We start from the raw sequence: 72,089 nt of genomic DNA, 5'->3' as shown, positions 1-72,089 counted from the left end.
TATCTCTAAACATCAGGCTGAGATGTGTAGTATATAACACCACATAATATAGATTTATATCATGATACTTAGCATGAATATAGGGCATTCTACTATTTGTCTCAACATTTACCTTAATTGCACAATTGCAATGAGATAAACTTGAAACAAAGTGGTCTGGAATAGTTGAAGTTAACCTAGTTTTGTTTGGAAGTACTGACTAAATAGTATATCATATATACGTGCTATGGAGGACTACTTCCTATGATACACTTAGTTCTAACATGGCTACTCTGAATACATATTTATTAGGATATAACTCCTATACTTCTAAGTGTTTCTATCATAAGACTATGGTCATGATGTGCTTGGCACACTTCCCATGGTTTTGGAACACGATTCTTGCACTATTGTTGAACAACTGGCTTCTTATTGTTCTCCTACTAAATATTTATGATGTTGTACTTCATCACATAATGATTCTCAAATGAATCATAAATGATTAACAACTCTATCATGTAAATAGACATATTTTATTCCTATCTCTCTTTCTTACTTCACATGATTGACTCATCATGGTCTATACTACCTCATTTCACTTGTTTGTATCACTTACTATCAATTGTTTCACAAGTTTAGATAAATTTTACTTACCTTATTACTTGTCTTGGTATACACCTTCTAGTAGGATATCTTCCTAATATATTTATCTTTATCACAAGATATCGTTCATATTGCAGGTCTGAATAACTCTTACTTAACCATAACATGTGTTGGTACACATCTTCCAATAGGATATCTTCCTTATGGTTGTATCCTCTCTTTGGACTACCATGTATTGTATACCAACTGGGTCTACTCATCTATTGTTTTAAGGACTTGATATGGTGCTACATACTAAGGATTAGCTAACTAATTTTACTTAGGAAATAGAGGTAAGAAAGGTTTGACTCAAGTGTGTCAGGATTATTCTCAAGTGAATATCCATCTCAAGTCATAAGAAGAATTTGGTTTAGCTAAGACAACTTCCTATAGACACTACCAAAACCTATAGGTCTCCTTTAAAGGGTTTTAATCCTAAGGTCAAAGCATTTGCTCTGATACCAACTGTGGTGACCCAGCATACCACTGCATGGTGTAGTATGCAAGTCTGATATAACACCAATGAAACACCGTTCCACTAGTATTATATCGCTCAGAGTGGTACAACAGAAACATATGCGGGTCCAAGGCATGTCTAAAGAATTACAACTCCGACTCTATTACAGAAGATCAGCACAACCTCCTACTTTACAATGAGGTAAATCTGCAATTAAACTCCAGAAGAACGACTCGTAGTCTAGTCCTATCACGAACTCTATTTGTAGAGTATTTAGCTAGCTACAGAGGCTATGAATAGTTTCTAACTAAATAGGAGCTAAGTTTAGGAAGCTAGTTCCCTTCTATTGCTAATCTAGGTTTTCTGCTTGTTGGATGTAGTGTTTGACTTCTCTGACAGGGTCCCGTCCCTTGAAGTAGTTATTGACTCCTTGGCCTTCAAGTTGCACTGTAGATCCTCCTTCGATGCCTCCATTTCTAAGCAGGGGATTTAAGAGTGGGATGAGTACGAGCGTACTCAACAAGTTCATTATAGGAAAGAGGTGTTTAATGCACTAGCTATGGCATTAGACCAGAAAGTCTAATACCAATGCAGGTTTTCATAATCATTTCTTCAAAAGGTTGCTTTTATTCGGAAGAACTATGTCCGTCGGCCTTCACCGGTTTACTAGAACTTCATGGAGTTCCTTTCCGACAGCGTTCAGCGATTCCATATCCGGAACAGGGAGTGACTCGGTCACGATTCGTTACACTCTGCAGAGGTGTGTTGCTTTACCCATAAGAGATCTTAACCTTGGTGCCAACCGAGTCTATAGTTCTCGTCCACACTTCCTTTGGTGTGAGGCCCGGTATAAGGTCATAGCCAATCATATTCCTCCGCTACCTCATACACCCACCCTTTGTTGCATGCCCCGACCCTGGGTCCTCGTCGGTCCCATTATTCCCACTTACGGGTGGACCCCGACCACGACAACAGTTTGGGATCGAACCAAACTCCTTCGCCGGTAGATGCAACCCCTCATAGACCGCAATACCGTGGGGACTTTAGGCTTCCCCAGCCACCAAATGCTCCTTGGGCTACAAGTGTCTACGGACAATGCCGTGGGGACTTTAGGCTTCCCCAGCCACCAAATGCACCCTTGGATTACAAGTGTCTACGGTAAAGCGCGTCCGTTGATGTACGAGAGGTGGAAATACAATTGACTAGTCCGTCCCACTCCAGATCTTATGGTTAACACGGGTATTACGGCACAAGAATCACTGGACGACATTTGTTGTTTAATCCTAGATGGATATAAACCCGTGCAATGGAACCTCCACCATATCAACACATACCATGGTTCCATTCCCCACCACATAGTCATATTCATAGTTATGAAGATAGTATTTTTGATTTTTTTATGCAAGAGTGATAAGTATAGTACTTTGCAAGTAATTTGGTAAAAATACTCAAATGACATGAGCAAGCGATGAACTTGCCTTTCTTGACTGCAAGATTATGCAGGCAAGGCCTTCGATACGCAATAACTCCAAATTCTGAAATAGCATCATCGTCCGTAAGGACGATGTTTAAAAGATTGGCAAGGATGCAATAATGCATAAGTATGAGATGCAATCGCTCTAAGCGTGACCTAACCCCGATGATTTAGGATCAGTGAGTTGTAATGATTGGTTTAGGGTGTGTTGCACTTTTAGAGAGATTCACAAACAAGGTTCTTATTCAGGTTTGTGTTGTTTTAGAATCATAAGCAAGTGGTAAAATGAATAGTAGCAATCATACACACCAAGGAATAGTAGTTGTATAATAAGTAAAGAACAATTATCAATTTTAAGTCTTATAGTGCATGGTTGATGATTACTTATTATATAATTCAAAAGAATAACTTTTGAAGAACATGTTCTATAATAAAGAACAAGTATGATATCTAGGTGTGTGGGGTTCTATGATTTTCTATGGTTCTAATTGGTTTCTGGAGTAAGTAGTAGATGGATCACAACAATGTTGGATTCATCAATACCTAGGGCTGGTAAGGCTGAGTTTTTTAGCCTAGGTATCCTAAGCAAGTATTTATACATGGTTGCTATCAAGGTTGATTTATCTGGCTGGTGATTGCTAGCTAGGGTTTGTAGGTTCTTATAAACAGGGTTGATGATGATTCTTTATTTACTTCAAAAGAATAACTTTTGAGGAACATACTTCTTAAGTAATAAGAAGTACCTCAATTAGAGTTGAGGTTGACTAGGTTTTGCTATTGGATCCACTAATTAAAGAATGGTTGGTTCGTAAATGGGATGGTTACTAAGTGTCTCACACTAGTAGGGTTTAGTGAAGTATGGTATGTAATGCTCAATTAATGGGCATGGTTGCTATTATGGTTCATCACAGGGGTGTGATGCTAAATATGGATAATTATGGTTATTGCCTCTAAGGATAGGAACTATGGTTGGTTCTTATTTGATCATCTAGGTTTGATTAAGATGAATACATGGGATACTAATTTAGTAATGATGGTTACTACATTTTATGTGATCAAGGTAAACATTTAGAAGCTACTATGGTTCTATGAATGAAATCAAAATATCATGATCACATGTTCTAACTTAGGTTTAGGTTTGGAAGCAATTTAGGGTTCACATGTAATAATGGAGCTAGGTGTCCCAATTGAATTAGGGTTTTAGGTTTCACATGAAATGATGGGTTGTAATACCATTCACTATGGAATTAGGGTTTGCTATTTACCATATAGTCTTATGGTTAATAACTTCAATTTAAAGTTGGAGTTATTAGTAACTTGTAAATAAAATAATATTGAATTTAGCATTTTATTCTTTTTAAACAATTAATAATTATAGTAATTATTAATCAGGGTTTAATTCTCTTTAATAATGATTTACCAAATTAACAAAATAAAGAAAATTAGTTTTAATGTTTTCTTTATTTATTTACTGGTTATTATTTAATTTGGAAAGTTTTTCCTAATTATGGAATTTTAATTGAATTTAGAATTAATAAATAAGGCTTAAATAACAAGTATTAAATAATTGAATTTTTATTAAAAATAAAAATTTCATTTTATATTTTTATTGGATAGAGTTTTCTTTTCTAAGAATTTTAGTATTTTATTTTAATTTTTCTGAGTTAATATGAATTTTGTAAATTCATTTGAAGTTGCATCAATTTTCTGGAATTAAATTTTAAATGAAATGACTAGATGTACCCGGGTTATAACTACCTCGAGCCACTGACTAGTGGGCCTGTGGCCACGTCAGCTGCCACGTGTCTTTTGACCAGAGTCAAAATCGACGACGTGGCCAGGAGCATGGTGACCGACGGGCAGACGTCGTCGGCGTCGCCGATTCCGGCCATGCTCGGCTGGGCGACTGGTTCCCTTCGAACCAGCGCACCGCGAGGAGCCTAAAGGTGGCGGCGCCGCTCCGGTAAGGTCACCGGAGCTTGCTCGCTGGCGAGGCCGAGCGGCGGTGCGGACAGGGACACGGTGCGGCGGTACTACGGCGAGCAATTGAGCAAGCTAGGCATGCTGTGCGGTAGAGAGGCTCACCAGGAGCACGACGAGCTTGACGACGAGGTCTCTGGTGGTCTAGATCGCCGGAATTCATGGCGTCGGCCGCCAGGGGGTTGAGCTTGGTGACGGCGCTACGGGCTGCTCCAGTTCAATTCCTTCTGTAGGAGGAGCAAGTCAACCACAGCGGTGCGAATGGCGGTTACGGCTTGGTCTGGGGAGGTTCCTACCGGCAGCGAGGAAGATGGCCGGGCGAGCTAGGGTTTGCTTAATTGGGGCAAATGAGGAAGAAACCGAGGCTAGAACTCGTCTTGGGGATTTTATATGGTGCTGGACTGCGCCCCGTCACGACGCCGATGAAGGAGGGGTCGACAGCGAGAGAGGAGAAGAGGAGCACGGCGTGCTGCTAGTGTCCATGCGCGAGGAGAAGATGAGGATGAGCCCCTCCTCCGATATTTGATCGAAGGGGTACGTGGGCTGCTCCTGGGTGGTGGCTTGGGCCGCGCGTTGGGCTGCTGCTAGGCCGTTTGCTGGGCTGCGACGGCCAGGTAAGCTGGTAAGGTTTTTTCTTCTCCTTTTCTTCTTCTGTTTTAATTTTCTGTTTTATAATTTACCAAATTGAACTCATATTTGAATTCAATTGTTTCTGGCAGGTGTCTCAATCGTGTTATTTCAATGAGCATGTAGTACAGTGACTATTTCACCACTTTCTTATTTGTAGAAAGTATTTTATATTTGATTAAATTTAATACATGTAGAATTTCTCTAAAATAGCTAATGGACATGAGTTTATTTTCTTATTTAAATTTCCTTTTCCTTATAGATCAGAACTTTTGGAATGATTGGAGTTAATTTTGTTAACTCGGAGTATCTCATAGATTGTTATTAGTGCTTGGTTTCTTTTTGACAAATTAATCACTTGCATGTTAGTTCATGTGTGCAACATTTTATTAAGGTTTTGTAGGTTGGATGATAATCCCATATTCATTAGCATTTGTGTTATGGTCTATTAACACTTTGAATTTATTTAGAGTAGATATTACTCTCCTTAAGGTTGGGTCTTAATTATATGGATCAGTGGTTGGTATGAGTAGTTATTCACCACACATGGGTTTTAATTGTGAGTACAAACACTAGATGTTTCTAAGGTTTAATTAGGGAAGCATAAATCTTAGCAATTGAGCAATTCTAGGGTCCTAATTATGTTTACCTAATGGCAATTGGTTTGAATCTCAATTATGGCCTGGGTTTGTATTAGGATCATCCTAGTGATAATTCAACTAGGGTTGAGATATAATTCTAGGTTATAGAGATGAAATGACACCATATTGCATGTGCTAGGGTTAATCTCCCCTAACCATGATAAGATGGTTACTTGCTTAATATTTTATGTGCTTCTCTAATTACTAAGGATTTTAGAATTGGTTTTATCTTCCACCAATTAGCTTCTATTATTAACCTCAATTTATCATTGAAGTAACTATATTGATTATAGTTCTTTTTATAGTTAACTTTGGTCATATGAATGGATGATTTCTCTCAATTTAAGCATGGAGTTTTACTCTAAGGTTTTGCTTATGTTTCTTAAATGAAGAATAAGTGGAATGTAGATGTGGTAGCATTCTACTTATGGTCACCAAGTGGTTCACAAGTTAAGGTTAGGATATAAGACTATGGTTGATTACTAGTTACCTCCCTATGACTTCATGTGGTGAATAACATCTACTAATCCTATTAGGATTTAACTTATCCTCATATACCTCAAGAGCATGATCATGGATTAGGCATGATCAACTTGTTTTTAATACCTTTACCTCAAGTTCCTAGGGTTTATGATCATCATTCAATTTATAATGATCAAGGTTTGGCTTCCTAAGGTATCTCTCATTAAATGGGTTTCTCACTTCCATGACCAAGCATTGTCTTGATCAATTAAGGTATAGCACTTCTATTTTACTTTCTTGGATGGGACTACTTTGGTTGCCTCAATAATTTATATCCCATGAGAATGCCTGTGATATTATGTTGGGGTTTTACTTAAACAATGTTGATATAATCATTTGGTTATATGGATAGTTCTCTCCCTCACAATCAAGTGTTGGCTTAACTTTCTTGAGTGTAACACCTTAGCTTGGGCTCTCTTATAAAGGAATGGTTATTCTAGGGTTTATGGTGTACTCACAATATCTCAATAGATATTATGTCTAAAACTCCACTTGGCTATCTTGATTGAGTTAATCTCCTCCTTACTTTATCAATTCATGGATATGGTATTATTCCATGTGATATTAGGTTATCTCACCACTCCAAGATGAAATGGTTTACAACCTAATACTTTAGTTCTAAGATTGTCCTTTATTCTTAAATAGGTAAAGCTTGGATTAGTATGAATGGTCTCTCTCATTTGAGATGGACTTGAATAATATCCTGGGTTTCTTATTTAAAGATGATGATTTAAATGCATGGAGGTATATCCAAGGTTTAGCTCAAGGTTTGTTCTTGCTTCTCTAATAATTATTATAGAACTCTCACCTCTCCAGGTTTGAGGTATAAAGATATGGAATAGGGAAGGATATACATATCTAGAGTTGATCTCCTTGTTATGTTTCCAAGAATGGAGTAAAATGAATACCATGAGGTTCATGGTAGGATCAAGGATTGGTTTAAGACGTGGAAAAGATAAGTCTAGCATGGTTTCTTCATTTTATTGTTACTTGATTTACCATTGAATATATGTTCATGTGTTATGGCAAATAATACCATGTTATGATCTTTTATAAGATCATGTAATTGATCCTTGATTAATGTGTTATTGTGTTGGTTTTAGTTCCATTTGATCTATCTCCTTAGATCAAATCATTACTACCCAAAACAAGGTTTTAGCAAAGTCACATTGAGGTTTATAGCGCTTGACTTGATGAGCTACTTCAATTCCACCAAGGTCAAGTGAAACTTAAGTTACTGTGACTGTTTTACTTTAAAGCGCGAAAATTCCCCGGATTTTCTATGCATGAATGCAATGCACACATCTGTTTCCTCTATTTTTGTAACCCCATTTCCTGGGATATTACAAGAGACACCACTAGTGAACTGTGGACCCCGGTCCATTCTTTACATCTGAAATACAATCTACTGCAATTGTTCTTTACTGTTCTTCGCAAACAAACATCATCTTCCACACTATACATCTAATCCTTTGTTTACGACAAGCCGGTGAGATTGACAACCTCACTGTTACGTTGGGGCAAAGTACTTTGATTGTGTTGTGCAGGTTCCACGTTGGCGCCGGAATCACTGGTGTTGCGCCGCACTACACTTCGCCGCCATCAACCTTCAACGTGCTTCTTGGCTCCTACTGGTTTGATAAACCTTGGTTTCTTACTGAGGGAAACTTGCTTCTATACGCATCATACCTTCCACTTGGGGTTCCCAACGGACGTGTGCTTTACGCGTATCATACACCTGGTTGTTTCTTATGCACTCTCGCAGTGAGGTGCTTTCTATTTATCAGCGTTTTGCAGCCATGGTTCGTACTCAGTATTTCACGCCTATTCGTGTGTTTCGTGCTGACTCTGCAGGAGAGTATATCTCCCAGCACTCGCGTGGTGTTCTTGCCGAGCAGGGGCACCCTTGTCCAGCTTCTCGTGTCCCGGCGCCCATGCTCAAAATGGTGTCGCCGAGCGTAAGCATCGTCATATTCTTGAGACTACCCGTGCTATGATGATTGCTTCCTCTCTTCCGCCGCATTTACGGGCTGAGGCTGTCGCTACGTCGACTTACCTCATTAACATTCAGCCTTCTGCTGCCCTTCAAGGTGGCATTCCTCTCGAGCGTCTTTCTGGTTGCTCTCCAGATTACTCGACACTTTGTTTATTTGGTTGCGTTTGCTATATTCTTCTCCCTCCTCGCGATCGCACCAAGCTGACCGCTCAGTCTGTTGAGTGTGTTTTTCTCGGATACGATGATGAGCATAAGGGCTATCGCTGTTGGGACCCCGTTGGTCGTCGGATGCGCATCTCTCGTGATGTCACGTTTGATGAGACGCGTCCCTTCTATCCTCGTCCCACCTCGGGTACTTACCCGGTGGATGATATCTCTTTTTTTCTTTTTCCGGATGCACCCCCTGCTATCCCGTCTCCTCCCCCTCCTAGTCCTGATGCGCCCCGTTCGGCGTCATCCTCTCCTCCATCTAGTCCACCTAGTACTCCTCGTTCTCCGGCTTCAGATCCTTCTGATGCTGTCCCTTCTTCCTCTTCTTCTGATGAGTTGTCCTCCGCTGATGACCTTCTCCCTTCACGGCCTATCCGTCAGCGTCGTGCTCCAGCTCGTTACTCTCCTAGTCAGTATGGTCTCTCTGTTGTTTCCGAGCCGACTTCTTATCGGGATGCCGAGCGTCATCCTGAATGGCAGCTTGCCATGGCCGAGGAGATCGCTGCGCTTGAGCGCACTGGCACTTGGGATCTTGTTTCTCCCCCTTCTGGTGTTCGTCCTATCACGTGTAAGTGGGTCTATAAAATTAAGACTCGCTCTGATGGATCTCTTGAGCGCTATAAAGCGCGTCTTGTGGCTCGTGGCTTTAGCAGGAGCACGGTCGTGACTATGATGAGACTTTTGCCCCTGTGGCTCATATGACTACTGTGCGTACCCTTCTTGTTGTTGCTTCTGTTTGCCGCTGGTCTGTCTCCCAGCTTGATGTTCAGAATGCTTTTCTTAATGGCGAGTTGAGTGAGGAGGTTTACATGCGCATCCTCCTGGGTATTCTGTTCCCGATGGGATGGTTTGTCGTCTTCGACGTTCTCTCTATGGTCTCAAACAGGCCCTCCTCGCTCGGTTTGAGCGCTTCGCCTCTCGTGGTGACCGCTGCTGGTTTCTCTCCTAGTCTTCATGATCTAGCACTTTTCGTTCACACTTCTCCTCGTGGACGTACTCTTCTTCTTCTCTATGTTGATGATATGATCATTACCGGTGATGATCCCGAGTATATTGCCTTCGTCAAGGCTCGTCTTCGTGATCAGTTTCTTATGACTGATCTTGGTCCTCTTCGCTATTTTCTTGGCATTGAGGTTTCCTCCACTTCTGATGGCTTTTCTATCTCTAAGGAAAAGTACATTCATGATCTTCTTGCTTGTGATGCTCTTGGGGATGAGCGCACAGTCGATACTCCTATGGAGCTTAATGTTAAGCTTCGTCCTACTGATGGTGATCCTCTTCCTGGTCCCACCCGTTATCGCCATCTTGTTGGGAGTCTTGTTTATCTTGCTGTCACTCGTTGACAAGGTATTAACTTATCAATGCCTACGTATTGTAGACTAGGGTTTCGTTGGAAGTAGAGTGCAAGTAGATCTCAAAGGTTTCAGCCGAAAAGTACTCGACGATTATGAAAACTAAGGTTATGTTGACAATGGATTCGATCCTCTCTTTGTCCCTCGACTCCCCCTTATATAGGAGGCGGAGCCGAGGGATTCGTAATACACAAGTTACAGAGTCCGGGAGGGTTTCTAACCCATCCCGTAAAATTACAAGTCTCTATATTTCCTAATACAATTCTAACTTTCTTTAATACTAACTGGGCTTCCGAACTTCATATTCTTTGACTTGTGGGCCTTCAGTAAACCCCGGGTACCATCTTCGGCAGGCCCATTGGGGATGCCTATGTCACTCGTCCTGATATTTCTTATCATGTTCATATTCCGAGTCAATTTGTCTCAGCTCCTACCACTGTTCACTATAGTCATCTCCTCCGTGTTCTCCGTTATCTTCGTGGCACGATCACTCGTCGCCTTTTCTTTCCCCGTTCCAGCTCTCTCCAGCTCCAGTGCTATTCGGATGCTACGTGGGCGAGTGATCCTACGGATCGTCGTTCGCTTTCTGCTTATTGTGTGTTTCTTGGTGGTTCTCTTGTTGCTTGGAAGACGAACAAACAGGTCGCAGTTTCCCGTTCGAGTGTTGAGGCTGAGTTGCGGGCTATGGCTTTGTTGATTGCTGAGGTGACTTGGTTACGGTGGTTGCTTGCAGATTTTGGGGTCTCTGTTACGACACCCACTCCACTTTTGTCTGACGGTACAGGTGCTATCAGTATTGCACGTGATCCGGTCAAGCATGAGCTGACCAAGCATATCGGTGCTGATGCTTTTTACACACGTGCACAGGTACATGATGATGTTGTTGCGGTTCATTATGTGCCTTCAGATTTGCAGTTGGCGGATTTCTTTATGGCACAGACTCGAGCGTAGCATGATTTCTTACTCTCCAAACTCAGTGTTGTGGATCCACCATGAGTTTAAGGGGGGTGTTAGATGTATATATCTGTCTATTGTAGTTTCTCCATATGTTAGGGGGCTTTCTGCATATGTGCACCTGTACATGTACTATATATTGTGGCCTTTGCCCCCTGGTAATACAACAAGTATATTGTCCTAACACATACATCCATTTAGCATATCCACAACAGCAACCACCATGCAAAGCTACTGGCAACGGTGATGATTTTTCTTGCGACTTAGCTTCAATAAATCTGGAGCAATGGAGGCAGGGGATCACAATTAAGCCAATTTAAAGTCCAAGATTCAGCTATTTCTAGTGTGTCTCGTTGTCCATGCACTTTTTTAACACTTGGTATCTGTGAATGCAGAGACTGATGTTTTAGCTCTTGGGTACATATGCTCCCTTTATTTTGAAATACATTTTTGATATATATTTTGAAATATTGAAAAGTTTCAAAAAAAAAATCCACGTGTATCTTCATAAGCTGCGTGGGTAGAAGGTTTTTCCATTAAAATCAACTTGTCGTTTGGGCTATGAAATAGACAAAAATTGGTGCTAAAAATAAGCATCTTTTTTGAGAGATGTTTTGTCTTTTCACATAGACCACAAAAATATTTGTTTTTCCCGAAACTATACGAACGCACATAGATTGCCGAAATGTACATGCAATTTTTTTTACTAATTACTTTTGACAATCAGAAATATGTTCTTTCGGTGGAGGAAGCATATACATCCGATAGTCGAATTGAATTTACGTGAATGACATTGCCAATGGAGGGTGTTACATGTATCACGTTTTACTAGTTGCATATTTTCAAATTCGAGTATGAATATAAAACCTTCTGATAATGTATGGAAGTCCGTAAGTTTTGCAAACATGGATTTTCTAACTCAATAAAAGTTTATGGAACTCCCATGATATTTTATTTTCTTGGGGCTCACGCCTAAGTTGGTCTATTTTAGTGGTTCAGTGCAAATCACATGGTGTAGGTAGAAAATCATCCAGGTACTCTCATGACTCATGGTGTATAGAGGATAATACTATAAGATAGATTGTCATTCCTGCTTCCACGAAGTCTATCTAAAAAGTTGTTGACGAAAATAAGCTGGAGATAGCCACACGTTTTTACCTTATACTCTTGTTAGCCTTCTTCTCCAAGAAACGATGAATGTCAATTGTTCCAATCTTAATTTATGAGCGAAAAAAATGTGGAAGCTAAAAAATTCGCAAGCAAACGACCATTATAGCCAAACTTTATCGTACTACATTATTCGCCTTGTTCGGATGGAAATAAAGTAAGTGATCATGTTCGTCAGGTCGTGTCTACTACCACAGGGGACTCTGTACTCGATAGATTGGGGAGCAAGTCTTAACTGTCGTCTCGAAGTCTAATCGTAGGCGATTGTGGAAAACCATTCCCCACAAACGTTGGGACGGGCCTCAAGGGTGATGAGTTGTTGCCTCCATACCCCATCAGCGAAGGCGAAGCACCATATATATCGCTCCTCCCACTGCAACCAGAACACAGCTGAACTACATCATAGCCTAAGGAGAAATGGCGGGTGTTCAGTTGGGCGGCGAAGGTGAACTGAAGCTGCTGGGCACATGGGCGAGCCCATGGGTGTCCAGAGTGAAACTTGCCCTCCACCTGAAGGGCTTGAGCTACGAGTACATCGAGCAGGACCTCGACAACAAGACCAGCCTTCTCCTCGCGTCCAACCCGGCGCACAAGAAGGTGCCCGTGCTCATCCACAACTGCAAGGCAATCTGCGAGTCGCGCGTCATCCTGGAGTACATCGACGAGGCCTACAGCGCCACAGGCCCTTCCCTCCTGCCTGCCGACCCCTATGAACGCGCGATCAGTCGGTTCTGGGCTGCCTACATTGACGACAAGGTGACCTTACGCTTACGACCTATCCTTAATATGTGTTTGCTGTTTTTCAGTAAACTTGGATGCAGCCATGGATGATCACGATATATATGTGTGTGTTGAGATGATGAATCATGCTATATTGCTATATGTGTGTCCGTGTGCAGCTGGTTGTCCCGTGGGTTCAGGCGTTCAAGAACAACACAGAGGAGGAGAGGATCGAAGGGATGAAGCAGACGCTGGCGGCAGCAGAGACGCTGGAGGGTGCCCTCAAGGAGTGCTCAAAGGGGAAGCCCTTCTTCGGCGGCGATAGCATGGGGTACGTTGACGTCGCGCTGGGCGGTCTCATCTCGTGGCTGCAGGGAACGGAGGAGCTCTGTGGTGCCAAGCTCTTTGACGATGCCAACACCCCGCTTCTGCTCTCCTGGGTCGAGCGGTTTGTCGCGCTGGACGCCGCCAAGGTGGCTCTTCCCGATGTCGGCGAGCTGGTTGAGTTCGCCAAGATGAGGCTTGCCCAGCTAGGTGCTGCAGCGGCGGCTGCTGCAACTGTGCCTCCCAAGAACTGATCTAAGCCGGCCCGACAACGTGAACAGCCGTTGGTTCGGAGAATATGTGCTTTCCGACACTCTTTTGCACGCTTCCTAAAGCAAACTGATGGCTGTGATTAAGGGAGCAAATCCCACCGAAGTTTTAACAGTTTAAATCCACGCCTTACTGGACGAAGACAACAGCTTGCAACTACCCACGTCCCAAGACCCACTACTCGTTCTTATGGCTGCCAAATTAAGTCAAGGCCGCTGCCGATGGCCGGACCTGCAGGCTGCAGGAGATGGACTCAGTAGTTACGGTCAAGTGGCTGATCAGCACTCATAAATTGATCTTTCATGCAAACGGGAATACGTTGTTACTGAGCGCGGGAGAAGCCGTGCCGACGTTGGTTCGAGGCGGCCGTGCCGCGGTGGTCGCGCTGGCCGGCTTCTCTCATGGCGACGCGGACATCACGGCCGCAAGGGGTCGAACGGCACTTACATGCGAGGATGGATCGTGGGTGCTGGGTAGTTGCACATGCAACAGTTCATGTCTCGCAAGTAACGACAATAGATGCGCATTGACCAGATTACCTATTCCTTAATGAAAACAGGTGGTTTAGTTCTTCTAATCACAGCCTTTAATCTTTGCTTTGAAAGTCGTGCAAAACAAACTTCCAAAAAGCACCGGAGCACAAGCCCTACTTACATAATATCGTACTTTCCTTGAGATCTTTTACGGTGATTGGCACGGAACTTTGGTTCCGTCTAATCAAATCGTGGTTCCGTCTAATCTAATTTTTTATGACCGTTGATTAAATCAGTAATAATTTTCTTGTAACTTCTATAATACTACGATAATTGTGAACGGACGTTTTAGACTCCAACTCATTAAATCAGTATCAAACCAAACGCTGATAGAAACGAAAAGCGTGCCAAATCAGAGTTCTTCCCACGAGCGACCGCCGCCGCCCCGCAGCCATCGCCGCCCCACAGCCATCGCCGCCCCGCAGCCTCCGCCGCCCCCGCCGCCCCGCAGCCTCCGCCGCCACCCCTCGCCCCGACGCGTGGACTGACGGCCCCGGCCTCTCCGTCGCATCCGCGAGCCGCCGCCCCTCCCTGCGTCGCGGGACTCACATCGCCGGCCTCTCCGTCGACACCCCCTCTCCTACGCCGCGAGCCGCCACCCCCTGCTCCCGTCGCGGGGCCCCGTCTTGTCCGCCGCAGCCGAGAGCCGCCGCCACCGCCCCTTCCTCCGTCGCGGGGATCGCGTAGCGGGAATCGGCCGGAATGTCGTTGGAATCGCCGGGAGCATCCAACTATCAATCGCTTGACGTCGGTAAGCTCCGATTCATAAAAAAATAATACTACATTAGTACCAGCACATTGCTTGTTCTTCACTGTGGAACCACAGTATTAAGTACAACACTAAGATTTGCACACAAAGTATCATCATATTTATTTTTCTTTTCATTGCATGGAGATTCAGTTAGAAAGTAAACAATATGAAATTGCGCACAGATGATGAGCAATATGGATCTCATGGTTTAAGAATCTGATACAGCCTTAGGACTTCAGTAATGCAACCAGTGCAGTATTCGTCCTGGAGGATATAGCTGGAGGGGATCTTCGGAAGGTCCTGACGGTGGCGTTTCAGGCTGCTTGCTGGTCAAGGATTCTTGAAATTCCATGGCCTGTCCTTTGTCAGTTCCTATCGGAGGTGATTTATTGTCCTCTCTGTTAGTGTCCTCATCGTCTGACGCTCCAAGAGAAACTGAGGCTAGCTTCTGAGCTGCTGCTTCAGTGTCGCTTTTTTCATTTCTGTCATCAACATCAGTTTCATTTGTCATGTCCTGAGTACCACATGACCAGCAAACTAGCGAAGGGCGTTTCTTCACATCACAATGGATATCTTCTGAAGGCTTAATCTCAGCCTGGCAAATCGTATGGCATTATGTAACAACAACATACATCTGTCTCAAGAAATAGTGCTTTCAAAATGTGGTTGCTTCTTCTTACTGGAGTCTGAGACCGTTGTTGCTTCTTCTTGCTACACAACGGTTGTCTATTTTGTTGTATATTGCTTAGCTCGTGATGTCTAATGATACTCTGTGAGTTCATGTCAAGGCTCAAATAAAACATTTTAGTACCCATGAAGTTTACTTTTTCACATCTCTGCCTTATCTTTACACATAGCAAGGTTTCTCTCTATCCAATACTGCTTGTTAGCTTAATCACGAAGGATGCGGAGAACATTCAGTGAACAAACTATAGAAAAATAATTTTTTTATTTTATAATCACATTACAAAGGGCATGCTATTACATGTTCACCACTAGATACAATATTGCTGGTAGGGCTAGTTATATATTTATGGCAAGTGTATGGCCTCGGATGCTTTGTTTGACTGGTACCATTATAGCTATGAACTTAACCATTCTATATCGTAGTATATAATCAGGTAAGGACTATTTGTACATACAATCTTTTTAAAATCGTTAATGATTCACGTATAATATTGTCCTCGGTCTTTTCTACTTTATACTTGTACCGTGATTAAAAATATGAATTGTTAGTTTGTCTGTGATATGCAGGAAGATATGGCTGATATGAGCGGGGATTGTAAAAAGTACCATGAGATCGTTATCAAGACGTTTGTTAGCGAGGAAGACGGATTCAATTTCTACAACAGTTATGCTCTTGAGAAAGGATTTAGCGTGCGGAGAAGGTACGTTGAGTGGGATGAAGCCAACAAGGAGATAATTTTGAGGAAATTTATGTGTAGTCGCGAAGGTTGTCGTGAAGAGAAGCACATGAAGAGGAAGAGAGCAGATATGAAGAGGAGGCCACGGAATATCACTCGTGTTGGGTGTAAAGCTAAACTGGGCATTGCAAGAGCCGAGGAAACAGGGCAGTGGTTTGTGAAGGATTTTATCGATGTACACACCCATAAACTGGCCCCAGGGGATATTGCTTGCCTGCTACGTTCACACAGAAGAATCAGCGCCGAGCAGAAAGCGGACATTATAGAGATGGAAACTGCTGGGATCCGCAAACACAAAATCATGGATGTATTGCGCATGCAATGCGGTGGTTTCGATAAGGTTGGATGCACGACAAGGGACATTTATAATTTCTGCCATCAGTACAAGCAGAAAACAGTTGTTGACGGTGATGCTCAAACTGTGATCCGTCGCATGATGGCGCGGGAAGAGAGAGATCCAGGTTTTTTCTTCAGATATCTGGTTGATAAAGATGATCATCTGAAGGGACTGTTCTGGTGTGATAGTCAATCCCAGCTTGACTACAAGGCTTTCGGCGATGTTGTTGTTTTCGATAGCACCTACAGGGCCAATAAGTACAATCTGCCATTTGTGCCGTTTGTTGGGTTGAATCACCACCGCAGCACTGTTATTTTTGGATGTGGTATTATTTCCCATGAGACGACGGAGGCGTACGAGTGGATGCTGGAGGTCTTCAGTGAAGCCATGTCCCAGAAGCACCCAATATCTGATATCTGTGATCACCGACGGGGACCTTGCAATGCAGAGAGCAATCAGGGTGATCTGGCCTGACTCGAACCATAAGCTGTGTGTATGGCACATTCAGCAGAACATTGTACGTCATCTTAGTGATGACAAGGTTAAGGAGGAATTCAGATCTTTCATATATGATTCCTCTTCCATTGCCAAGCATGAGAGCAAATGGCTAGATTTCTTGGAAAGGAATAAAGTAACAAGTGAGGAGTCGTGGCAGATATATCAGATGAGGAAGCTGTGGTGTGCCCCATATCTGGCGGGCCGTTGTTTCTTAGGATTGAGCAGTAATCAGCGGAACGAGAGCTTAAACTCTGTCCTTCATACGCATCTTAGTTCTCAGATGACATTATTTAAAATGCTAGAGCATTATGAGCGTTGTCTTTCGACACGACGCTTGAATGAGACGGTCCTAAACATCGTGCCCTTGCTTATAAACTTATAACCTTCAAGTCACCAAACAGCTTCTCCCGTTCCTCCCTTATAAACTTATTTAATGCAGTACGTTCTTTCTTAATGTTGTCATCCACCATCTGGCGCTCGTGTTGAATCTTGTTCTCCATCTCCTGGTGTGCTTTATTTGCATCCATGTTCCCTACGGCAACACGCAAACCAATAGTCAAGGAGCATAGTTTGAAAGTTGTAGTCAATTATTTTTACAAAGGTTCGAAGGAAAAGGGAGAAAAACTCCTGGCACCTCACATCCTATATGAATTTAAAACCTAGTGCATTATACTGTAACAATAATTCTGTGACCTAAGACAGGTTCGAGTGCAATTAGATTCAGGTGGGGATCCTATACACCCGGTGAAAATTTCAAAAAAAAAACATTAAACTGGTATTAATTGGGTTCGTAGTACAACGCTTGTTATCAGATCGCGATAAAAAGCAATTAAAAAGAAAGAAATCTGGAGGCATACGCGTTTTGAGTTTTGCATGCGTACGTACGTTCGCGTTTTCCCGCTGGCTTACAGGAGGATTCATGTCCATATGGATCTTGGATATATATCCAGCTCCAGGCATACAACCGATCATAGCAACAAGCAAAGCAAGTAAAACAAAGATCGATGAGACCGCGGAGACGGGAGGCGTGGGCGATGGATCGAGACGGGAGGCGCAGACGGCGGACAAGGGAGGCACTGGCGGCAGAGACGGGAGGAGCCGGCGTCTGTTTCGTATAGTGCGGGCGTGGCGTGAATCTGTTTCATATAGGGGTGAATCGGTTGACTGATTTTGGTCTACGAGAGATAAATAAGATTTAAGATACGTGAACATATGATGAATTATTTGTTGCTTTAAGATTTGTGTACACTAATCAGATGCTTTGGCCATTCAAACGGACGTTCGTTTTTTATAATGTTGGTAAATTATATTTGAGGTTCCGGTCCCACAAATTTTGGTTCCGGTCCCGCGGTTCCGGTTCCGTCAATTTGGTTCCGTCTAATTATCACCGTTAGATCGGGACAGATGAATGGTTATTAAAAATGCCAATCACCCTAAAACTTGTAACTTTCCTTTGTTTACTTTTATAAGACATTTTGGCAAGCTTAGCTTACCAAAACATGTTATAATATGCAATGAAACAAGTAATGAATAAGGATGATGTGTTACAACTTATTCAATTAAGCCTAGGTATAGCGGGCTAATTTATTTAGCGTTCTTTTTTTAAAAAATAACGAAAGCTTCCGTCATACCTGCTAATTTATTGAGATAGCTTTTTTCAAAAAGAAGGAAAACTTTTTCTTCAAAAAAGAGGAAAACTATGACTCAACCACGATTCGAGCTACAACTCATTCAACTATTCAACGCAAATAAATATTCATCTACTCAACTCACAAGTTTCATCGAATCAAATTGAACACAAATTTAAAAACCATAAATAAAAAGGAGAAGTGAAGAGAAATTCAGAAAACAAGAAGTTTAGTGGCTAAATGAAAGGGTAAATAAGGCTATAGCTGGTTATTAGCAGGTTTTCTCATCTAGCATCTCATTGGCAGAGCCATAGCGGAAAGTTTCCTTTTTCGCGAAACACTTTACAACACAGAGGCTCACTACGTTTTTCGATAATAGACGCTTTATAATTTAAAAGGTTACTAGGACACACAAAGCCGCAGGCCATTGGAGAATAGAAACTAAATAGGAAGATTCGATACAGTAAAAACATCATGTAGCTGCATCAACTCTCAAGATGGTGGAGGACCAATCCTGAGATTATGCTGCCACCCATGTTGGATAATAAAATTCTTCGCCGTGTTCTTCAAACGTGTAGACACCTCCGTAAAGAGGCTCACTTCGTACATACACTCACATCTTTGAGCACCTCCGAGAAACAAGAAACTGACCCGACAGGTTTTGAGATTGACGAAATCACCACAAGCGGCTCGCTGTTGTTGACGGGAACGTCACCTCCCCTTCCAATGAAATAATATTCTACTTTTTTATGAGACACCAGAGTTCAAACCTAGGGTTAAACTCTGGTGCGCTGGTGGTGCTATTGTCCTGCTAACCATCCAACCAAAGGTTCTCAAAGGCTATAGTTGGGCTATGACCGGTTATTTAAACTTTTCCGCAAACCAATTATTTCAAAAGAACGTGTCATTGTTGATTATCAAGTGAGATTAAAAAATGGGCAGTGCTAGAAATTCTTCGGAGGCTCCAAACTTTCCAGCCTCCTGCTTGCATGTGTGACACGTGTCCACTTTCACCTGAAATTTAGACATTGCTTCGTCGCAGCAAAAAACCTCCTTCTTTTGCTTCATTGAAGCAAAAAACAGTTCGACTAAAATAGAAGGAGTGATGCGACTCGTTCAGACTTTATTTCATCGCAGCACAAAAAGTCCCGCTTTTGCTTCATTGAAGCAAAAAAATGGTTCACGTAAATACAAAAAAGAAAAAGACATGTCGGACGGAGCAGGCCGGGGACTCGCCGAAGATTCACTGGAGACCTCGCCGGAGATTCACCGGAGACCTCGCTGGTGGGGGATGCTGCGACCGGCAACATTGGTGCTGCAAGCTAGGGACGGTGGTGCTACAAGCCGGGGCGACGACGCTACCATCTGGTGGAGGCGGTGCTTCAAGGAGTGGGCATTGATGCTACGATGGTACAATATTGTTGCTTCAATTGTTCCCCTATTCTGCGACTTTAGTAGAAAAGTTTTGCTATAAGGTCTCCAACGATGTTCTCGTCGTGTTTTTAGTACAAATGCTGCAATGTTATAATAGTATATTATTTTTGCTACAATTGTTTTGTCTTGTTGCTACTTTAGTACACATGTTTTGCTACGAGGTCTCCAACAATGTACGGTGCTCCGGCGAAGTACGGTTCTCTGGCGAAGTCTCCGGCGAGGTCCACAACCGAATGGTCTTTGTGTTTTTGTTTTTACTCGAACCGTTTTTTTGCTTCAATGAAGCAAAAGCAAAGCTTTTTTTTTGCTTCAATGAAGCAAAAGTGGGATTTAAAGAAAAACTAAACAGAGAACCCGATCTAACGACTTAGGTTGATTGGATGGAAATCCGGAGGTTGGAAGGTTTGTAGTCTTAGGATATAGAGCTTTCTTTAAAAAAAAAAGCAAGATAAGAAAATGAGTTAAGTACAAGCACACGAGCTCAACATAAACAAAGATGGCATGTTACTTCTGGCTACAAAAATGAACTACATAAACCAATCAGACGCATTAGCGCGAGCCATTTGAATGAGTGTTACATGTGACCACAGAAAATCCGATACGCATTCGCTTCGGTGACGAAAGGGATAACATCAACTCATCAATCCACCAGCAGTAGTCCACATATCCAGCGAGACATACGAACCTTGACACCATGACGCACGCGAGGACGTCGAAGCGGGTACCTGCCCGCCAGTGTCTCAAATCCCACTCTATATGTAGTACACACTACACACACACCAGCGGCAACGAGCCAACAACCATCTCAGCTCAGTCCTGACAGCAGAAGCACCACAGCGACCGACGATACCACAGCGACCGACGATGTCGGCGGAGAAACAGGAGACGGCGGCGGAGGTGCGCGTGCTGGGCAGGTGGCCGAGCCCGTTCGTGATCCGGGTCCTGATAGCGTTGCGGCTCAAGGGCGTGGAGTACGAGTTCATGGAGGAGGCCATCGGCAACAGGAGCGAGCTGCTTCTGGCGTCCAACCCCGTGCACAGGAAGATCCCCGTGCTCCTGCACCACGGCAGGGCCATCTCCGAGTCCCTCATCATCGTCCAGTACGTCGACGAGGTCTGGGCCTCCCAGGGCCCGGCGATCCTCCCGTCCGACCCCCACGCACGGGCTGCCGAGCGGTTCTGGAGCCAGTACGTCGACGACAAGGTAAAAGCAATATCCATATTCCTCTGAGCATTTTCCTCAGCCCCAAATTGTGTGTTGAAGCTTTCGTCTAATTAAGCAAAAAAATGTGCTCGACCGGCCCATGCTTAGTTTCCAACAGCGATCCGGGTGCTGAGGGGGAAGGTGGCCGGAGACAAGGACGAAGCGGCGGCTCAGGTGGCCGCCGCTCTTGAGCACCTGGAAGAGGCCTTGGTCCGGTGCGGCCGAGGGAAGGGCTACTTCGGCGGCGACAGCCTCGGGTACCTGGACATCGCTCTGGGTTCCCACGTCGGGTGGGTCAGGGCGGTGGAGAGGATGGCACAGGTCTGCCTCCTCGACGCGGCCAAGCTTCCTAACCTGGCGGCGTGGGTGGATCGGTTCTGCGCCCACCCGGCCGTGGCGGACGTGATGCCTCACACGGACAGGTTCGTGGAGTTCAGCGTCAACAACGACGGCGTTCTAAAGGCACGTACGGCGCTGAGCGCTTAAGTAGACTCTTAGAGTAACTCCAATAGTATAGCCGGTTGTTGGCTATAAGCAAGATGTCATGCAATCTATAGCCAACATGTAGCCAACAAGTACAATAGTTGGCTATTAGAATGTACTACTTTTTCAATGGATGGTCCACCTTTCATTCACACACATTGCCTAGGAGCACGTGCTAGAGCTAGCTCTTGCATGAGAGCTCACTCACATTCTCTCTCCTCTTCTCTCTCCTCCAACTAGACACAAATATATTATTTTAATCTTTGTAGCCAGCTGACTAGACCTTATTATACTTGCTCTTAAGATATAGATTTGAAGCATTTATTTGTTAGCGTCTGTGTTAGCGTCCATGCATCCAACGCATAGGCGCTCCAATAACAGCGTCTGCGTTCGATTTTAGCAGCCCCACACGTAGAATTCTGGCTGGGGCGTCGGCGCCTTGATTTGCGTCGACGCAAGGAGATATCCTGGGTCTGGACGGGATTTAGGAGTAACGGACAGGAAATTAATCCTAGCGCCCCTTTTAAGCGCCTTCATTGTAGATGCCCTTAGCCGACCGACACATTTAGTCCGCCTCGGCTGGATATTCTTTCCCCCAATTTCACTAAATAGCTCAAAATGTGGTAAAAGAGGTAATAAAAACTGATAAAAATACCTTTAAAAGGCTACTTTAGAAAATTAAGTAGTTCACACAAATAGTGTTCAATCCATGTTCAAAAGTGTGCAAGTTGCAATGTAAACTAGGCAAAGTACAAAGGAGAAGCAAATGTGCGATCACGCATCGCGTTGATGGATGATAGTTCGCTTCTTCTTGAACCAAGCCCTTTGGTCCGGCTCCATGACGCTCAAGTCAGTGAGCATGATTCGGTTCTCCTCCGTGAGCAACTTGGTCCCGGCCTCAAGCTTCTAGACATGTACAACTTGTTTGGTGAGGTCGATGAAGGTGGCACATGTGGCCAATTTTTCTCGGCGCCGATTCTCCTCACTCTTGACAATGGCATCCTCCTCCTTCTCGGCCATGATCGTCTTCAACGTCTCACTCAATGCAAATGTCGAAGCATCGTCCTAGAGATCAGTCTTGTTGGTCTTGTGGCCCCTTGACCGAGAAGGAAGGGCCTTATTGGCCGGGGCTTCCTCTTCACCATCAAGGGCCACCGCCATTTTTGATGCTAATTTTGTAGGCTCCACAGCCAAGCTTCTAGTTAGGAGCATTTTGTACCGCCCTCCAATAGCGCCGGCCCTAACATTTCAGGGGTCCGGTGCGAAACTAAAAATGGGGCTCCATGCACAAATAATAGTAAGATTTTTGTACCATAGCACACAAGTAGAAATACAAACACTACAAGAACTAGAATAGGGAATCAAAATTTAAATGTTGAAACAAATGCACCTGAGGCAAAGGATGAAGCTTTAGCCCTAGCAGTCAAGTACCGACAATCCCTTTCCTCACCGCCGCCGGGCACAGCAGTGGCCGCTGCTGCACTGGCCACTACCCTGCTGCCTGCGGCATCTACCACTTCCTTTGGGTTTTGCCTCTTTCTTCAACCTTTGTATCTTTCAAGCCTATGGGAATTGGGGAATAAGGAGGTAGAAGTGGAGAACGATTCCAATACAATCCAATCGGATGAACACCAAAAACAATACTATATACTACTGTTGCAAATCCAATCCAATCAAGTAGGAGGGGATTGTATTAAATGTTGCAAATACATGATAGATTCCTTGGGAATCAATGAATCATGATATTCTCGTCCATTAATTCCGTCAAAACAGCTAAAAATTTGATGACACCGGTTCCTTGGGACCGCATGCGTGTAGGACATGAGAGCCAGAGAAGAGAACGAGGAGTCAGGGGGAGGAGGCGAGAAGAGACGAAGTCGATGCGATGGACTGAGTCAATGCCACCGGTTCCTTTTTTTAGCGAGTCGTTGGCGGTTGCGTGCGTGGGGCCATCCAAAGGTCTCATCTGAGTATGCGTGGGCTAGGCTTAAATTTGATCAGGTAAACCATCTTATTTCCCAAGTTAAGGCTAGCCATACCTGGGTGGGGGGGCCTGCTGACCGGGGGCCCAGTGCGGCCGCACCGGCTGCACTTCCTCAGCGCTGGCCCTGCCCTCCAACAATGGACCATGTGGTAGCCCTTATTCGAACTTGCCTTGAAGTAGTCCAACGCACGAGGTAACTACACATATGCAATTCGGTAGATGTTTTTGATATGCAAAGCCATGTACATTGCTGGATTGAAACAAAGGAAGTGTCCTTACCACATCAGCAACGTCGAGGACACTCACATGCGTGAAACATTGTTATCGATCGAGGTGCAAAAAGTGTTAGTCTCTTGTTGAGTCATGCCCCGAGACCAAGCCTGGGAGAATGATAGCTGCTGTAGTGCTGTGCGTCTATTTCTCCTATAAATGTTCAAAGACTACCCTCTCAACCAGGGGGTCTGAAAGGGGCAAACGAATCTGGGTCGTCCAATCAGGTTGCAACAGTAAATCTCAAGTCCCACTTTTCACCACAGCCGTCGGATACGATAATTGTTTTCTCACTTTATGATCTTCTGAACAAGTCAATGACGTATGGGACCAGCTACCCGCGGGGGCCGCCGGTCGGAGGCAGCCACGCTCGCTCGTCCGCGTCTGTCCACCAGAGGTGAGAGAATCTAGATCGAAGGAGCTCCCCAATCCTGGCCTCCCTCCTCGCTCCCCAATCCCCGTCCCTCTTTTCCCCAAATCGCCCGAGGTGAGAGAATCTAGATCACCGACCCCTCTCCTCCTCTCAATGGTCGCCGCCGTCGACTTTTCGCGCCGCCAGCGGACGGCGACCCCGAGCAGCCGCCGTCGCGCCTCAGCAGCCCACGGAAGCACGCGGCGGCGGCCGCGCCCGCATCGAAGAAGCCGCCGCTCGTTCGCATTTCTTTTGTCATTTCATTTTCCAGATATTTTGGTGGTTCGGTGAAAACCCTATCCCCAATCCCCTTCCGTCGCTCCGCGCCTCCTCCATCGCTGCTCTCGACCTCTCGCAGCCGCCAACCGCGCCCTGCAGCGGCATCAGCAGGTTGACCGCCCGACGCGGCGGCGGCGGTAGCACGGCGGAGGGGGAACGTCCAGCTTCAGCGCGATGTCGCAAGGCGAGCTTCCAGAGCAGCACGGACGGCCGCTCGTCCTTCCGGTCGCCGTGGTCCCCGTGAGCGGGTCCCGCCGATGGGAATCAATTCTCGGCGGCGCGGTGAGCCGATAAAAGCGGGGCGGCGGCGTCTCTCGACGGCTGAAGGTGATGTGAGGAAAAGTAAGTTACGGAGTAGAAAAATCTGGGCTACTTCCCATACCCCCTTTGCCGTCCATCTCCTTCCTTTGTTTTGGTGGTCAGCATTTTCCTTCCATGCCCTCTCCCCTGATGTGGGTTGGCCGCCTGCCGTTCTTGCGCGGGTGATGCTGACGTTGAAAGCCGGGTTCAAGGTTAGTTTCTCCTCTTCCATCTGATGTCCGCTTATTGCCTGTATCGGAGCCTCTGTTAAATTCTCTTGGATTGGCCGGAGCAGCTGCGCGATCTCGATTTAGATCTCTCCACACTCCTGAGAATTTGTTTCGTTTTCTGTATGAAGGATTTAGGAGGGTTGGAGGCGAGCGCCCATCTCCTTGGATATTGGTGCAGCAGATGTACATCCATCTCTCTGTGCTGCAAAGTTACTATTGCGGGCATCTGTTGTAAGAGTTGACACTTGACAGGTTGTTCGGAGTTCTGTGCCCGGTAACTCAGCGCTATACTATACTCCGTATCTTGAAACTTTAGTTTAGATAGAATCCATGAAAATACCAGATTGGTTAAATAATTTTGGTTCCCCACATAAAAAGGTTAGACAATTTGGGTTAATTAACTATGTCAGCACTCGGCAGTGTCTCCCCTCACAGGCTTCTATGGCTGAGAAGCTCGACATATATAAATTCTATCTCTGATGACTAACAGTGTAATTATCATTTGTACTCACTGTAGCTTGTATCTTTGGTTTTGTTTATTCTGAAATAATTGCATGTGTGATGTAAGGACTAATGGGATACATGTGGTGATTTCAGGCTAAAGAAGCTACATAATCAGCTTTTAAGGATGGAAAACAGCTATTGGTGAGTGGCTTGAGCATTAATCTTATTATTTAGTTGCATTTAATGTTATTCCTTTTATGTCAAAATGATTTTCTATGCAATATGTGACATGAACTAGAGTTTCCCTCTGGAGAATATTATGGCGAGTTTAGGATTGGTTCAGTTACTAAAGTAATGAAATACAAGCAACCTGTTTTCATTATGGTGGCTTTACTATTGCACACTGTAATATTTGTCCCTTGTTTCTGCCGTGCTGCAGGAAATTTTAAATCTTCATTATGCGTGATCGCAAGTGATGATATATTTCTTAGAAATTAAAATGTTGCCAGGCGTGTACTACGTGGCTACGTCCTAATACTTACTTATGCGTACAATGGGAAGTGTATTGCTTCCGGGCTGTGATGTCTTTAATTTTAGCTCCAGGTTATGCAAAGCTTATTTTGTATATACCTAAAAGTTGTGTTTTGTAAATTTTGATGATTTATAATTTCTGGAATGCGCCCTATTTTACACTGTAGCTTTTTTCAAAGAATGGTTTTGTGATCTTTGGTATTAATTAGAGAGAATGCTAAAGCGTATACAAGAGTGGCATCTGTAATCATGGGATGTTGTGGTTTAAGCTTGCTTGAATCTTGTTCCAGCCGTTGTGCATATCCATTGCCTCTTGTGTGTTTGATTGCTTTGCCGTCTTTCAGCACCTCAGAAAGGCTTTGATTTTTTTGGGAGAATAGAATCGGTGAATTGAGTCGTTGTGGCTATACGGTTCATATTGGCCTATTTGAATCATTTGTTCATATTTTTTAAAATAATTTAATTTCGGAGCAGCCATTTGACTAAAATAGATTATTACTTTTTCAGATATGATGCCATTTGCCAGCATGCAGTTCCAGTACCTTATGGTTGAGGAAAAGTTATATAGAGATCTATCCAGATATGATGCCACTGCAAATGCTCATGTGCAAAATTTACTCTGTTTCGCATTGCACTATCATCATTGTCACTCCATGAGGTACCAGAGGTTGTCTCTTGTGTATAGTATTTCGTTCAATAGCAAAATAGTCCGTACATGTTGGAATAAATGCACAGCTCATACTCCGGTTACTCATTAGTTGCATTTTGCACACAGTATTCGTTGAGGAAAGTGGGGTTTGGAACTCTAGCAGAGCAACTGAAGAAAAGTGGTGTTTCAGGTGATCGATATCCCCTTGCTCATTAATTACTTTGTCAAGTGAAATATGGTAAATTGGAGCTGCAAACTAGATAGAATCAATCTGTACTGATGAAAATTTTGAGCCAATCAGTACATATCCCATACGTTTTATGTACTTGTTAGGATCAATCATACTTAAAATATTGCTGAATTGTTGACTTTGTTCCTCACAGGCTTCAATACTTGATATATCACTAAATCATGTGCACAATCGTATATATGCAGCTTTAGTTGTATTCTACAAGAGTTTGGGTGGGTAAATTTGGCTTTCCTTTCTTGTCCCTGTGAAGCCCCTTCGATGCCACGTCTTCCATTATCTGCCAGCGCAACCTCGGGCTCCCCTCGTTGCCTGTGGTAAGTAATCTCTTTCCTTATGACGATGCAGGTTGTCTGTTTTTTCAGTTTTTAGTTTTGCTCCAGGTTGTCCTCTCAATGCTTCCCTTGGTTGCTCTTAGGCGAGGCCTTCACGCCCCAAGTATTATGTGTTCTCTCACTCCAGCCTTTTTGTTTGCTCAAGTAAACTTTGTCTTTCATTTCCTTGTCGTGCGAGACTTCATGGCCTTTCATTCTCCGCTCATATTTTTTCCTCCTGTTCCTTATACAGCCAGGTCTGCATTTTTCGCTCATCTTTTGTTCTTTATTCAACATTCTTCTGTAAATTTTCCCCAGTTCTGAATGTTACTCCATGGTTAGCTTAACGTTTCTTCACCATTATGTATGAGCATGCCCATTATCCTCTTAAACCTTGCTAAACTACCCACCCACCCAACATCTTTTAGTGACGGGCGAACCCAGATCGTTATATTTACCTCTTGATTGTTTCTTCATCATTTGTTTCTATTTCGCTGGTTTATCTGTTCATTTTTTTTGTAAAGTGGCTTACCACTGTGACCTGTTTTTATTACCAGAGTAGCTGATCTTCCTCTCGACTGAAATTATTCCTTTCGTATATGTCGGTTTTTAGTTATATATGTATAGTTGTGTTTAAACATAAAGGAATGACAAGAAGCTATATATTTTCCTTGGTTGTAGTCATTATTCTACATGGTGCAGAATGCCACCGCTGCTCAGGGTCACGCGAGTCATTCTGGGGTATGCACAACAGTGCTGGTCATCGATGTGCTATATCACAGATCCTCCTCTTGCATTTGTTAAACTGGCTCACGGTGTCCATAGCCTTATTAAACATGCAGAAATTACATATTGGAAATTAAGTAAGGATCATGTACTTTTTTATATATCTATAATTGATTGGGTGAACTTGTTTTTCTTTGTCTCTGCTTGTCTGTATAATTTGTAAATAGTAACTTTTGTTAGCATTTGAGGAATTCACATTTATATTTTATACCTGCATTACTTGCCAATTGCCAGTGTACAATAGATTAGTTCAGAACTTGGGTCATATTCAGTTCCAATTGTATTTCTCATTGATCGATGGTTTGTTCGCTGCTGCAAGATCGAACTCATTGATCGATGGATTTTGTTGCTCATTTGATAGTTCTGGACTTCTCATGTAGTTCGCATCTACTTCATACTCATTTAGTTCATATTTGTTTATTGTAGTACCTCTGCCTCTTGCCAAATGATACAAAGTGGGTAATTCTTTGACGATCATAGTAATACCAAGTGGCTATATGCTTTTTATCTGTTAAACATGTTTTAAGAGAAGATTCAGGCGACGGTTGGAGGACTAGGGAAAGCGGTGCTCATGAAGGGGACATCAGCAACGATGGCCATGGGGAAAGGGAGAGAGGCCAGTTGGAGACAACGACGACGACGGTGGCCGAATCGGAGCACATCACCATCTCCTTCCTCCTGCATCTTCCCACGTGAGTTCCTTTTTCCAATATCTTCCTCCGATTTGGTTTCTTTTCTTTTTCCCTATAAGGTTTGGGGTGTAGCCTGTAGATTCTAACACCGATGTGGGAGAGAGGCCACACACCTCCGCTGCACGGCTTCGAGCCCTGGCGTTGACTGTGGAGATCGAAGGCGAGCCTCCATCTTCGTTTTTCCACCCGCCAAACTGAGGCGGACCTGCAAGCATGAGCTGCTTCTGCTGATTCGTACGTGTGATGTAGGTTCTAGATGCCTAATTCATGGTTATGATGTTTCAGGATGAGGGAGGACTCTACATAGACCTGCATTTTTAAGGATTTTCTTATTCATAATTACTTGATTACTTTATGATTATGTTCGAATACTTGTACATTCCAGTCTTAGTTAGCCTAGATTAATTATTTTCATGTCTTTCTGTCGGTTTATCAGGATTATTCCACATGCCTGGAAGCTCCACCATCGGTTGATCTTCAAGCTCTGTGCGCTGCAGTCCCCTCATCTGCTCGTCTACGTCTGCTCGAGGTGAGCTCCTGCTCCTCACCTCCTCCACCTGTGAGTGGTCTTTTTTTTCTTTTCCCATTAGTACTCACATCTAGCTTCCTTTTCAGTTTCTCCAATCTTGATTTCTGATTTGAGCATGAAGTGTGGAGATGGATCCTGGAAGATTCATTGGTAAGCACGAAAGCCTGTAGGACCAAAATATTGGTTTGTGATTCCATTATGGAAACTTTGGAGATGGAGGTATGAAAAGATTCATCATGACAGATAATTATCTTGACACATTATTTAGATAGTACTATCCTTTTCTTGTCTATTTTTCCATTTACACAAATAAAGGTTTTAAAGATAGTAGAATTTTTTGGTATTTCTGGAGTTACATATTCTGCTCCGTTTATTCTCCGGGACTAAGATGTAATAGGAATTATTATACCCTGTTGGTGCTTTGGTCTTATTATATCCACCTACAAAATAGGAATTTAAAAAAACATCACTACTTAATGGGAATTACATGACTTAGAAAGTATCTTGATGTGATATTAGGTACTTCAGAATGAACATTTTCATATTTAGTAGAATATGGAGGCATCCTAATATTTGTTGTGCCGGTGATCTGATCTGCCGGTGTCCTTAGCGCCCTACTTCGGGTTCTCAGTTATCATGATGTCTAAGTACGATTTTATTATGTTCAGCCGTATAAATCTTGGAATCAAGAAGCATAATGTTTTAATTTAAGAGGGCATGGGTGCATGACATGTGTATTCCTGATTACAGGGTGTCGTCAACAATATCATCCAGCCATGTAGTGCATTGGAAGCTTTGAAGCTTGTCTCTGGCTGCAGCAGAAGTGTGTCAAATTATCTCACGTGAGTTTCGTTGCATCATGCCCCATTCTTAGTTTGTTACTCAAATAGTTGGTGTCACCAAAGAGTAAGAACAAAGGATCTATTTAATGAGTTGTTTATAAATATGTCTATTCTTATATATTATCCAAATATATTACCATCTAAATGAAAAAATATATGTAGGTAAACACTCCTGCAGTTTTAAAGTGGACAATGCATGACTGAAGTGATTTAGTCAGAAGTGCATAGCACAATGTTTTCAAAAAATGCCACACGTTTAGCATTTCTTGGATAGCTCCTGGAGATTTGTTTTTGTTAGAAAATGACCGCAGGAAATTCACACTTCAAGGAGTTAGGAATAGTGTGGTTTCCCTCTCCCGGGTTTGCTAACAATTTGATCATTTCTTGGTGCATTGCAGGTTTGCCAGAAAAACAATTTGATCACTTCTTGTAAGCCATATGGTCAAATTTGTTTCCCAACTTTAGCCACTGAAACTATCTTTGCTGTTGGAGACAAGATCCATATCTGATTGTGAGCGAAATATCAGTTCGTGCTGCTCCTGTAAAGTATCAACTCATCTGTACGTCCTCCTTGCTCAGGTTTGTATATGTACTTCAGCCTCTCTTTTTTCCTTTATGAATGTGCTGATTTTGTTGGCATTATGTTAGCTAGCTCCGTCTCTTCTTTTCAACAGGCATATGTTAATTTCTATGAACATTGGTTGGACATTGCCCATGTAACACTCCAACTCCTATCACCTTAGCCCCAGATGATACCGATGCGTCACCCAGGTGTGTATTGTGCTAATATCTACCATGCATCTGCATTGTCTGCTTGACTGCATTAGAAGAGTATGGATGTATTTGATTCTTGACATGCCAGTTAATAAATGCCAATTCTGAAGTGTGTCGAGCAGTTGGCCATGGTTGGGAGCCACGGAGCAGCACGACATGAGGGCACGACACTCAGGCAAGAACTTACTTTGCAGGTAGGCCAAGAACGTTGCACATGGTTTGCACCTTAATATGTTGGTACATTTCTAAATACCCTTGCAGATTAATTAGAATTTAATGGGCAGACAAACTACGGAGCAACCATAGTTACTTTTTGTCCCAGTGGCACAAGCGGGTCATCCATTCTCTAAAACACAACCGTAGGTGAAAATGTTTATTGAAGATGATCCTCTATTCTCAAATAACATCGGGTCCTGGTTCGATTTCTTGATGGCTCATCTAGGGTAGGATTATACCTGTTAATGCAAGTATATGAAGTAGATGACCAGATTAAGATTGCAAGAACAATTATTGTTTCCCACAAAAATGAAAAAAATATACTTTTTTGCATTAGGTCCAGCTTCGGGTATCAAAAACAGGGAGCTGCTGTGCCCACATTCAATGTTTAATGCCTCTTGGTTTAAAGTCAATGGATCTTAATAAAAGACACTAACATGGATAAAATTTATGGCTACAATATTATCTCAATTCTGCTTTTGTTAGTCTCGTATACCCCCTGTAAAACATAAAGTTTTTATGCCACATGGTATATCTTTTGTCATTAGAACTTTAGCAGTCATATGATCATCTTGGCCGATAACAACTTGCATTGCCTTTTATGTCTCAAGAAAAGGAGACAAATGCAAGGAATTTCCATAGTTGGTTTGGAGTTTCGTATACGTGATATCTTTGTTTTCTTATTATCTCTGTAATTCTTTACTTGTGAGAAGTTGAATTAATGCATGATGTAGTATTTTCAAATGGACATTTAAGTTAGGTTCGTATGAAGTGAAATTGCATTTTTATGATGCTAACACCATGAAGTTACCTTACCTTAATCTGTAAAGTGTAATTTCTATTTTCTAATGGAATTCATAGCTTTCTAACATATAGCATTATCGTTACTTCTGATTTTTTTTTTAAAGATTTCCCACTATTTAAATGTATTGTGTTAGGATTCTGAAATGACAACATATTGTCTTAGGATTCTAAAATGTTTAATCTGCTTTGTCCTCTATCAAGAGTTAGGTAAATCTTAGGGCAAGCAGCTCGGATTACTGATGGCGTGGATGGCCGCGAGGTACTTGATCAACGGATTAGATGTGGAGTGGAGTCAATGAAGGGATGTGTAGCAGATCAAGTGTGAAGGTTAGGGAAATAGGTTAAGGGAAAGATATTGGACCGTCAACGCAAATCGTGATGTGGATGGACGGTATCAGCCAAGAAATTGTTTACGAAGGCAAACATTTGTAATAGTTTCTGGTTCCCGTGGTATCAGTAAAGGGGCACAAAATCTCGAACCAAACTTTTTCTGTCTTGCTACTCACAAAAGTAGAAACATTCTTCTTAGAATCAGTAATTGTCCTTTTATGTTTTTTATGATGCTACCTCTTTTGGGTATAATAACCATAATTTTATACAAAATCATAAAAACTGAAGGAAATAGTGTGAAATCATACTAAATTATCATATCTTACTCCAGCACCCTCGATGGAATGGTTTGTCTCGATGGAATGGTGTGTCTACAAGATACTAAAGCAGTTAAATTTCGAGGTAATTCTTAATACTAAAACTTATGGTTTAAATTTTTGGCTTGATTCTGCCATTTGCGCGATAGCGCAACGGGTCATCTAGTAGACCTAAAAGCCTATACACATGCAAGGCTAAAAATGCAGGCAAAAACCATCACAGTAGATCTCGAGAAGCTCATCTACTCATACAAGTGACGGTGTTTCAAAGGGATCTCATACAAATTCCAAGTGAACCAACTGGACGGATAATGTGCTACGTGTTGTTATACGGGCATCTTGAGTGGTCCCACTCATTTCGAACATCAAATATATCTCCATTTGGGTCGGATCGCAGACACAAAAACAACTTTCCGGTCACAAATGTTCGTTTCAGCCAGAGAGCCCTTTCAAATTCAAAGCTTTTCATGTAACCTCACAACTACACCAGACATAAAACCCCACAGGACGTTCCCACAACTATGAACTGGATGGAAAGGTTCTGAGCACTGGCCACGTACTTCTTCTGCAGGCTAGCCCAAGGATCTGCCTGGAAAAGGAGTTCGCATACAGGCAGATGAAAATCTTTGCGGCCTGCGGCGGATCCAGGAATTTGTAGAAGCCTAGGCACGCCGCAAGACGAGTATTTTTAAAGAAAAATATAAACATACCATGGAGCAAATATAACTTTCACAAGAGTTCTAACGTTTTTTTAGGGCGACGACAGATCTAATGTGTGATTGCTAAAAACAAACATTACAACTACATTGATAGCAGATATTATCCAGACCGTCTGATTCGTAGAAGCACTTTTACACACTGCAGATAATATCCTACTTTACGCCCTTTTGTAATCAAATGGTCGTTCCTTTTTTTTTACAGAACATAGCCTCGTTTCTTCTGTATCTCCTTATGCCCCCCATTTACAGACCCCTAGTCACCAGAATTTTGTTGGGCAAATAAGGATGAACACCTAAACAAATAAAATGATGTTCAAAAATTAAAGAAAAACACCAAAGTTATGTTGTGAAGATGTGTTGATATGTAGAAGTAAAATGTAGAAACACAAATATTGAACCTTATACATGGCCGTCGGAGAAGGCAGTGACACCCACATACGGGAGAAATTTTTGCATTTTCCTTTTGATATCAGAGAAATTTCTGTGCTGGAGGAAGGCATTAGAGCATCTCCAGTCGCGTCCCCCAAACCGTCCCCCAAACCGCGCCGGATTGAGCGTTTGGGGGACGTGTTTTGCTCGTGCCGCGTTTGGGGGACGTCGCTCCCCAGCCGCGTCCCCCAAACGCCGCCCCCAAATGAATATTTGTGCAGGAAAATAAAGGTTTTCATTCAATTTTGATTATATATTACAAAGTTTGAATGAAAACGGCTAGATTTCATCTAAACCTAGGCCTACGACCGCCCGGCGGCGCGTTCGACGGCCCCGCCCCGTCGTCGCCTCTCCCTACGCCGCAGCTCCTCCTGCGCGCGCCTCCCTCTCCTTGCGTTCGGCGGTGGCCGGACGGTGCCGCTCCCGCCGATAGTCCTCCTCCGCCCCTCCTCTGCCGGGCCGGCGGGAGGGAGAGCTCGATGGCGCGACGAATCTCCGCCTCTTCGCGGGCACGGGCGTCGTCCTGGAGCTTCTTCTCCGACTCGAAGGACTCGACGAGGGCGCGTTGCCGATCGGCCGTCTCGTCGGGTGCGGGGCGTCGTCGTCGGACCGGTCGAACTCGTCGTCGTCGTCGTCGTCGTCCTCCACCTCGGTCTCCTCCGCCTCGGCCTCCTCCTCCATTGGCGCCTCCTCCTCCACATGCGTTGGCGCCTCCATCATCGCCGCCGCATGCGCGTCGGCCGCCGCCAGCTGCTCCGCCCGCCTCCCCCATAGCGCCGTGGCGCCGACTCCCGGCTGTCGACGCTCCTCCGCCGTCGCCTGCTGCTGGAGCTCGATCTACTCACGCCGCCGGCGCTCGATCGAGTCACGCCGTTCACGGAACAGCGCCGCCGCTCATCGCGGCGGCGCCGGCGCTCGTCGGCCCATCGCTGCTCCATCTCCTCCCGGTACCGGCGCCGTCGCGCCTCTTGTCCCGTCGAGGCGTCGAACGCCGCAACGGTGTCGCGCCTGCTCGCTCCGCCACGCTGCTGCCGCCGCGGCCTCCTCGGCGGCGGAGGCGAGGGCGGAGAACGCCGCAAGATCCGCCGCCTCGCTGCGCCTCACGCCGGCCGGCGGGCCTCCTCCTCGAGTGCCTCCTCGAGTGCCGCACGCCGCAGCCGGCTCGTCAATGGAGGAGACGGCGGTGGAGGGAAGTGGCCATCGCCGGGGCGGTTCGCCATTGCCACTGGTGATGGAGGAGACGGCTGTGGAGCGACGAGGGCTGTGTTTGTTGCCGGCGGGGTGTGGTGGCTACCATTGATGAGCCGGGAGACCTTTTATCGATTATGTAGTTTGCCGCTGCTGCTTTCCCTCATGGGCTCTAGGACATGCTGATGGTCATGGACTTAGCCAAATCCATGGTCTACTTGGTTTCCCTCTCACTAGTGCTGGACGTTCTGACTAGAGCGGGCCTGGGTCACGGCCTCGCAGTGCCCAAAGAGGCACAGGCAACTAGGCAAGCCTGGGCACAGCCGCACATGGCCGTTCATAAATCGCTTGTCGCTGCTGGACTGCCCCAAATCATTCTCAAACCGCGTCGAAATCGAGCGTTTGGAAGACGTCTTTCATTCGTATCGCGTTTGGGGGACATCGCTTCCCAGCCACGTCCCCAAACGCCGCGCCCAAATATTAAAATACTTTTTTTTGCATTTTTATTTCAATAAAGAGAAGTAATATTCCACAAACTAATACATAATTGGGAACATGGTTTACACGAAGACACAATTTGGAACATGGTTTTTCACAAACTAATGCATCATTTGAACCATGGTGGACACAAATATAAAATTTTGCAAAAAAATAAACCTCACTAGGCCGTGCATCGAAGGTTTCCTTTGTTCGCTGCTAAGAAAGAACACTCGAGGGCACACCCAGTCACCCAAACTGGAAAATCCAGCGGGAGATGGTGCCCTTGTTGGTTCTACCGATGACGAACATCCAGAAACCTCCGTGCACGTATTCAATGCGAAGAAACAACACTCTTCATCAGTCGTCCTCCTCGTCGGTGTTGTCGCCGTGGTAGTCCCGGCGGCAGCGCGTCTCGTCGAAGACCTTGACGCTCATGTCCCTGTCGCCAAAGTAGGAGAACAGGAGGATGAAGCCGGCTTCGAGGCTGTGGTGGCGCGCGAACTTCTTCCAGCCGATGTGGAGGTACATCTTGTCGCGCACGTCGTAGATTACGTCGACGATCCACCGGTAGTAGCCGCACGAAGCCTCCCGCAGATGCATCGTGCCCGACCGTCGCCGGCGACGTACTCGGCGAAGGAGTCCGGCAGCCTCTGGATGCCGCGTGGGTCGCCCTTGAGGACGAGGATGAACTCGAACAGCACGCCCGCCTTCACGTCCATCTCCGACGATGAAGACGACAGCGTGGCAGGCCACGGCGAGCGTGCAGCTCTACCACAGCCACGACCACGACCACGAGCTCGGCCTCCGCCTCTCCCAGCCATGGCGTCGACTCTTGTTGAGATGGTGGCGGCTACGGTTGGGGAGAGAGGCGCTAGGGTTTGTGTGTGAGAGGGATGACGAGAGGCGACCCTTTTTATAGGCCGGAGGGAGGCGGGGGAGCGGTGACGCTCATTAACGGTGGCACGCAGAGCTAGGCGCGACGAGATGCGTCGCTGCACCTCTGCGGGAACTACACCATCGCTGCGCCTCTGCGGGAACTGCACCATCGCTGCACGCCAATAACTTCCGTCGCGAGGTAGGCGATGGTTAGGTTAAAATTTATTGTTCCACTGACGCGTCGGGCCCGCGTCGCTTTGCCTCGCTTTTCGTTGTGTCCGGCATCCCCGGTGCGTCCCCTGTGGGGCAGGGACGGGCTCGGGGCGCCGGACACCGTATCGGGGGGCGTGCCGGACAAAAAACGGGTTTGGGGGACGCGGATGGAAGCGTTTTTTGTCCGGTGCGCCCCAAATAGCTTTGGGGGACGCGACTGGAGATGCTCTAAGAGCATCTCCAATAAGCACGCTATATTTCGGCGTTGTAAAAATCGCTCCGATCACGTTGCAAAAGTATACCGCGCGCTACGCTGTATTTTTTCTCACCGGAATCGCTAAACTGAAGCGCGGGCGCAAAAAACGTTCCTCCACCGGATGCTCCAAAATACAGCACGCACGGTCGGCGGAAACAACAATCACACACAACTATGCATCGTCGTACTCATCGTCCGATGAATCGTATGATGAACTCTACAGTATACGTATGAAATGACTTCACTACTAGCTTGTAGCAACAAATTCGAGAAAATATTGGCGGCCAGTGGAGGTCCATACCTTGCGAGCAAACCGACGAGCATCTTGGCCACGCCATGTTGAAAGTAAGCTTGACGACGACATGGACGCCGCTTGAGCGTGCCGCTAGCAAGAGGAGGAAGGCGAAGTGTCGTCGGAAGCGTTGGCCTTGTACCAGTCGGTAGCGGCGGTGGCTCGGTACAGCGCAACGGAGCGGTCGAAACTGCCGGGCGGAGGCATGGGGGAGGCGGATCTACGGTGCAACGGCGAACTCGAGTGGGGGCGGCGGTGAAATTGACTGGCACCGGCGAAATCGGGCGGCAGCAGTGCGGGAGTGGAAATGGAGGGCGCGGGGTGAATTTTCTAGCCGTTGGAGCATCGCGCGCTGCAGCCGACGTGTCACATATGGCGTCCCGGATAGAACAAAACATAGTGCGCACTAAAAAAAATTGATGCGCCATCGCGGATAGCACGCATGCTGGGGGAGCAAATTCGTCTTCGCGCATTGCATACCGACGGTTTTTGTAGCATGGGGGCGAGATAGCGTTCCTGTTAGAGATGCTCTAACAGGGACGTTGGATGTTTGCGGCCGTGCTGCTGGAAAAGTCCCAGTTGAACCTGCACCTGCACGTGAATCCACGTGGGAAATGCATTCTTCAAATGTTAAAATTTTTTGAAATAAAAACAACGGGGTACGTATGCATGTTACATGTGTGCGTAGAAAATTTTCACGGAGAAACCACTTTTTTATTTCAGAATCTAAAAAAACAAAATACCTCACATATATACTGCTATATAGCCTTGCAAAATTTTACTTTTTTGCCGAGGCAAAATAAAAAGTTTTTTTTCTCACGAAACTCATATCCAGAGCACATGTTTGAGATCACCTTTGCATTCATTTTGTGTTTCGATTTTTAAAACATGTTTTTACATCACAAACACAGTTTTGAAAAAGTGGGTTCACATGCACCCAGATTCTGAAAAGCCAGTCTCCCGTGCTGCTCCGTGCTCGCGAGCTACAGGTCCCTGGTCACGCTCTCCGTCCAACAGGGTATCCATCATCTCATTACAGGAGTCCGTCAAAGTGCCGACAACAGATTATACGCCGACGATTTTTTTATCAAGGCCATCGGCGTAGGGCTTGAACCGGGCCGCCCAGCAAAGAGGCCGCCGGCACAGATTAGTCGATGCGTACGGCACTCTATGTTGACGGTAACTGTCGGAACAGAAAAGGCCATTGACGTAGTTTGAGATGTGTGGCCCCAGGAGTCTTCGCCATGAAGGCGAAGCGACGGCTTCAACCGCCTTTTTAATTTTTTAAAAGATATAAAAGATTGTTAGAAATTTTTAAAAATAGATTTTTTTAGATGGCCATGTATTATGTGTTCTAGTTGTTAGTAAAATTAAGAAACATGAATTCCGATATATTATGCAAAATGACATCATGTTTCGGTAAAATTGTTTTTCGGGTTACATACGACCTTTGATGAAAAGGTATTTTATATAAAAATATATCTACAGAAAATTTACCTCCGACTTCAAGCGCCTACGATCGTTTACCGATTTTTTAGATTCCCACAAAATCAAAAAGGAAATAGGATTTTTTTTTCAGATTTTAGATTTTAGTGAAATTATTGTTTTAAAAGAAAAATTCTGTTTATTGTTATTTAAATTCAAGATCATTATTGCTTATTCATTGTTTTTTACTCAAATAGTTTTTTGAAATTCAAATAATAAATAAATGTGATGTCATGGTCCAGGGGTTAGGATATTATTGTTAGCAAAGTATAACTTCTCTGTAAAAAGCTCATCTCGATGAAAGAAGGAGCTAAACATGCTGGGATGGAAGCAGTTTAATGATGGTTGACAGAGTGGAAATTTTGACTTTTAATAAAGTAATTCGATTTAATATTAAGTATGCTTAGAGATTAAATTATTAAAAAAATTAAAAAGAAAAATATTTTTTGGCTTCTTGCCATCGACATCTTGACTGATCCCTGTAGTGTCTCACGAGTCAACACTGCCGTGAGATGATTGTGCATTGGCAAACTACATAAAAGGCGTTGAAACATAACTTCAAAGTAATAATTGGGCTCGGTGGTGGCCCATATCAGCATACGGATATAGTGTGGTAAAACACATTTTAAAATGTAAGCTTACATCTACACATTCTATGTTTGCAAGCAAGTTTATAGGATTTTTTATTATATCCTATGTAAAAAAGAAAAAAATTGATGCTTCGACATAACTTTTAGTAGAATACTTTCTTTTAGTTTTTACATAGTTTACGTGAAATATATTTTTTCTCCCGAAAACTTGCGTACAGGGATAGTATGTCTGGCTATACACGCTCAATTTTATTTGGATTTCTTTAATATTTTAAAAAATTAAATTTTCCTATAGTATAGTTATTTATGAGCTAAAACACCGCCTTCCGTAGCTCCTGGCCAAGCTAGCTTGAAAACGGAAAATATACTTGACTGAACAGCCACACCCTCTTTGAAAGGGCAAGAATCAACGGGTAGACATACTAGAAGTGGTGAGTGGATAGGTAGGCCATTAGAGGAAGTACTATGAGGATTAAAATGCTTACTAGGAAATCTAATAGAGTGATTTAAGCATCTATGAGGATTAAAATAGTATATATTTGCTTAGTTGGGGAGAGAAGAAAAGTGTCTCTTAGCGCAGTCTCCTAAGTATTTTGCTTATGTTGCACTATATTAAATAAGGAAAGAGATCGCTGTTCTACCTTAACTAAGATAATATAACTCTTGCACAGTCATGGGAAAAATCCATTGCTAGTCCAATCCCATGCATACATGTATATTATGAAAATTCTCATGCAAGAGCTAGGTCTAGCATGTGCCCTTATACACTTTGTGAGAGTGTATGGTGGACACATAATAGTAAAGTAGTACATTTTCATACACCTGGGTGCATATGCACTCTTTATTTGAAATGCATATTAAATATATTTCTAAATTTCAAAAAAATACAAACAAAAATGTCTCGTGTATATCTTGACATGTTACATATTCACAAAGTTGTTTCAGAAAAAACCGATATGTTTTGTGTCTTGTACTAAAAAGACAAATTTTTGGTGTTAAAATAGTCTATTTCTCGAGACATTATTTGTCTTTTTTACATAGGGTACAAAAATTGTCGGTTTTACGTGAAACTTTACGTGTACTCATAGAACGTGTCCCTCTACATGCTAAATTTTTGTTCCTAATTTTTTACTTTTTGAAATATGTGTTATACATATAGGGTGCATATGCACCCATGATCAGTTTTGGTTTTCTGGTTAACTATTGTACATACTTTCTCCGGTCCGGTATTATGGGCTTAATAGGAATAGCACCGCGACCAAGGTGCAAAACTATTGGCTAAGTTAAGTCTCGTTTTCCGGTACGACTCCACCAATCAGCATGCCATTTTGATTTCTTCCATTAAGTATAGCTATTAAGGTGGGCAAGTGCGTGACCCAGCATACCACTGCATGTTGTAGTATACAAGTCGTTGATATTATCTTCATGAAGGGACTTCTTCACAACTATCACATCCCTCAGAGTGGTACAACAGAAACATTGCAGGTCATAACACTCGAGATTATATTACAATCACAGCCATAACAAGTTGGTATTCTCACAGGTCCGATGAGAACACCCTAAGAAACTACTTAAGTTCATTGCAAACCAGCAGAAGTAGTAAATGAGCTCAGCAACTTAATTAGGTAAGTTTCTACGCTGCTCGGCTCTATGCTACTAGGGTATGTCACTACTCCTCCTCTTCATTGTTGTCGGGCCCGTAGACTATCCCATAGTCCACGCCTTTCACTACTCCGGACAGATCAGGTTCTTCATAAACCAGCTCGTAGTAGCCTTCCGGTGCTCCGCCAGTGGCCTCCACTTCATTATCACAGTCTAGTAAGGGTGTCGAAAGGAAGTGAGTACAGAGGTACTCAGCAAGCTCAAAAGGAAAAATGTGTTTGATGCACTAGCAAAGGTGTCGAAAGAAAGTGAGTACAGAGGTACTCAACAAGCTCAAAAGGAAAAAAATGTGTTTAATGCACTAGCTACAACCATTGATCAGGAAATCTCCGCTCAATGCATGTTTCGCAAACATTTCATCAAAAGGTTTATTTTCTTCAGAAAACTATGCCTGCCAGTCTTCACAGGTTGAACAGAACTTCATGGACTTCCTTTCCTGCCACGTTCGTAGTTCCCTTCCCGGAACAAGGAGTGACTGCCACAGTTTGATACCCTCTGCAGAGGTGCGTTACTTTTCCCATAAGAGAACTTATCCTTGATACCAACCGAGACACGTTTCTCGTCCACACTTCCTTGGTGTGGGGCCAGGTGTAAGATCCAAGTCAATCACTGCCTTCTCCGCGACCTTGCATACCCACCCTTTTGTCCACCCTACATCCCCGGTAGACATCTCCCGATCATACGGCTTTACCCTCGATGTACGTCGGACAATCTCTCATAGACGATAGAGCCTTTCATCCACACGGATGGGGATTTTAAAGGATTTCCCAACCTACTGCAGTGTTATCCCAACACCCAGTCAGGCTCCACCAGGTCCGTTGATATGTAAGAGGGAAAAGATACAGCTGACTTCCCTAGAGCCATTATAGATCTTATGGTTAACGCGAATTCTACGGTGCTAGAATCACTAGACAACATTGGTGATTAGTCCTAGATTAATAGAACCCTTGCAATGGAAACTCCACCATATCAACACATACCATGGTTCCATTGCCCACCACATAGTCATATTCATAATTGGAAAAGTAACATTTTGCTTTTCAATGCAAGAATGATAAGTATAGTACTTTTGCGGTAAATTGATAGAAAATAATCAAAGTGACATGAGCAAGAGTGAACTTGCCTGGTGACTGCGAGATAATGCAGTTCGAAGTGTTGGATTGAACCTGAACCTCGGGTTCTGTAAAGAAGCATCATTGTCCGGTAAAGACAATGTTATAAGATCCAAATGATGCATGTATGGATGTATTATTTTATGTTGCGTCCCTTACCCCGACAAGTTATTACAAATTTCGGGTTTGAGTTCGGGATTGGAGCCTTTGGCGGTACTTTATGAATAATTAAGTACTTTAATATGTTTTATTTTCTAATAAGAAAAGATTAAAATATAGTTGATATTTTCCATTGGAAAATATTTTTTTCAAATAAAGAATTTGAAAATTAGGGTTTTCCCATATTTGGGAATTATTCATGAATTTTGGAGTTTTAAGATTTTCCCTCTTTCTGAAAAATCTTTACTTTTGAAAGAATTAATTTGGAATAATAGAATTCCCTTTTTGAATTTTCCTTGATTTTTAAATCTAGGGAAAATTGTAATTTAAAAATTGGATTTAAATTTGAATTCAAAAATTTCAAATTTTGAAATTGTATAACAAATTCCATTTCTTATTTTATTCTTGTTAAGAATAATTTGTTATTTATTAATCCTATTTTTCTTGAATTTTTAGAGGTATTTTTCATTTATTTTTATTTGGTAGAATTTCAGGAGATAAAAAAATTAAAAAGACAGAAATGCCCCTGCCCTAATTGGGCCGGCCCACTCGTCGAACTGAACCGCGTCGACCCACTCGTCGCTCACGCTCGCGTTCTCTCCCGAAACCCTAACCCTAGGTGATTCAATGGCGACGTCGCCGCCACCATTGTCGCTGCCTGCTCCGGCCACCTCCGACCGAGCTAGGTCTCGCCGTGGTGCGCAGATGAATCACCGCGTGACGGCGCGTCTATTCATCCGTCTCGATTCATCGCTTGCGTCCTCGGCGGCTTGAGCGCGTGGGTGCTGCTCACGGGCGCCGATGAACTGGTGGCGATCTCCAGCGATCTAGGGTTTCTCGCCAACCCTGGATGCTCGCCTCCCTCTCTAGTGTTGTGCGAGGCTTGGCCTGGCTTGGCCACGGTCTGGCGTCGCCGTGGTTGGCCGTGCCACCATGCTACCATGGCCGCCGCTTCGTCCTTCGCCAGGTAACCCTCTCCTCGGCTACCTCCTCTTCTCCTCCTTCTCGATCTATGCATCTAGCTCTACTGCGTATGTTGTTGCTGTGCTACTGTCTTGCTCCGCTACTATTCTTGCTCGCCTGTGTTGTGCTGCTGTGATGTACTAAGGTGCTGCTGCGCATGCTTTGCTTTACCCTAATCCTACTGATGCCATTCCTATGCGTACTGTCTTACTGTGCTATGCTAAATCCATTGATTCATCCCGATATGCTTTGCAAATGGTCACTGGTCATTGTGTAATTGACTCATGGTCTTTCTCATATGCTTACTGACTTGCTCATGGGTTTACTGGTTGATTCATATGCTCAATGAATTGTTATTGGCCTAGGTTTGCTTCACTGCCACTTGCGGTGTCAGTGATGCTGCTGTGCTATTGCTTATGCTAAGCTGATGTGCATGCCATGATACTCCTAAGCTTATTGATGCTATCCTATGCTTCTTGGCTTAATCCTATGCTTATTGGACTTGTAATTGTCCTAGGTTTGCACTACTGACACTTGTGCTATCAGTGATGCTCACCTATGGCTTGTACAGGCTTCAGTTGATCCACTTCTTGGATCCTGGCTTGTCTGTGATGCTCTGTTTGGTCTTATGCTTACTCTCCTTGAGCAAATATCTGCTAGTGGCTTACTTACTGGTTAATTTCTTGCTATATGGATGAATTGCTAGATGTTGTCCTTACTGATGCATGCTACTGATGCTTATGCATCTGAATATGCGTTGTTGTTGCTTTACAGTGATGCCTTGACATAATTCATGCATGAATTTGTTATGTAATACTTCCTGGATGAATGGATTACCGATGAACTGCTTATGCAGTGATGCTTAAGTGTTTTGCTATGCATGATTTGATATTTCCATGGATACTTTGGAAATAAATAAAGTCTGAATCCATTACTGGATAGTGATGGCTTATCTGATGTTGGTAAATTGATGGATTTGTGTTTGTTGTGACCTCAGTAGCCTTGTTACTGACTGGTTGCTCACACACTTGGCTTAATCTTGTTGGCTGCTTATCTCTGCTTACATAATAGGGAATCATAGTTCATATGAAAGCCATTATGCTTGCTTATGAAGAAATTCTAGGGTTTCTGATGGTTTAATTATCTAGGGTTTCATTGGGTGGTCTTTGGTAGCTATTTCTCTCATGTAATCATCCACCGGTGTTGTCTGTGCATTTGTGCTTGCTTGTGTGCACATCTGTGCATGTGTTCTAGGTTTATATGCACAGAGATTGTGTATGGATGGTTTAGGTGCTATGGCTTCCTTTGTTTCTGCCAGTGATCCTTGGTAATACCAAGTGATGATCACCCCTTGAGCATCTGCTCAATCTTATGCCTTATGTCATGCATAAATAATGGATTTGATCCAAAGGATCATCTCCAGGAACTTGATATACCTTGTTCCAGCTCCTAGTAAAAAATATTTGGCTGATGCAGTGCTTCTGGATGGTTTTATGATCACAGCCCTTCTCCTCCTAGCTTCTGGTTGATCTCCTCCCTAGGTTATCATGGTTTCTGGTTGATTGATTGGTGGTTTTGGATGACTGGTTGGTTTCTGTGATGGTTGGTGTTGTTCTTGAGCAAGAACAGGTGATGAACACTTGTTGTTCTTCACTGGTTACCTGTGAATGCTTATATATCTGGTCGACTGTGCATCATTTCTAGGGTTTCTACCCTATTAATGCTGCTGGTACTTCTTCTCTGGCCATGCCACACAAGCTTAGCTTGGCCTGATGACTAGGCTATGCCTTGCATTGCTTTTGCTTGCACAACAACCATGAGCTGTGTGCTCCTTTGGTGAAACTTGAGCCCCTGTGCCTGCTCAGTTTTAGTCTGCTGTGATCCTATCCTATGCTTTCCAGTATTTTGGACAAGCACAAGTGTCCATGACACTTGTTCTCTGGTTTGGACACACACAAGTGTCCTTGACACTTGGTTCATCCTTGGCTAGTGTTGTTTTGCTTTACTAACCCCCCTATTTAGCAATCTTTCTACTTTTGCAGGTTTTGAAGGTGAATATGACCACAAGATCAAGACTTCCAAAGCATTAGTTGTAGGGTTTAGTCTAGGATCAATTATTGTAATCTTCATTTTGTTTTATTTACTTGTTTCTCCAATTCTTGTAATAAAGAATAATGTAAAGACATTGTATGTGTGTGTGTTATCAATAAAGCTCAAGTTTTGTTTATGAGCTTATTTGTATTTGTATTATTCACTTATAAATATTGGTATAATCATATTTCAATTTGAAATTCAAATTGACTTGTATTTATGAGATGTGTTTGAAATATGATATGCATTTGAATTCTAATTTCATAATTCAAATTCTATATTGATTATCATTTACTCTTTAGGTTTTTATATTCAATACGACTTGTCAAATCAAATCACTCCCAAATCAACAAGATACAAAAGAGATCATGTCAAACTTCTTAATCTCTCGATGCCTAACCCTAATTGCAGTTGAGAGAGAACCTCGATCCCTCATAGGTTTAGTTGCAATAAGGCGCGAAAATTTCCACCGTTTTGCAATGAAATGCACATCCCATTTCTAATCTAACCTTCGATGTTCCTATGTTGTGGGTTATTACAGCCTCTCCCCCTTAACAGAAACTTCGTCCCGAAGTTAAGGTTGAGGTACCTGAATAGCTCAGGGTTGGATTTCCTGAGATAGTCCTCCTTCTCCCAAGTTGCTTCCCGTTCAGGATGATGTTGCCATTGAATCTTGCAGTATTTGATCGCCCTGTTCTGTAACTTCTTCCAATGCACTTTCAATATCTTCTCCGGTCTTTCGACATAGGTTAGGTCTGATTGTAGTTCTAATTACTCGTGTGACACGGGATCATCGGGTGTTTTTAAACACTTTATGAGTTGAGGCACGTGAAATACATTGTGAATCAAACTCAACTGTTTAGGTAGTTCTAGCTCAAAAGTTGTTCCTCTGTTCTGACTAAGTATCTTGATTATATAGTGGATTGCAATAGTAATCTTGTTCGTCAATTGGCGCCGTCTGTGGGGATCGCGACGACTGGATTTCGTTATCCGGGCGGGATCCATCGAGTTCATCATCAACAATGTTCAGATCAGATCAGAGAGGAAAATCATCGAGAGCGTGTTAGCAATCTTGTTCGTCTTCGTCGCGTCAAAGAAAAAACCCCGGTAAAAAAAAAAGCTCAGACCAGGTGGCCAAAAGCAGCGCCGCCAGAAGAACGTCACAATTGAGAAAACGGCGGCCATGGATGGAATCCATCGTGGCAGGCTCCATCGCGATCGGTAGGTACGTAATACAATACTATATCTTACTGACTCCGGAATCCGTGGTGGCAGGCTCGATCATGATCAACAGGTACGTGATACAGTACCATATTTTACCGATTCCATGCGTATCCATCAGTAGCCATCAATAGTTCTTGAATCTATCCTCTAGCCAGATCTAACAAGTAGTGTTATAAATCAAAAGCGTTCGGTTGAACATGCATAGTAGTACTATGTATGCGCAGATGTAGCGTACATGTGTAGATTGATTAGTTGCTGGGTCACGTGGTCGCATGGAAGCAAATACTAAATTTGACTACGTACATGTTTACTTAGTTGAAACGATCCAGATGAGAACAGGTAGCAACACCTTTAGTTAGGTGTAGTGTAGTTGGAAAAAGAAAGAAGAGCGGAGAAGGGTCGGGCGTATTGATCGATCGATCAATAAATAAACCTGGTCACCATGGTTGTTTGAGTTGTGCATAACTTAACCACTTAGGAAATTCACAAAATCAGGTGCTATCTCTCCGATTACTGTTAAACTGTCTGTTTTTACTGCAAGCAAATATATTTGTATTTTTCTCGGATTTGTTTATTTTTCTGTGCAGAGATTAGATTCATACACTTTAATCGTTATCACGCATTCGACGTCGTGTATTCGCCGCACACAGTCGCCACACTCGGGGACTTTTCTCCCGCGAACTCAACACCCTCGGGTGCTCACCTGTTGCGGATCCGCCGGATCGACTGTGTCCCCTTTATCAACTATATCGGCCACATCTACTATTTTCGATCACGCGCCGCGCAACTACAGACTGCATCCGAGGCACGAATTGCATCCACATCGGCTTCGCCGCACCCGATAAAAAGCTAAGTTTTTCTTTTCCTCCAAAATTCAATTATTTATTTACTTTCACCACACCCGAATACTCGGGGACTGCGCCATTACATTATTACAGTAAATTCACCCAAACACTGGGGCTGCGCCATTACTTCGTTATCACAAATATACTCGGTTGTTTGGTAAATTTCTTTTATTCGGCTCTGGATATATCTTCTCCGGCTTAGTGAAATTATTTTCTTCGACTTAGTGGCTTGATCTTTTTCGGCTCAGTGGATTTATTTTCTTCGGATTACTGGATTGGTTTTCTTTGGGTTATTATTGGTTCCCTTATGCAATATGACCCGATATGTTTCCGGGTCAATGGATTCATCTTCTATGGTTATTACTGAATTATTCGGGTCAATGGATTCGTCCTCTATGTTATCAGCGGATTCATCTTCTATGATTATTACTGGATTCTTCGGGCCAATGAATTCATCCTCTATGATATCGACGGATTTATCTTCAATATATGCTCTATATTTAATGGCATCTTCAATATGGATTTATCTAAAATACTACATCTGGGATTCATCTTCGTATATTATTGTCAATGGCTTCATCTTAAATGGCTTCACCAAATATGACGCCGCGACTCCATCAACTTATTTCGACGTCACGCCTAACGCTCGGGGGCTCGACAACGATTTTGCCTCGGGTCACGACTGCGACACAACAATCATGACACCACCTCAGCAACGCTCGGGGACTCAGCTATTTCTTCATCAACAATTTCGCGGCATCCACTTTTGCTATTTGGTGGTTTCTACTTTGGCTAGATTTCTTATCTACACTCGAAGACTTCATCATGCATCGACTTCGTCGTGTCCAAAAAGCTAAGTGTTCTTTTATTTTGCACAAAGTTGATTATCGTTTACTTTCGTCGCACCTGAAAGTTGGGGGTTGCGCGGCATATATTCACTTTACATATCATCGAATCTGAGCATCTGACACCGCATTCGAAAAAGAGAGTCAAGGAAAGGATAGAAAAAGTTTGTTTATTTGTGCAGGAGAAAGCAAAATTCAAAGTATATAAGAGAGAACCCGACAAAATTTTCTACAGGGCGAACTCGACGAAATTATCTTCAAGAAAGAACAGGACCCGAAGAATTATCTTCAAGGAGGTCCCAAAGAATTATCTTCAAGGAGGTCAAATTATCTTCAAGGAGGTCCCGAAGAATTATCCTCAAGGAGGTCTCGAAGAATTATCCTCAAGGAGGTCTCGAAGAATTATCTTCAAAGAGGACCCAAAGAATTGTCCTCAAGGAGGACCCAAAGAATTGTCCTCAAAGAGGACCCGAAGAAATTTTCCTGAAGGAGGAACTCGACGAAATTTTCATCAAGGAGGAACCCAAAAAAAAAGGTGGACAAATCTTCGGGTTCATTGACTCGTCATATTGTTCCGAGCAAGAGCATCGGTGATGTACCCGACAATATAGAATAACCAATATATTCAGATGTCTCATCAAGCCCGAGAGAAAAATAGAAGAACCCGCAAAATGGGTCATTGCATCAGCCGAACAAAGCACTTGACAAAAAATTCTCAGAGCGCCAAAGTCGCGAATAATCTCTAAATGCCGCAAAACTCTGTGAAGGTAAGACCCCGGGATCTGTCCTGTGTGGCGTGGCATCGCCAAAGACTGCGCTCTGCTACTTTTTTCCACATCAACAGATGTGAAGAAATATCCCGGCGGACGCGCTGTGGACCCGATAACATTACTGGAATTCGGATCATGGTAAGTCCTTAAGCGGCACGTGACGAATTACGCCAGGTCCCGAGATCATGTCTAGGGACGTGATCTTGAAGTAGGTTCTTGCGGGATTGCCACAAGAGCAGTTAACTGGTACCTGATCCATCAGATGAACCAGCCCCATTTACCATTATCCTTGAACAACATAAATAGCAACGACCTGGAGTTGATAAAAAGAGGGGTTGCGCCCAGAAATATGGTTAAGTTCGTTATTGAGTAGTACAACTTGAGTCTATGCCCAGGTGCAAGCACCTGCCCATAGGCTCGGGGGCTACTCTTATCAAAGAGCATTGTTCACCCTCTCAATAAGATACAAGAAAGAGGAAAAATTGTGGAGTCGATTGAAAGCAAGTTAAGCCTACACCCATGTGCAAACACTTGGCTGTAGCCTCGGGGGCTACTCCCATCGGGAGCGCTGGTTGCGCACCCGATAGAAAAATATCTTCGACAGCATCTACGACAATCAAGCTTTGTAGACTCAACTCGATTCTACGATTTGAGTGGAGCCTACTCCCATCGGGAGCCCATGGATTTCATCAAGTCCTCCAGAAATATAGTTAAGTTCTTCATCGAGTAGTACAACTTGAGTCTATGCCCAAGTGCAAGCACTTACCCGTAGACTCGGGGGCTACTCCCATCGGGAGCGCTGTCGCGCACCCGATAGAAAAATAGTTCCAAGAATCATCGACATCATCTACGCTACACATGATCTACGACATGGACGTCGCCTTGTATTTTCTTCGACTTCGGAGATGATTATGCTTGGAGTCTCTACGCAAGTCTTCGACTTCCCTAGACACTCGGGGGCTACTGACATGGGTATACCCTTCGGGTACTCATTATTGGTATACCTGGATCGGCTCGGCCCAATATGGAGAAGGCCCAACAAGGCAACCTGAAGAAGTAGCCGACTAGGACTCTTGTAAAACCCTAAGCTGGTTGCATAGATAAAGCTAGCTAGGGCACCCAATAGAGGAGGCCAACAGATAGACAACATAGCCCCACTACTGTGGCACCCCTGTAAAGATACTTATGATCATATAGTGGATTGCTAGCAGCACGTAGGGATCCTCCACCGAGGGGACCCGAAGCTGGGTACGTCGGGAACCTTGCCCCCTCCTCCCAACTTCATCACACCCGCCTTTTTCCAATTTAATAAATGAGAAATTAGTAGTCTTTGGCTGAAAAGAGCATTCCTTCCTATTAACCATACAAGGGTAACAGCTAGGTTTGAACTCTAAAACTAGATAGAAAGCACACTCTCTTCTCGATGCTATACAACAAAGGTCCACAAAAGACTCAAAGTGCTTGTCCGCGCCAAAAACTGCAGAACTCTCTCAATCCAGGAACTAGCTCTGCCTAATCTCGCTCCCGGAATCTCCATCGTCGCTCTCTCCCGAAACCCAAGTCTACAATACGTAGGCATTGGCGAGGTGATCCCTCGTCACCTATATAGCACAAGCCCTAAGCATATCTTCCAATATTTGATTGGTTCTTTCTGTCTGTCCTCCGGTTTGTCGGTGATAAGCTATGCTGAAATCTAACTTGGATCCTAAAGCTTCTTGGATTTGTTTCCAAAGTGCTGACGTGAAGATCGAACCTCTATCCGAGACTATCTTCTTTGGTACTCTATGCTTGCTAACGATTTCCTTGACATATATGTCCACAAGCTTCTCAGAAGTGTCCTTCTGATTCACCGCTAGAAAATGAGCACTTTTGGTAAGTCTATCAACAATTACCCATATCATATCCTTTTTCTTACTGGTCATAGGTAAACCAGTAAAAAAATCCATTCCAATTTCATCCCATTTCCACTCTGGAATATCCAAGGGTTTAAGTAGTCCAGCAGGACTCTGATGTTCTGCTTTGACCCGTTGACATGTGTGACATTCCGAGACATACTTGGCTATCTCTCATTTCATATTGTTCCACCAAAACATTTCTTTCAAGTCCATGTACATCTTGGTACTTCCTGGATGTATTGAATAAGGTGTTTCATGTGCTTCTTTTAGTATGATGGCCTTTACTTCTGGATCATCTGGTATATAGATCCGTTTCTAGAAATATAAAGAATCAAACTCTCCAACATGGAATTCTGATGGTCTTCCTTCGTCGATCCTCTTGAGTTCTTCTTGGATGAATGGGTCATCTCCTTGCTTTTGGATGATCTCGTATTTCAAATCTGAGTACATCTCATCCATGAACCTCAAGGTTGCTACACTTCCCATTGTATCACCTTGAATGAGCAAAATCTGAGCTTCCTCTAACTCTTTCCGAAGTTCCTTTGGAATTTCCCATTCCGTAGGTCGATTATCAGTACTTTTTCTGATTAAAGCATCTACTACTACATTAGCTTTACCGGGTGTATAGTTGATCGTCAGTTCATAATCCTTGATCAACTCTAACCATCTTTTCTGTCTCATATTTAACTCATTTTGGGTGAAGAAATACTTCAGACTTTTATGATCTGTTGACAACTCACATTTGGATCCATAAAGAAATTGTCTCCAACTCTTTAAAGCATACACGTCTGCCGCCAATTCTAAGTCATGTACTAGGTAGTTATGTTCATGTGGTTTCAACTGCCTTGATCCATAAGCTATTACCTTACGGTCTTGCATTAGAACACATCCTACTCCATTCTTGGAAGCATCACAATACACTGTGTAATCCTTTCCAGGTTCTGGAACTGCTAACATCGGTGTTGTGGTTAACTTCTCCTTAAGTTTCTGAATACTTGCTTCACATTCCTCAGTCCACACAAATGCAGTGTTTTTCTTGAGTAGCTTGGTAATAGGTCCTGCAATCTTTGAAAATCCCTCGATGAATCTGATGACCCACAAGTATAGGGTATCGCAACAGTCTTCGAGGGAAGTATTACCCAATTTATTGATTCGACACAAGGGGAGACAAAGAACACTTGGAAGCCTTAACAACGGAGTGTGACATGTCCAAGAATTTTGACACTATCCAACCAAAATTTGCACTTACTAAACTTGGCATGCAGTTGATGTTCTCTCAGGATCTGCAAAACTATCTTCAAATGCTTTGCATGTTCCTCTTTATCCTTGGAATATATCAGAATATCCTCGATGAAGACTATCACGAACTTGTCCAAATACTTCTTAATCTTGATTTGATGGTATCACCTCAAATCGATCTCCGAGTAGACTCCTGCTCCTCGAACTTGATCAAAAAGATCTTGAATTCTGGGTAACAGATACTTGTTCTTGATTGTTACATTGTTGAGATTCCGATAATCTCCACACATTCTCTTGCCTCCATCTCTTTTATCCACAAAAATGACTGGTGTACCCCATGGTGACACACTTTCTTGGATAAATCCCATCTGTTCCAGTTCATCAATCTGAGCCTTCAACTCTACTAAATCATTTGGTCCCATCTTATAAGGTGGTTGAGCTATTAGTGCGGTGCCTGGAATCAGATCAATGGTGAATTCTATTGATGTCTATGGGTGCTTCTATTCTTGTAGACAGTGTTGGGCCTCCAAGAGCAGAGGTTTGTAGAACAACAACAAGTTTCCCTTAAGTGGATCACCCAAGGTTTATCGAACTCAGGGAGGAAGAGGTCAAAGATATCCCTCTCAAGCAACCCTGCAGCCACGATACAAGAAGTCTCTTGTGTCCCCAACACACCTAATACACTTGTCGGATGTATAGGTGCACTAGTTCGGCGAAGAGATAGTGAAATACAAGTAGTATGGATGTATATGAGTGGTAATAACAATCTGAATAAAATATGGCAGCGAGTAAACATGCAACGAGCAGGTAAATAAACGGAGTTTCGATGCTTAGAAACAAGGCCTAGGGATCATACTTTCACTAGTGGACACTCTCAACATTGATCACATAATAAAACCACTCTACACTCTCTTGTTGGATGATGAACACCACTAATTGCGTAGGGCTACAAGAGCACCTCAATGCCGGAGTTAACAAGCTCCACAACATTCGATGTTCATATTTAAATAACCTTAGAGTGCATGATAGATCATTGCAATTACACCAAGTACTAACATAGCATGCACACTGTCACCATCACACTATGAAGGAGGAATAGATCACATCAATACTATCATAGCAATAATTAACTTCATAATCTACAAGAGATTACAATCATAACCTACGCCAAGTACTACACGATGCACACACTTGTCACCATTACACCATGGAGGAGGAATAGACTACTTTAATAACATCACTAGAGTAGCACATAGAATGAGTAGTGATACAAAACTCATATGAATCTCAATCATGTAAGGCAGCTCATGAGATCATTGTATTGAAGTACATAGGAGAGAGATTAACCACATAGCTACCGGTACAGCCCTTAGCCTCGATGGAGAACTACTCCCTCCTCATGGGAGACAGCGGCGTTGATGAAGATGTTGGTGGTGTCGATGGAGGAGCCTTCGGGGGCACTTCCCCGTCCGGCGGCGTGCCGGAACGGAGACTCCTGTCCCCCGGATCTTGGCCCGCGATGGCGGCGGCTCTGGAAGGTTTCTCGTACCGTGGCTTTTCCGTATCGAGGTTTTAGGTCGGGGACCTTTAAATAGGCGAAGAGGCGGAGTCGGAGAGGTCGACGAGCCACCACACAGTAGGGCGGCGCGCATAGCTCCTTGGCCGCGCCGGCCCCATGTGTGGGCCCACCAGGGCTCCCCTCTGGTGGCTCTCGGGTGTTCTGGAAGCTTCGTGGATTTCTAAGATGCTGGGCGTTGATTTCGTCCGATTCCAACGAATATTTCCTTACTAGGATTTACGAAACCAAAAACAACGAGAAAACAACAGCGGCCCTTCGGCATCTCGTCAATAGGTTAGTTCCGGAAAACGCATAATAATGACATATAATGTATAAAACATGTGAGTATCATCATAAAAGTAGCATGGAACATAAGAAATTATAGATACGTTTGAGACGTATCAAGCATCCCCAAGCTTAGTTCCTACTCGCCCTCGAGTAGGTAAACGATAACAAAGATAATTTACGAAGTGACATGCTATCATAATCTTGATCATACTATTGTAAAGCATATGAGATGAATGCAGCGATTCGAAGCAATGATGAAGATAATGAGTAAACAAATGAATCATATAGCAAAGACTTTTCATGAATAATACTTTCAAGACAAGCATCAATAAGACTTGCATAAGAGTTACTCATAAAGCAATAAATTCAAAGTAAAAGCATTGAAGCAACACAAAGGAAGATTAAGTTTCAGCAATTGCTTTCAACTTCAACATGTATATCTCATGGATAGTTGTCAACATAAAGCAATATAACAAGTGCAATAGGTAAACATGTAAGAATCAATGCACACAGTTGATACAAGTGTTTGCTTCTAAGATAGAAAGAATGGGTAAACTGACTCAACAATAAAGTAGAAGATAGGCCCTTCGCAGAGGGAAGCAGGGATTAAATCATGTGCTAGAGCTTTTTAAGTTTTGAAAGCATATAGAGAGCATAAAAGGAAAGTTTTGAGAGGTGTTTGTTGTTGTCAACGAATGGTAGTGGGCACTGTAACCCCCTTGCCAAACAGACTTTCAAAGAGCGGCTCCCATGAAGGACGTTATCTCTACCGACAAGGTAGATCATCCCTCTTCTCTTTTGTTTACACATGTATTTTAGTTTTATTTATGGATGACACTCCTCCCAACCTTTTGCTTACACAAGCCATGGCTAACCGAATCCTCGGGTGCCTTCCAACATTCACATACCATGAAGGAGTGTCTATTTGCAAAATTAAGTTGCTTACTCGATGAATCAGAGCAAAACATGTGAAGAGAATTATTAATGAAAGTTAATTAATTGGGGGCTGGGAATCCCGCGCCAGCTCTTTTTGCAAAATTATTGGATAAGCGGATGAAGCCACTAGTCCATTTGTGAAAGCTGCCCAACAAGATTGAAAGATAAAACACCACATACTTCCTCATGAGCTATAAAACATTGACACAAATAAGAAGTAATAAAGTTTTGAATTGTTTAAAGGTAGCACATGAAGTAGTTTACTTTGGAATGGCAGAGAAATACCATGTAGTAGGTAGGTAGGTATGATGGACACAAATGGCATGGTTATTGGCTCAAGAATTTGGATGCATGAGAAGAATTCCTCTCAATACAAGGCTAGGCTAGCAAGGTTGTTTGAAGCAAACTCAAGTATAAAAGGTGCAGCAAAGCTCACATATGAACATATTGTAACTATTATAGGACTTTACATTGTCTCCTTGTTGTTCAAACACCTCAACCAGAAAATATCTAGACTCTAGAGATCAATCATGCAAACCAAACTTTAACAAGCTCTATGTAGTTATTCATTAATGAGTACAAGGTACATGATGCAAGAGCTTAAACATGATCTATATAAGCACAACAATTGCCAAGTATCAAATTATTCAAGACATTATACCATTTACCACATGCGGCATTTCCCGTTTCCAACCATATAACAATTAACGAAGCAGTTTCAACCTTCGCCATGAACATTAAAAGCTAAGAACACGTGTGTTCATATGAACCAGCGGAGCGTGTATCTCTCCCACACAAGCATGAATTTATTCAGAGAATGAAAATAACAAAACGAAAATAAAAGCACACAGACGCTCCAAGTAAAGTGCATAAGATGTGACTGAATAAAAATATAGTTTCAAGAGAAGAAACCTGATAAGTTGTCGATGAAGAAGGGGATGCCTTGGGCATCCCCAAGCTTAGAAGCTTGAGTCTTCTTGAAATATGCAGGGATGAACCACGGGGGCATCCCCAAGCTTATACCTTTCACTCTTCTTGATCATATTGTAAAGTCTTAGTTTTGTGTTTTGTTGTGCCAAGTAAAGTCTTTGATAGTAAAGTAAGTACTAGATTTGGATTACTGCGCAGAAACAGATTTCTTTGCTGTCACGAATCTGGGTCTAATTCTCTGTAGGTAACTCAGAAAATTATGCCAATTTACGTGAGTGATCCTCAGATATGTACGCAACTTTCATTCAATTTGAGCATTTTCATTTGAGCAAGTCTGGTGGCCTAATAAAATCCATCTTTACGGATCTGTTCGTTTTGACAGATTCTGCCTTTTATTTCGCATTGCCTCTTTTGCTATGTTGGATGAATTTCTTTGATCCATTAATGTCGAGTAGCTTTATGCAATGTCCAGAAGTGTTAAGAATGATTGTGTCACCTCTGAACATGTTAATTTTTATTGTCCACTAACCCTCTAATGAGTTGTTTCGAGTTTGGTGTGGAGGAAGTTTTCAAGGGTCAAGAGAGGAGGATGATATACTACGATCAAGAAGAGTGAAAAGTCTAAGCTTGGGGATGCCCCGGTGGTTCATCCCTGCATATATCAAGAAGACTCAAGCGTCTAAGCTTGGGGATGCCCAAGGCATCCCCTTCTTCATCGACAAATTATCAGGTTCCTTCTCTTGAAACTATATTTTTATTCGGTCACATCTTATGTGCTTTACTTGGAGCGTCTGTGTGCTTTTGTTTTTGTTTGTGTTTGAATAAATTGGATTACATCATGCTTGTGTGGGAGAGAGACACGCTCCGCTGGTTCATATGAACACATGTGTTCTTAGCTCATAATATTCATGGCGAAGTTTCCTCTTCGTTAAATTGTTATATGGTTGGAATTGGAAAATGATACATGTAGTAATTGCTATAATGTCTTGGGTAATGTGATACTTGGCAATTGTTGTGCTCATGTTTAAGCTCTTGCATCATATACTTTGCACCTATTAGTGAAGAATACATAGAGCATGCTAAAATTTGGTTTGCATAATTGGTCTCTCTAAAGTCTAGATAATTTCTAGTATTGAGTTTTGAACAACAAGGAAGACGGTGTAGAGTCTTATAATGTTTTCAATATGTCTTTTATGTGAGTTTTGCTGCACCGGTTCATCCTTGTGTTTGTTTCAAATAAGCCTTGCTAGCCTAAACCTTGTATCGAGAGGGAATACTTCTCATGCATCCAAATACTTGAGCCAACCACTATGCCATTTGTGTCCACCATATCTACCTATACTACATGGTATTTTCCCGCCATTCCAAAGTAAATTGCTTGAGTGCTACCTTTAAAATTCCATCATTCACCTTTGCAATATATAGCTCATGGGACAAATAGCTTAAAAACTATTGTGGTATTGAATATGTAATTATGCACTTTATCTCTTATTAAGTTGCTTGTTGTGCGATAACCATGTTTATCGGGGAACGCCATCAACTCATTGTTGAATTTCATGTGAGTTGCTATGCATGTTCGTCTTGTCTGAAGTAAGGGCGATCTACACTGAGTTGAATGGTTTGAGCATGCATATTGTGAGAGAAGAACATTGGGCCTCTAACTAAAGCCATGATTCATGGTGGAAGTTTCAGTTTTGGACAAATATCCTCAAGTCTCTAAATGAGAAAAGAATTAATTGTTGTCAAATGCTTAAAGCATTAAAAGAGGAGTCCATTATCTCGTTGTCTATGTTGTCCCGGTATGGATGTCTAAGTTGAGAATAATCAAAAGCGAGAAATCCAAATGCGAGCTTTCTCCTTAGACCTTTGTACAGGCGGCATAGAGGTACCCCTTTGTGAAACTTGGTTAAAGCATATGTATTGCGGTGATAATCCGGGTAGTCCAAGCTAATTAGGACAAGGTGCGGGCACTATTGGTACACTATGCATGAGGCTTGCAACTTATAAGATATAATTTACATGATGCATATGCTTTATTACTACCGTTGACAAAATTGTTTCATGTTTTCAAAATCAAAGCTCTAGCACAAATATAGCAATCGATGCTTTTCCTCTATGAGGACCATTCTTTTACTTTCAATGTTGAGTCAGTTCACCTATTTCTATCCACCTCAAGAAGCAAACACTTGTGTGAACTGTGCATTGATTCCTACATACTTGCTTATTGCACTTATTATATTACTCTATGTTGACAATTATCCATGAGATATACATGTTATAAGTTGAAAGCAACCGCTGAAACTTCATCTTCCTTTGTGTTGCTTCAATACCTTTACTTTGGATTATTACTTTATGAGTTAACTCTTATGCAAGACTTATTGATGCTTGTCTTGAAGTGCTATTCATGAAAAGTCTTTGCTTTATGATTCAGTTGTTTACTCATGTCATATACATTGTTTTGATCGCTGCATTCACTACATATGCTTTACAAATAGTATGATCAAGATTATGATGGCATGTCACTCCAGAAATTATCTTTGTTATCGTTTTACCTGCTCGGGACGAGCAGAACTAAGCTTGGGGATGCTGATACGTCTCCAACGTATCGATAATTTCTTGTGTTCCATGCCACATTATTGATGTTATCTACATGTTTTATGCACACTTTATGTCATATTAGTGCATTTTCTGGAACTAACCTATTAACAAGATGCCGAAGTGCCAGTTCCTGTTTTCTGCTCTGTTTTTGGTTTCGAGAAATCCTAGTAACGAAATATTCTCGGAATCGGACGAAATCAACGCCAAAGATCTTAGAATCCCGGAAGCATCCGAACACACCGGAGAGGTCGGAGGGGGGCCACAGGGCCACCAAACCCTAGGGCCGGCGCGGCCGAGAGGGGGCCGCGCCGCCCTATGGTGTGGCCCCCCGTCGACCCTCCTGCGCCGCCTCTTCGCCTATATAAAGTCCCTGGATCGAAAACCCTGAGGCGAAGAACCACGATACGGAAAACCTTCCAGAGCCGCCGCCATCGCGAAGCCAAGATCTGGGGGACAGGAGTCTCTGTTCCGGCACCCTGCCGGAGCGGGGAAGTGCCCCGGAAGGCTTCTCCATCGACACCGCTGCCATCTCCACCGCCATCTTCATCACCGCTGTTGCTCCCATGAGGAGGGAGTAGTTCTCCATCGAGGCTCGGGGCTGTACCGGTAGCTATGTGGTTAATCTCTCTCATATGTGCTTCAATACAATAATCTCATGAGCTGCCTTACATGATTGAGATTCATATGATGATGCTTGTAATCTAGATGTCATTATGCTAGTCAAGTGAGTTTTACTTATGTGATCTCCGGAGACTCCTAGTCCCACGTGTGTAAAGGTGGCAGTGTGTGCACCGTGTGGGTCTCTTAGGCCATATTTCACAGAATACTTATTCACTGTTGAAGAGCATAGTGAGGTGCTTATTTATATCTCTTTATGATTGCAATGTGTTTGTATCACAATTTATCTATGTGCTACTCTAGTGATTTGTTATTAAAGTAGTTTTATTCCTCCTGCACGTGTGCAAAGGTGACAGTGTGTGCACCGTGTTAGTACTTGGTTTATGCTATGATTATGATCTCTTGTAGATTATGAAGTTAACTATTGCTATGATATATTGATGTGATCTATTCCTCCTACATATGCATGAAGGTGACGAGTGTGCATGCTATGCTAGTACTTGGTTTAGTCTCGTTGATCTATCTTACACTAAAGGTTACTTAAACATGAGCATTATTGTGGAGCTTGTTAACTCCGGCATTGAGGGTTCGTGTAATCCTACGCAATGTGTTCATCATCCAACAAAAGTGTAGAGTATGCATTTATCTATTCTGTTATGTGATCAATGTTGAGAGTGTCCACTAGTGAAAGTCTAATCCCTAGGCCTTGTTCCTAAATACTGCTATCGCTGCTTGTTTACTGTTCTGCTGCGTTACTACTGCTGTGTTACTACTGCTACATTACTACTGCTTGTTTACTGTCCTGGGCAAAGCACTTTTCTGGTGTCATTGCCGTTGCTACTGCTTATTCATACCACCTGTATTTCACTATCTCTTCGCCGAACTAGTGCACCTATTAGGTGTGTTGGGGACACAAGAGACTTCTTGCTTTGTGGTTGCGGGGTTGCATGAGAGGGATATCTTTGACCTCTTCCTCCCCGAGTTCGATAAACCTTGGGTATCCACTTAAGGGAAACTTGCTTCGTCGTTCTACAAACCTCTGCTCTTGGAGGCCCAACACTGTCTACAAGAATAGAAGCTCCCGTAGACATCAAGCACTTTTCTGGCGCCGTTGCCGGGGAGGGAAGGTAAACGGCACTTACACATTGGCAAGCCCGGCAACTAAGCACTTTTCCTCCCTCGTCAACTACGCGCCAAGCACTTTTCTGGCGCCGTTGCCGGGGAGGAAAGGTAAAAGGCTCTCATACTACGGTCCCAGGTAAAGTATTTTTCTGGCGCCGTCGTGTGTGTGCTCGAAGCTATTTCCTTTAGATCCTGCAATTGCATCTTGTTGTTTCTTGTTTACACTAGTTTGGCATAATGTACAAGAGTGAGCTTCTTATTCTATTTCCTGATTTAAAACATGGATTGTTTGATGCGAAAATTAAAAAACCTATGAAATCTTCTTTGCATGCTGGTAGTAATATTAGTATGAACGCTTTGAACACCATTGTTGACAATAATATAGAAAGTTCTAAGCTTGGGGAAGTCTGGTTTTCATGATATTTTTAGTCCCCCAAGCATTGAGGAGAAAATTTTCTTTGATGATACTTTGCCTCCTATTTCTGATGATGATAATGATAGTGGTCTTTTTGTGCCACCTACTATGGAGAGTAAATTTTGTTGTGATTATACTATGCCTCCTACACTTGATGAGAATAATAATGATAGCTACTTTGTTGAATTTGCTCCCACTACAACTAATAAAATTGATTATGCTTATGTGGAGAGTAATAATTTTATGCATGAGACTCATGATAAGAATGCTTTATGTGATAGTTATATTGTTGAGTTTTCTCATGTTGCTACTGAAAGTTATTATGAGAGAGGAAAATATGGTTGTAGAAGTTTTCATGTTACTAAAACACCTCTCTATGTGCTGAAATTTTTGAAGCTATACTTGTTTTATCTTCTTATGCTTGTTACTTTGCTCTTCATGAACTTGTTTATTTACAAGATTCCTATGCATAGGAAGCATGTTAGGCTTAAATGTGTTTTGAATTTGCCCCTTGATGCTCTCTTTTGCTTCAAATACTATTTCTTGCGAGTGCATCATTAAAACTGCTGAGCCCATCTTAACGGCTATAAAGAAAGAACTTCTTGGGAGATAACCCATGTGTTATTTTGCTACAGTACTTTGTTTTATATTTGTGTCTTGGAAGTTGTTTACTACTGTAGCAACCTCTCCTTATCTTAGTTTTGTGTTTTGTTGTGCCAAGTAAAGTCTTTGATAGTAAAGTAAGTACTAGATTTGGATTACTGCGCAGAAACAGATTTCTTTGCTGTCACGAATCTGGGTCTAATTCTCTCGTAGGTAACTCAGAAAATTATGCCAATTTACGTGAGTGATCCACAGATATGTACGCAACTTTCATTCAATTTGAGCATTTTCATTTGAGCAAGTCTGGTGGCCTAATAAAATCCATCTTTACGGACTATTCTGTTTTGACAGATTCTGTCTTTTATTTCGCATTGCCTCTTTTGCTATGTTGGATGAATTTCTTTGATCCATTAATGTCCAGTAGCTTTATGCAATGTCCAGAAGTGTTAAGAATGATTGTGTCACCTCTGAACATGTTAATTTTTATTGTCCACTAACCCTCTAATGAGTTGTTTCGAGTTTGGTGTGGAGGAAGTTTTCAAGGGTCAAGAGAGGAGGATGATATACTACGATCAAGAAGAGTGAAAAGTCTAAGCTTGGGGATGCCCCGGTGGTTCATCCCTGCATATATCAAGAAGACTCAAGCGTCTAAGCTTGGGGATGCCCAAGGCATCCCCTTCTTCATCGACAAATTATCAGGTTCCTTCTCTTGAAACTATATTTTTATTCGGTCACATCTTATGTGCTTTACTTGGAGCGTCTGTGTGCTTTTGTTTTTGTTTGTGTTTGAATAAATTGGATTACATCATGCTTGTGTGGGAGAGAGACACGCTCCGTCTGGTTCATATGAACACATGTGTTCTTAGCTCATAATATTCATGGCGAAGTTTCCTCTTCGTTAAATTGTTATATGGTTGGAATTGGAAAATGATACATGTAGTAATTGCTATAATGTCTTGGGTAATGTGATACTTGGCAATTGTTGTGCTCATGTTTAAGCTCTTGCATCATATACTTTGCACCTATTAGTGAAGAATACATAGAGCATGCTAAAATTTGGTTTGCATAATTGGTCTCTCTAAAGTCTAGATAATTTCTAGTATTGAGTTTTGAACAACAAGGAAGACGGTGTAGAGTCTTATAATGTTTTCAATATGTCTTTTATGTGAGTTTTGCTGCACCGGTTCATCCTTGTGTTTGTTTCAAATAAGCCTTGCTAGCCTAAACCTTGTATCGAGAGGGAATACTTCTCATGCATCCAAATACTTGAGCCAACCACTATGCCATTTGTGTCCACCATATCTACCTATACTACATGGTATTTTCCCGCCATTCCAAAGTAAATTGCTTGAGTGCTACCTTTAAAATTCCATCATTCACCTTTGCAATATATAGCTCATGGGACAAATAGCTTAAAAACTATTGTGGTATTGAATATGTAATTATGCACTTTATCTCTTATTAAGTTGCTTGTTGTGCGATAACCATGTTTATCGGGGAACGCCATCAACTCATTGTTGAATTTCATGTGAGTTGCTATGCATGTTCGTCTTGTCCGAAGTAAGGGCGATCTACATCGAGTTGAATGGTTTGAGCATGCATATTGTGAGAGAAGAACATTGGGCCGCTAACTAAAGCCATGATTCATGGTGGAAGTTTCAGTTTTGGACAAATATCCTCAAGTCTCTAAATGAGAAAAGAATTAATTGTTGTCAAATGCTTAAAGCATTAAAAGAGGAGTCCATTATCTGTTGTCTATGTTGTCCCGGTATGGATGTCTAAGTTGAGAATAATCAAAAGCGAGAAATCCAAATGCGAGCTTTCTCCTTAGACCTTTGTACGAGCGGCATAGAGGTACCCCTTTGTGAAACTTGGTTAAAGCATATGTATTGCGGTGATAATCCAGGTAGTCCAAGCTAATTAGGACAAGGTGCGGGCACTATTGGTACACTATGCATGAGGCTTGCAACTTATAAGATATAATTTACATGATGCATATGCTTTATTACTACCGTTGACAAAATTGTTTCATGTTTTCAAAATCAAAGCTCTAGCACAAATATAGCAATCGATGCTTTTCCTCTATGAGGACCATTCTTTTACTTTCAATGTTGAGTCAGTTCACCTATTTCTATCCACCTCAAGAAGCAAACACTTGTGTGAACTGTGCATTGATTCCTACATACTTGCTTATTGCACTTATTATATTACTCTATGTTGACAATTATCCATGAGATATACATGTTATAAGTTGAAAGCAACCGTCTGAAACTTCATCTTCCTTTGTGTTGCTTCAATACCTTTACTTTGGATTATTACTTTATGAGTTAACTCTTATGCAAGACTTATTGATGCTTGTCTTGAAGTGCTATTCATGAAAAGTCTTTGCTTTATGATTCAGTTGTTTACTCATGTCATATATATTGTTTTGATCGCTGCATTCACTACATATGCTTTACAAATAGTATGATCAAGATTATGATGGCATGTCACTCCAGAAATTATCTTTGTTATCGTTTTACCTGCTCGGGACGAGCAGAACTAAGCTTGGGGATGCCGATACGTCTCCAACGTATCGATAATTTCTTGTGTTCCATGCCACATTATTGATGTTATCTACATGTTTTATGCACACTTTATGTCATATTAGTGCATTTTACGGAACTAACCTATTAACAAGATGCCGAAGTGCCGGTTCTCGTTTTCTGCTGTTTTTGGTTTCAGAAATCCTAGTAACGAAATATTCTCGGAATCGGACGAAATCAACGCCAAAGATCTTAGAATCCCCGGAAGCATCCAGAACACACCAGAGAGGTCAGAGGGGGGCCACAGGGCCACCAAACCCTAGGCTGGCGCGGCCAGAGGGGGGGCCGCGCCGCCCTATGGTGTGGCCCCCTGTCGGCCCTCTGCGCCGCCTCTTCGCCTATATAAAGTCCCCGGATCGAAAACCCCGAGGGCGAAGAACCACGATACGGAAAACCTTCCGGAGCCGCCGCCATCGCGAAGCCAAGATCCGGGGACAGGAGTCTCTGTTCCGGCACCCTGCCGGAGCGGGGAAGTGCCCCGGAAGGCTTCTCCATCGACACCGCTGCCATCTCCACCGCCATCTTCATCACCGCTGCTGCTCCCATGAGGAGGGAGTAGTTCTCCATCGAGGCTCGGGGCTGTACCGGTAGCTATGTGGTTAATCTCTCTCATATGTGCTTCAATACAATAATCTCATGAGCTGCCTTACATGATTGAGATTCATATGATGATGCTTGTAATCTAGATGTCATTATGCTAGTCAAGTGAGTTTTACTTATGTGATCTCCGGAGACTCCTAGTCCCACGTGTGTAAAGGTGACGAGTGTGTGCACCGTGTGGGTCTCTTAGGCCATATTTCACAGAATACTTATTCACTGTTGAAGAGCATAGTGAGGTGCTTATTTATATCTCTTTATGATTGCAATGTGTTTGTATCACAATTTATCTATGTGCTACTCTAGTGATTTGTTATTAAAGTAGTTTTATTCCCCCGCACGTGTGCAAAGGTGACAGATGTGTGCACCGTGTTAGTACTTGGTTTATGCTATGATTATGATCTCTTGTAGATTATGAAGTTAACTATTGCTATGATATATTGATGTGATCTATTCCTCCTACATATGCATGAAGGTGACGAGTGTGCATGCTATGCTAGTACTTGGTTTAGTCTCGTTGATCTATCTTACACTAAAGGTTACTTAAACATGAGCATTATTGTGGAGCTTGTTAACTCCGGCATTGAGGGTTCGTGTAATCCTACGCAATGTGTTCATCATCCAACAAAAGTGTAGAGTATACATTTATCTGTTCTGTTATGTGATCAATGTTGAGAGTGTCCACTAGTGAAAGTCTAATCCCTAGGCCTTGTTCCTAAATACTGCCATCGCTGCTTGTTTACTGTACTACTGCTGCGTTACTACTGCTGTGTTACTACTGCTACATTACTACTGCTTGTTTACTGTCCTGGGCAAAGCACTTTTCTGGTGTCATTGCCGTTGCTACTACTTATTCATACCACCTGTATTTCACTATCTCTTCGCCGAACTAGTGCACCTATTAGGTGTGTTGGGGACACAAGAGACTTCTTGCTTTGTGGTTGCGGGGTTGCATGAGAGGGATATCTTTGACCTCTTCCTCCTCGAGTTCGATAAACCTTGGGTATCCACTTAAGGGAAACTTGCTGCTGTTCTACAAACCTCTCGCTCTTGGAGGCCCAACACTGTCTACAAGAATAGAAGCTCCCGTAGACATCGGTGCATAATTAAAAATTCACATGTTCGGAGGTGACACAATCATTCTTAACACTTCGGACATTTCTCAAAGCTACTGGAAGGTAATGGAACAAAGAAATCCATCCAACACAGCGAAAGAGACAATGCGAAATAAAAGGCAGAATCTGTCAAAACAGAACAGTCCGTAAAGACGAATTTTATTGAGGCACCAGACTTGCTCAGATAAAAATTCCCAAATTGAATGAAAGTTGCGTTCATATCTGAGGATCACTCACGTAAATTGGCAGATTTTTCTGAGTTACCTACAGAGAATCATACCCAAATTCGTGACAGCAAGAAATCTGTTTCTGCGCAGTAATCCAAATCTAGTATCAACCCTACTATCAAAGACTTCACTTGGCACAACAATGAAATAAAATAAAGATAAGGAGAGGTTGCTACAGTAGTAACAACTTCCAAGACTCAAATATAAAACAAAAATACTGTAGTAAAATAAACACATGGGTTATCTCCCAAGAAGTGCTTTCTTTATAGCCATTAAGATGGGCTCAGCAGTTTTAATGATGCACTCATAAGGAATAAGAGTTGAAGAAAAAGAGAGCATCAAGAAGCAAATTTGAAACACATTTAAGTCTAACCCACTTCCTATGGAAAGGAATTTTGTAAATAAACAAGTTCATGAAGATCAAAGTGACAAGCATAGGAAGATAAAACAAGTGTAGCTTCAAAAATTTCAGCATATAGAGAGGTGTTTTTGTAACATGAAGATTTCTACAACCATATTTTCCTCTCTCATAATAATTTCCAGTGGCATCATGAACAAACTCAAAAATATAAGTATCACATAAAGCATTCTTATTCACATGCATAAAGTATTATTACTCTCCACATAAGCATAATCAGTTTTATTAGTTGTAGTGGGAGCAAATTCAACAAAGTAGCTATCATTATTATTCTCATTATCAAATATAGGAGGCATAGTATAATCATAATCAAATTTATCCTCCATAGTAGGCGGCACCAAAAGACCACTATCATTATAATCATCATATATGGGAGGCATATCATAATCAACATAAACTTTCTCCTCAATACCCGGAGGGCTAAAGAGATCATTTTCATCAAAACCGACCTCCCCAAGCTTAGAATTTTCCATAGCATTAGCAACAATAGTGTTCAAAGCATTCATATTAATAACATTCCCATTAGCATGCATATAAAGTTCCATGGGTTTTTTAATTCTCTCTTCAAACACATCATGTCCTAATTCAAGATAAAGTTCATAAAGATCTCTCATATTTTTGTTGTTTTCCATTATGCCTAACTAGTGTAAACAAGAAACAAAAAGATGCAATTGCAGGATCTAAAGGAAATAGCTTCGAACACTCACACAATGGCGCCAGAAAAGTACTTTTACACGGGACCGGAGTATGAGTGCCTTTTACCTTTCCTCCCGACAACGGCGCCGTGAAAAGTGCTTGATGTCTACGGGTGCTTCTATTCTTGTAGACAGTGTTGGGCATCCAAGAGCAGAGGTTTGTAGAACAGCAGCAAGTTTCCCTTAAGTGGATCACCCAAGGTTTATCGAACTCAGGGAGGAAGAGGTCAAAGATATCCCTCTCAAGCAACCACCGCAATCACGATACAAGAAGTCTCTTGTGTCCCCAACACACCTAATACACTTGTCAGATGTATAGGTGCACTAGTTCGGCGAAGAGATGGTGAAATACAAGTAGTATGGATGTATATGAGTGGTAATAACAATCTGAATACAATATGGCAGCGAGTAAACATGCAACGGAACGGTAAATAAACGGAGTTTCGATGCTTAGAAACAAGGCCTAGGGATCATACTTTCACTAGTGGACACTCTCAACATTGATCACATAATAAAACCACTCTACACTCTCTTGTTGGATGATGAACACCACTAATTGCGTAGGGCTACAAGAGCACCTCAATGCCGGAGTTAACAAGCTCCACAACATTCGATGTTCATATTTAAATAACCTTAGAGTGCATGATAGATCATTGCAATTACACCAAGTACGAACATAGCATGCACACTGTCACCATCACACTATGAAGGAGGAATAGATCACATCAATACTATCATAGCAATAATTAACTTCATAATCTACAAGAGATTACAATCATAACCTACGCCAAGTACTACACGATGCACACACTGTCACCATTACACCGTGCAGGAGGAATAGACTACTTTAATAACATCACTAGAGTAGCACATAGAATAGTAGTGATACAAAACTCATATGAATCTCAATCATGTAAGGCAGCTCATGAGATCATTGTATTGAAATACATAGGAGAGAGATTAACCACATAGCTACCGGTACAGCCCTTAGCCTCGATGGAGAACTACTCCCTCCTCATGGGAGACGACGGCGGTGATGAAGATGGCGGTGGTGTCGATGGAGGAGCCTTCCGGGGCACTTCCCCATCCCGGCGGCGTGCCGGAACGGAGACTCCTGTCCCCCGGATCTTGGCTTCACGATGGCGGCGGCTGCGGAAGGTTTCTCGTACCGTGGCTTTTCCGTATCGAGGTTTTAGGTCAGGGACCTTTAAATAGGCGAAGAGGCGGAGTCGGAAGGCCGACGGGGCCACCACACAATAGGGCGGCGCGCCTGGCTCCTTGGCCGCGCCGGCCCCATGTGTGGGCCCACCAGGGCTCCCCTCTGGTGGCTCTCGGGTGTTCTGGAAGCTTCGTGGATTTCTAAGATGCTTGGCGTTGATTTCGTCCGATTCCGAGAATATTTCCTTACTAGGATTTCTGAAACCAAAAACAGCAGAAAACAGACAGCGGCCCTTCGGCATCTCGTCAATAGGTTAGTTCCGGAAAACGCATAATAATGACATATAATGTGTATAAAACATGTGAGTATCATCATAAAAGTAGCATGGAACATAAGAAATTATAGATACGTTTGAGACGTATCATCTATCTCTCTATCGGGTGGCATACCCGGTAGTTCCTTGGGAAAACATCTTGAAACTCATTTACTACAGGAATTTCCTCAATTTTTATCTCCTTCAAACTGTTAAGTCCCAATCCTATCTCCAATTTGGTATACTTGTCTCCTTGAAACACTATCTGTCCTCCAATGGAATTGCGGAGTGATACTGTTTTGTCTCCACAGTTAATCACTGCTCCATTTTCCGTCAACCAATCCATTCCTAGGATGACTGATATATCTTTCATGGGAATGATGATAAGATCCGCGAAATAAACACATTCACATATGGTCATGACCTGTGCCTCTTTCACATGGGTTAGTAACATTGTTCCCGCCGCAGATAAGACAGTTATAGGATTTTCTAGCTTAGAAGATCTAATCCCGTATTTTTCCACAAACTCCCGTGCAAGAAATGATGTAATGGCTCCCGTATCAAATAATACTTTTCCAGGATGAGTAAGGATACTGAGCGTACCTAAGACTGCTTGATCCGACTCTCCCGCTTGTTCCAAGGTTGTGCAGTTCAGCTTTCCATACGGTTTGCCCTTCTTGCTGTTGTTGTTGTTGTTGTTGCGATTGTTATTGTTGTAGTTTCTGTGAAAACCCCAAATTTTAAAAAAAAAAACACCATTTTACGAGATTAGTATTGATCACATATCGCTGATAACGCGTGAAGCACACGTCCGTTGGGAACCCCAAGAGGAAGGTGTGATGCGTATAGCAGCAAGTTTCCCTCAGTACGAAACCAAGGTTTATCGAACCAGTAGGAGATGAAGGTCACGTGAAGGTTGTTGGTGAAGGAGTGTAGTGTGGCGCAACACCAGGGATTCCGGCGCCAACGTGGAACCTGCACAACACAATCAAAATACGTTGCCCCAACTTAACAGTGAGGTTGTCAATCTCACCGGCTTGTTGTAAACAAAGGATTAAACGTATGGTGTGGAGAATGATGTTTACTTGTGAAGAACAACAGAGAACAGAGATTGCAGTTGATTGTATTTCAGATGTAAAAGAATGGACCGGGGTCCACAGTTCACTAGTGGTGTCTCTCCAATAAGATAAATAGCATGTTGGGTGAACAAATTACAGTTGGGCAATTGACAAATAGAGAGGGCATAACAATGCACATACATATCATGATGACTACTATGAGATTTACTTAGGGCATTACGACAAAGAACATAGACCGCTATCCGACATGCATCTATGCCTAAAAAGTCCACCTTCGGGTTAGCATCCGCACCCCTTCCGAGTATTAAGTTGCAAACAACGAGACAATTGCATTAAGTATGTGCGTAATGTAATCAACATAAATATCCTTAGACAAAGCATCGATGTTTTATCCCTAGTGGCAACAGCACATCCATAACCTTAGAACTTTCTGTCACTGTCCCAGATTCAATGGAGGCATGAACCCACTATCAAGCATAAATACTCCCTCTTGGAGTTACAAGTATCAACTTGGCTAGAGCCTCTACTAGCAACGGAGAGCATGCAAGATCATAAACAACACATATATGATAGATCAATAATCAACTTGACATAGTATTCCATATTCATCGGATCCCAACAAACACAACATGTAGCATTACAAATAGACGATCTTGATCATGATAGGCAGCTCACAAGATCTAAACATGATAGAACAAGAGGAGAAGACAACCATCTAGCTACTGCTATGGACCCATAGTCCAAGGATGAACTACTCACGCATCAATCCGGAGGCGGACATGATGATGTAGAGTCCTCCGGTGATGATTCCCCTCTCCGGCAGGGTGCCGGAGGCGATCTCCTGAAGCCCCCGAGATGGGATTGGCGGCGACGACGTCTCTGGAACTTTTCTCGTACTGTGGCTCTCGGTACTAGGGTTTTCGCGATGGAGAGAATAAATAGGCGAAGGGGCAGAGTCGGGAGGCGACCGAGGGGTCCACCACACAGGCCGGCGCGACCAGGGGCCCCACCGCGCTGCCCTAGGGTGTGGGCGCCTCGCGGCCCCTCCTCGTCTCCTCCTCGGACTTCTGGAAGGCTCCGTGCAAAAAAAGGCCGTGGGGTTTTGTTTCGTCCAATTCCGAGGATATTTCCTGTGTAAGATTTCTGAAACCAAAAACAGCAGAAAACAGGAACTGGCGCTTCGGCATCTTGTTAATAGGTTAGTGCCGGAAAATGCATCAAAATGATATAAAGTGTATGTAAAACATGTGAGTATTGTCATAAAACTAGCATGGAACATAAGAAATTATAGATACGTTTGAGACGTATCAAGCATCCCCAAGCTTAGTTTCTACTCGCCCTCGAGTAGGTAAACGATAACAAGGATAATTTCTGAAGTGACATGCTGCTATCATAATCTTGATCAATACTATTGTAAAGCATATGAGATGAATGAAGTGATTCAAAGCAATGGTAAAGATAATGACTAAACAACTGATCATATAGCAAAGACTTTTCATGAATAGTACTTTCAAGACAAGCATCAATAAGTCTTGCATAGGAGTTAACTCATAAAGCAATAAATTCTTAGTAGAAGATTTTGAAGCAACACAAAGTAAGATATAAGTTTCAACAGTTGCTTTCAACTTCAACATGTTTATCTCATGGATAATTGTCAACACAAAGTAATATGATGAATGCAAATAAGCAAGTATGTAAGAATCAATGCACACATTTGACGCAAGTGTTTGCTTCTAGGATAGAAAGAAGTAGGTAAACTGACTCAACATAAAGTAAAAGAAAGGCCCTTCGCGAGAGGAAGCGAGGATTACTCTTGTGCTAGAGCTTTTTGTTTTGGAAACATGGAAACAATTTTGTCAACGGTAGTAATAATTCATATGTGTTATGCATAAGACATCCTATAAGTTGCAAGCCTCATGCATAGAATACCAATAGTGCTCTCACCTTGTCCTAATTAGCTCGGATTTCCATGGATTATCATTGCATTACATATGTTTCAACCAAGTGTCACAAAGGGGTACCTCTATGTCACCTGTACAAAGGTCCAAGGAGATAGATCGCATTTGATTTCTCGTTTTTGATAGATCTCAACTTGAGGACATCCGTACCGGAAAACATAGAAAACAGATAATGGACTCCTCTTTAATGCTTAAGCATTCAGCAACAGATAATATTCTCATAAGAGATTGAGGATTAATGTCCAAACTGAAACTTCCACCATGATACATGGCTTTAGTTGGCGGCCCAATGTTCTTCTCTAACAATATGCATACTCAGACCATTTAATCATGATAAATCACCCTTACTTCGAGACAAGACGAACATGCATAGCAACGCACATGATATTCAACAAAGGTGTAATAGTTGATGGCGTCCCCAGAAACATGGTTACCGCTCAACAAGCAACTTATAAGAAATAAGATACATAAGCAACATATTCAATACCACAATAGTTTTTTTAAGCTATTTTCCCATGAGCTATGTATTGCAAAGACAAGGAATGAAATTTTAAAGGTATCACGCAAGCAATTTACTTGGAATGGCAGAGAAATACCATGTAGTAGGTAGTTATGGTGGACACAAATGGCATAGGTTTTGGCTCAAGGTTTTGGATGCACGAGAAGCATTCCCTCTCAGTACAAGGCTTTTGGCTAGAAAGGTTGTTTGAAGCAAACTCAAGTATGAACCGGTACAACAAAACTTACATAAGAACATATTGCAAGCATTATAAGACTCTACACAGTCTCCTTGTTGTTCAAACACCTTTACCAGAAAATATCTAGACTTTTAGAGAGACCAATCATGCAAACCAAATTTCAACAAGCTCTACGATAGTTCTCCACTACTAGGTTCAACACTACATGATGCAACAGCTTAAACATGATCTATTTGAGAGCTCAAAACAATTGCCAAGTATCAAATTATTCAAGACAATATACCAATT

At 42.8% G+C, this 72,089-nt stretch overlaps 3 protein-coding genes and 2 long non-coding RNA genes across 14 annotated transcripts; all 5 read left to right on the top strand.

Annotated features, from left to right (window-relative positions):
* The first annotated feature begins 12,418 nt into the window (after positions 1-12,418).
* On the top strand, positions 12,419-13,299 carry LOC124647671 (probable glutathione S-transferase GSTU6). The gene is made up of 2 exons (XM_047187578.1): positions 12,419-12,757; positions 12,901-13,299. The coding sequence occupies exons 1-2, from the start codon at positions 12,419-12,421 to the stop codon at positions 13,297-13,299; spliced, it is 738 nt and encodes a 245-aa protein (XP_047043534.1).
* A 7,475-nt stretch (positions 13,300-20,774) lies between these two features.
* On the top strand, positions 20,775-32,871 carry LOC124706076 (glutathione S-transferase U17-like). Its single transcript, XM_047237735.1, has 3 exons — positions 20,775-21,123; positions 21,232-21,589; positions 32,832-32,871. Exons 1-3 carry the CDS (start codon positions 20,785-20,787, stop codon positions 32,849-32,851), a joined length of 717 nt encoding a protein of 238 aa, XP_047093691.1. The 5' UTR covers positions 20,775-20,784; the 3' UTR covers positions 32,852-32,871.
* On the top strand, positions 24,939-26,066 carry LOC124706078. Its single transcript, XR_007004275.1, has 4 exons — positions 24,939-25,063; positions 25,210-25,355; positions 25,679-25,726; positions 25,965-26,066. It is a non-coding gene; the product is annotated as an uncharacterized LOC124706078 (long non-coding RNA).
* Positions 26,584-29,879, top strand: LOC124706075. Of its 10 annotated transcripts, none has more exons than XR_007004273.1 (7): positions 26,584-26,895; positions 27,141-27,269; positions 27,318-28,129; positions 28,479-28,507; positions 28,591-28,978; positions 29,181-29,273; positions 29,360-29,879. XR_007004273.1 is itself a non-coding variant. In XM_047237733.1 (6 exons), the coding sequence occupies exons 3-6, from the start codon at positions 27,970-27,972 to the stop codon at positions 29,379-29,381; spliced, it is 435 nt and encodes a 144-aa protein (XP_047093689.1). In that variant the 5' UTR covers positions 26,584-26,895; positions 27,141-27,269; position 27,969; the 3' UTR covers positions 29,382-29,879. The 10 variants fall into 10 exon arrangements, 2 of the variants coding, with proteins under 2 accessions (XP_047093689.1, XP_047093688.1); XR_007004272.1 differs by having other exon boundaries at positions 28,585-28,978; XR_007004269.1 differs by having other exon boundaries at positions 27,318-28,507; positions 28,585-28,744; positions 28,817-28,978.
* LOC124706077 lies at positions 30,086-32,443 on the top strand. Its single transcript, XR_007004274.1, has 5 exons — positions 30,086-30,115; positions 30,514-30,694; positions 30,790-30,886; positions 31,000-31,083; positions 32,111-32,443. It is a non-coding gene; the product is annotated as an uncharacterized LOC124706077 (long non-coding RNA).
* Positions 32,872-72,089: the final 39,218 nt, after the last annotated feature.

Source organism: Lolium rigidum, chromosome 4 (genome assembly GCF_022539505.1).
Source record: "Lolium rigidum isolate FL_2022 chromosome 4, APGP_CSIRO_Lrig_0.1, whole genome shotgun sequence".
NCBI classification, from domain to species: domain Eukaryota; kingdom Viridiplantae; phylum Streptophyta; class Magnoliopsida; order Poales; family Poaceae; genus Lolium; species Lolium rigidum.
This window is presented reverse-complemented; position numbering and strand designations above follow the sequence as displayed.

What these genes read in the sequence shown, in the direction of transcription:
- LOC124706075 (XM_047237732.1), top strand. Translation starts at nt 27,214, where the DNA reads ATGCCACGTCTTCCATTATCTGCCAGCGCAACCTCGGGCTCCCCTCGT. An exon ending in GGCTCCCCTCGTTGCCTGTG is followed by an intron (nt 27,270 to 27,947) that starts GTAAGTAATCTC and finishes CCTTGGTTGTAG; the next exon opens with TCATTATTCTACATGGTGCA. An exon ending in TTCCTCCTGCATCTTCCCAC is followed by an intron (nt 28,745 to 29,180) that starts GTGAGTTCCTTT and finishes TCGGTTTATCAG; the next exon opens with GATTATTCCACATGCCTGGA.
- LOC124706076 (XM_047237735.1), top strand. Translation starts at nt 20,785, where the DNA reads ATGTCGGCGGAGAAACAGGAGACGGCGGCGGAGGTGCGCGTGCTGGGC. An exon ending in GCCAGTACGTCGACGACAAG is followed by an intron (nt 21,124 to 21,231) that starts GTAAAAGCAATA and finishes GCCCATGCTTAG; the next exon opens with TTTCCAACAGCGATCCGGGT. An exon ending in CGACGGCGTTCTAAAGGCAC is followed by an intron (nt 21,590 to 32,831) that starts GTACGGCGCTGA and finishes TTTCAAAGGGAT; the next exon opens with CTCATACAAATTCCAAGTGA.
- LOC124647671 (XM_047187578.1), top strand. Translation starts at nt 12,419, where the DNA reads ATGGCGGGTGTTCAGTTGGGCGGCGAAGGTGAACTGAAGCTGCTGGGC. An exon ending in CTGCCTACATTGACGACAAG is followed by an intron (nt 12,758 to 12,900) that starts GTGACCTTACGC and finishes GTCCGTGTGCAG; the next exon opens with CTGGTTGTCCCGTGGGTTCA.